Below are 72089 nucleotides of genomic sequence, written 5' to 3'. Positions count from 1 at the left end.
AGAAAGCTGTAAAACCTTCTGGGACTTTAAACAACCTATATTAACAATGGACCAATGAAATAAAATTTGTCTTCACACTCGAATATCCAAAAAAGGTAAGCAACAACACTATTGTAAAACAACGTTTTCTCGAAAGTAACCTCAGAGAAAATATACAAACAATCGCTAAAAATATATACAGATGGATCAAAAACCGAGAATGGTGCTGGTGCAGGCGTTCTACCATTCCAGAATTGGATATCAGAGGTAAATTCTCCCTGCAAGAAGGAATATTCAGCTACTCAGCTGAGCTTATAGCCATATTTGCAAGCAACCTTCACACTCGCCACCATCAGACAAAAAGACATCATAATATTCTCCGATTCACAAGCAGCCATAACAGCACTGAGAAACGTATACAACTACTCCAAAGGGAAGGTATTCCGGTGAGTATCATCCATAATGTAATAGACAGTGGCAAGAACGTCACTTTTCACTGGGTTCCAGCACACACGTAGGTATTTATCATAACGAAATATATAGATAACCTAGCAAAACAAGCCATAGCAGACGGCACAAAATTGTTCAATATTTACATCCCAACATCTGACTTCAAAGCCTATCAACAAAGGCAGTATGCAGTAGCATATAAGCAGGTATGCCAACGTACACCAAAAGCGGCATGGTACAAAGAAATAGAAAGTACGACAGGCCATAGCCCTTGGTTCATCATGACAAACTTCAAAAGGTGGGAGATAGTCAATGTAATTAGAATGAGGATTTGGACATGCTCGGGTCAATACAAAGTTGTTTGACATCAAACAATATTTCACACCACTTTTGTTTAAGTTGTACCCTCGCTGAACGAGAATCCCTTGACCACGTTATTCTACGATGCCCAGCCTACGAGTTTGCGAGAGACCTGCGCTTTAAGATATTAAATAATCTACTTAGATCACATAATATGAATTTGATTTATATATTAAAACTTCATAACATAGAAATATACAAGGAACTCAACCAATTTTTAAAACAATTAAAAAAAACACATATAGCTTCAAAGACAGTACACCAACATATATGTCTTCCTGGATATATGTCTCCCTGGAAAAATAAATATTCAATGAAAATCCATAGTAACACAAAATAACATATGTATGGCAGAAGTTTAAACCCCCAGAGAACCACGAGGCGTCATGGGAATTCACCCGAGCCTGTTTAATTAAACGAAGAGAAAAAAAAAAAAAAAAAAAAAAAAACTATTTTTAACAGACATTAAGGTTAAAATCGATCTGCATAACTAGCTATCAAAAGATTCAGGTGGTAAAAACAGCTGATTATAAACTTTACCAGAAATTACCAACACAATAAAAATAATTGTTTTGGTAATAAACCTGATATTATCTTTTTAGATTATCAATCGGTGTAGGATCTAATTAATTACAAAATATTACTGGTAGAAGACTATAAATATAGGGGCTCAAAATACGGTTATGGATTGAGATAAAACTTTAAATTCTAAACATATTTATATTGCACTTTAAACACATTTATTTAACACACACATAACATAACACACATTTTATATAACATTTTCGTTACTCTAAACAAAATTTTATTTAAGTCTCAATATATTCTTTATCAATTTTTAACAGAATTATAAATATTAGTAAAAGAATTTGAATTAATTTCAAAAATATTGTTATTTTTTACAGAATTTTCATTATTCTAAATAGAATTTAAATGCATTTGAGACAGAATTTGTATTTACTTTCAACAGAATTTTCATAATTCGAGGGAGAATTTTAGTTACTTTTCAACAGAATATTAAATATTGGAACAGTATTTCAATTTATTCTTACAGAGTTGTTATTAATTTTCAATAAAATTCGTTCAAAAAAAAATTTTTTTTTTAATTCTCCATAAACGTTTTTACTATTCCATAACTGTATTGTTATTTATTATTTTTATAATGTCAATCTAAACGACTTGCCACAAACTAATACAAGTTTACCAAGTGTTTTCCAAATTCTGCAATATTTTTCTCTCCATTCTAGAATCTAGAAAAACTTGTTAAAGATTTCTTTAGTTCTTTAAGGCTTTCTAATTTAAAATTATCATACTTCATTTTCTCACTCCAAATCTTTTAAATGATTGAATTCAATTTAATGATTTATATATATATATATATATATATATATATATATATATATATGTATATATATATATGTATATATATATATATATATATATATATATGTATATATACATATATATGACAATATATATATATATATATATATATATATATATATACTTTATTCATCCTTTAGATGCTTCTTAAAGTTGCAATGACAATCGCAGTGTTTCTTTATAATTTCTTTATTACAAAAAGAACAATACAATCTTTCATGACGCATCAATTACTTACAAAGGATTTGACAACATTCTCAATAGATTTCACATTAAAACCAAACAGATTTAACAAGATTCTTAATTGATTTTTCATAGATTCCAAACAGATTTGACAACATCCATAACAGATGTTTCATTGATTCATAACAGATTAGACTATGGTGCATAGTTTTGTATTTATTCCAAACAGATTTGATAACAAATACTGATATTTTTTTAATTTGTTAATAAAGGAGTTTAAAATTTTCTTTTCGTCTTATACAATGACGTGGTATTTCAGACAGTAGTTTTCATTTATTTTTGGACTATCCCAAAACTGCGCCTTAAACCTCACATTAATATCTACTTATCTAAATGTATTACTAAGTTCTAAACTTGAAAATGGCAGACTCAGAGTGGTTATTTTTTTGTAGTATTTTTGTCTGCGGATAGTTTATATGGAGAAACAGATGGAAAATGTCCCGAAATGCTTTAGAAGTTGGAAGGAATAATGTTAAAGCCTATTTACTCGTATAGTTTTGAGTCTGGGAGTCATGATCGAGAAAACTTAACAAAATTCGGAAATTCCATCATTGCTAAAAATATTTTTTATTAAATCTGTCTAAAATACAAACGGAAACTTCGTATAGTCATGTTTGAAAACAATATTTTTGTGATTTGATTTACATTGTTTTTAAATAATGCTGATATTGTATTTCAAATACAACTTTACCTATTAAATATTGTGTCCTGTTTTTGGTTAGGTTTATATTTTTTAAATTTTAAAGGCATAGCCATTTATGATGAACATCCTAAAGACAGGAAAATAGCAAAAACGTTTGCACATTGCTCACGTTATTATAGACATTATGTAGTGGTACCTTGAGGGCACAGTAACAATACTAAAGTTGATATGTTACGTACATTTGCTAAAAATATCTATAGTTTCAGGAAAAATTAAACGCTACTAAATTTTAGACATTCACTTAGAATGTTTGCTTAATTATGCTTTCCGAGATCATTTCTGCAGTCCTTTCTTCTGCTATATTTAATAGTAACACGTGTCTGTTTAAAGAGTATGACATGTTAGTAGAATTCTTAGTTAAATCCGATCACGATGCCTCCTGGACAAAGATAGTGAAAACTATACTTTCAAAACGGATTGGTCCTACATATAGACACTGTAGAGAAAACATGTGCTAGTGTTCTGTTCTATTGGCAGATTGATCACCAGTTTCATTACCTAAAAGCAATCTTCTTTAATGCTTCTTTTTTCTACTGTAACTGATTATGCGGCTGAAATAACATGACATGACAAAGAAATAGTTTTCTGTTAGTTAGACAAATATTTAACCCTAAGTTTCATTACAATAAATCTAATATCTTTCTCATGTTAATGAACAGCATAATAAACAATAAATTAAATTAAATAAACACAACATTATTTGGTGCTGAGGCACGTCAAAGTTAGGAACGACCACGTACAATTGTCAACATCACAAGATAAAACTCAACTATTTAAAATGTCTATTACTATCCTTAAACTAAACTCGATTTAAAGGTAAATTTTAAGGATTAAATGGAGTTTAAATAACAGAAAGTTATTAATTTGACACGGTATATATGCCATAATAGCAGATTGACAGATGTTCTGTAGAGGTTATGTCAGCAAAAGTTCATCATCGGTGAAATGGCACGAGAGGCAGTATATGGCAGGGCAATGACCCATCCCGCTAAGGATAAAGCAATAAAGTAAGCATAAACCGCTATCTTCTGTATAACCTCGTAATCAGCACACGTCATTCAAGAAAATAAAACATTATTTACGTCTTGCTGGATTTCAAATAACAGCTAATACTACTTAGTAGCGTAGTGTCTGATACTATAAGATGAGTTGAATTTCGCCTGTTGTTTTGATAAGTTTAAAACTGCTGATTACTAAAACACACGTGTTAGTTATTTACTTGTTTTCGATTCATTGGTCAATTTAATATCAGCTGATATCTTGTTGCAACCCAAATTACAGGTGAAAAATTTGTGCCTATATGTATAATGCGTTTTCTTGCTTCTGCTATTTACTTGACCTTTCGTGAATAAAAACTTTTTGTGAATACAACTTTCAGGGAATAGCTGGTTAAGCATATATCCTTCGTAGTCAATGTTTTGATATTGTTTTTTAGTCTAATTAATTCTAATTTTGAATGATTTATTTTCAGGTTTGCCAACACGGTGCGATACGGCCAATAAAGGTTCAAAGCGATGAACAGGAAAGCTGGTCGCCACAAACAGGAAGACAAAGAGAAACAGAAGACTGCTGTTGTTCGAGTCAGAGCACAGGAGGCGAATACAGCTCCCAATCGTTAGAGACTTTTAAACCAGTCTAAAGACGAAGTCTCTGCTATTCGAGAACAGAATGCCGAAAGTCGCCGTCACCAAAGCGTCAGTGCCAGCCAGCGCAGAACAATTTGCCACAAGAAGGTTGCAGGATTCTGAAGTGCATCGCATCAACGTGCGACTGCCGACGAAGAGCAAGCTGCTGTCTTACGTGGACAAAATGCCAAAGCACACCGCCTACGCAACGCGACGTCGCAAGGACAAGACTCTGAAGATAAGAAAATCGTCTACAAATCCAACAGAGTCGTCGTGTTGACATCGCTCGCCGTGCAGCCTATGACCTGCAGGAGGGATGTTTGTCATTATTACAATACAAACTTGCAGTGCCTGAGAGATATGAACTTTACATGCAAGTGTTGTGGTTAACCAAACTTTTTCCAGGAAAAGCCGGCTGACAAGAAATTTAATTAGAGCTGCAGCAAAGGAAAGTAAAAAAAGAAACTTTTGCCACTTATAACTATCTCGTCCTGGAGCGGACTCCGGGTTCTTGTATGTAAGAAAACCAAGTTATGCCATAATCATTGTAAATACCTAAAAATATGTTTAAATGACGTATTTATTTGCATTATAAAGTGCAGAAGGATCTAATAACGCTGGTAATATCAATACAAACTAATACTTATCCTGAATCAGCATACGTGATATAAACTGGAATTGGCTATGCATAAAATCTCTCAATATGTAAACTATTTCAAATTTGTATGTAATTTCAATCTTCAAAAATGTTTAAATTCATCTGTAAGTCTTTATTTCATTTATTTTAATTCAATTTGGGACCCATATTTATATAACTCCATATTTTGATAACAGGATTAGAAGCTTTACGGCCTTAACAAGTTCACATATAGTATTTGTAGAAATTTGAATATTGATTTGAGTTGATATTTAAAGTCTAAAGTTGTTCGGATATAGCTGCAAAATGATTTGTAAAGTTATTTGCTTACATTTCCACTACACAGACATGGAGTTTGTACAGGACCAAAGAGCCACAATCTACATAAGAAAAAAAAAACAATTTTAAGTGAGTTAAATTGCTAAGGAAATCATTATACGCTATGTAAAATGATGTACCAGCTTATTGTATATGTATATATATATATATATATATATATATATATATATATATATATATATATATTGCTTGCTTGGCGTAAACTTTGTGTTTTAAACCGTTAAATTTAATCGTAAACTAGAAAAGCAGTTTGTCACACTGAAACATACAATTCTTTTCCGAAACATATATTGTACGATAAAACATATAACTACGAGTAAATAAGGAGCTCAGAATTTACACTTTCAAATTGAAATTGTTTATTTCCGTATAACCTTGTGGTACTAAAAAATAACCCGTCTTTTATCCTCAATTGCATATTAATAATGTATATTAAATTACGTACTTTATGTAATCAAATGCGAAAGTGAGATCTATTACATACTTTGCATCTGTTGTTACAAACAATAGTATCAAGGATATGAATGTTCGAAGAGAAAACGTTTTTAAATTCCACTTTGCCTTTATCTAGAAAATTAGTTCTATTTATTCCTTGTTAAAAATGTAAATTCAATTATCTGAACAAGAAACTGAAATATTCATCATTGTAATTAAGAAAAAACCTTATTACTCACTTAAAAACATGGCACACGATAACTCTGTGACCTGTAGTCCAAACCTCCAAATTCAGCTCCTACAATACAGGTAGCCATGTCACGTACTTTAGGGACACAATTGGCTCATCATACAAAGCCAAATAATGTTATCGATAAAGTCTCAATCACTTCATTCACTCTGGAATTCTGTCACGGGTCAGTTGCCAACTCAAGTCATTGTTAAGACCAACTCCAAGTTGAGGCAAAAAAAGTCGAGGTCGACCCCCATTGACACAACTTTACTGCAGTAAAAGAGTGGCCACGTCGCGCAGTCAGCTGATCAGGTGGTCCAACGAGTACAAACTGGTTTCCGCCGGTCGGACCTACATCAATTTATTACCTTCCTACAACCCATTTGTCCCAACTAACAGTGCCAAAACATCCAATTTATAAAATATACGTTGGCGCTTCCATTCAAAACAAGATTTTCGCTGGTTTTACTTCTTCATTCAGCTAGTTATATATTTTACTAACAAACAGCCCATACAACTATAGAATATTGCACTGCAAAAGCTCTCTGTACCTAAAATACTCACACAAACACTATTTGCAATCTTAGTTCTTAGGTCGGTGCCTCTTAGTTAACATTTATGTTTCCTGATTCGCACCGTATCGAAATATTACTCACATAATTTAATTACAATAGAAAAACCAATAATTCTCGTATACATATAACTGTATATGTGATTTAGAGGGGGTTGGGCGTGATAGGCTGAAGCGTAACCAATAATGACTAACAGTGATCTACAAAGGTTCTTTGATAAATTTATTTTATATAATCATTTAAGGTTTTTAATGTTTCTCTACCATCCTTTGATGATAGTAGGAAAATTTAAATATAAGTAAAATTAGTAATACAGTACTTTTGTTTCGTCGAATTCTATTTCATGTTTGATTTTGAAACTGAGTTTCGATGTGGTCGACGTTTCCTTACAACAATATTTTTTTTCCTAATGTGTTCCCTTGTGTAGATATTAAACGTTTTGTGCCCCCCCCCCTCTATAATGAGCCACAACTTCGTGATACTAGTTGTACGTAGAGGAATCGTGTCGTTCCTGGTATCAAAAAGTTTTTAAAAGTTTATATTGGCTTAAATAAAATTTTGATTGGAATCTCCTAATATTATCCCTAATTTATTGTTGTTTCTTGGATGTAAGGAAAGGTGGCCAGATTAATTTTGAATTTAATTAAATAATAAAATTTTCATCTCACCATCACCCAGGCCATTAGTTCAGTGTATTGAACACATTTTGTAGTGCAATCTACAGATCACATAAATATAGCTGGAACGCATAATGATAGACATTGGAGGAGAATATGTACAGCACAGATTAATAATTCTTTTAAAATCCAGTTTACGAATTTAGGTGTCAGAAAAGGCAACAATACGATGGCCACAGCGTTTGCAGGCCATTTCTTTGCTCTTAATAATACCATCCTTAACCTTTCATTCCCATGTGTAGATGATCGAATCCGATGCAGTTAGATAACTTTGTGCCTTTTAACGTGGAATCTGCAGTTGGTACTCGTATTTTAATATGGCACGATGAGAAGACTTTTTAATGTCTCTAAGAAAAGTTACTTTTTTACCACATATTTCGATAGGTCACAGAAGCTGGTATTGGACTAAACTTGCAGAATTCAGACGTTTCGTGATTGACACTTTAACCTCAATGTTAATAGAGAACTACAAAGGTCTCAGTTCCTTGTGCCATCAGTTTTAAGCTCCCTAAGGCTCTGTTTGAATGGATCATCATACAGATTTCAGTATTGGTCCAAAACGGAACTTAATGATGTCTGCACTTGCCGATATTACTGGCTTCGTGAACAAGAGAAAAACGATCAAGGACGGTTATGCACTCGGACACTTGGCCCTGAGATCCCCGAAGATCTAACTCAGGTTTCCTTAATCCGGATTGTACAATTAGACAGGAGCTTAGAAAATCAAAGATCGACCACCGTGTTAGTATCACTTCTTGATTAAGGATTTAAAAGGTGTGATCATGACGTTACTTCTCATCAGAGCAAACTCACATCGCATATTGCCAAACCGGTAAACAATGAGGACTGCAATGTTTGACCTATCGCACGTGATCATGTGCGATTTAAAGACATTTAGCATAATACCGCTAATATTGTAAAATATGGCATTAAGACAATGCAACAGGCTCATAATAACATTAATGGGATTCAGCTGAGTGAGATTTGTTAAAAGCTAATCAGCATCTTCTTCGGGAACAGTGAAGTGCATTAGTTTTTACAGCTGGCTCGCCAGCTCGAGGTAGGTGGCCTAAGTAGATAATGAGGGTGTGGTCGAGACTTTAAAATTGTCAGGTTCGTTTACAGTAATTAGCACACTCCCGCGCTCCCACATCACCGATATGTGCTCTCATTAGTAGACTTGTGCTACTTAAATTGCTATGAGGCTGAGATCACGACCTTGGCTCGATCAGATCGGCTTTTTCCTGCCTTTAGGGCGACCTACCAGAATAATAAAGATGTGGATGTGTTTGACTTATTTTATGATTTGTGGAAGTAACTGTTGCCTTCGGGCTGTTAAAGCGGCTGGTCTTTGATGATTTTAAAACCAAATGTACTTTTTAGCTTTGTTTTTTCTCTTCCGAAAAAGATAGCACGATCTCGTCAGATTGTTACAATCATTCATCCATCCTTGTTCATAATCCAACTAATTCCCACTCCAGTCATTTTCCTGTTTCCAATCCAGCGGTCTCTCTGTTAAATACTAATAGCTCCAAAGCACTTAAAAATATTTGGAATGCTAAAATGGGTTTCAGGTGAGTATTAACCTTTTTAAGCGAAATTTTTGATAGAATTTGGAAAACTGTTGACGAAATGAACAGCCGCCGGAGATGACACGTGATCATAAACCACTGCCCTGTGTCTCTCAGTATGGTAGCTGACCCTACTTCTACTAGTTTTATTTGTACTCGTCACGACATCTTGTGAGGGGAAATTTAGCGAGACAGAAAACTGTAGCCTGTAATACATAGAGGCATAGGAAAATCAACAATTGCAGTGTTTGGGTTGTTTGACTCTCGGTGACCTAAATTACCTATTTCTCGAATTGCTATGTTTTGAAGCCGAAATGGTCTAGAAATTTGTTTCCTATTCCGAAACCTTACAATGACACCCCGTAGCACAAGTATGGATAGATCAGCCTATAATATGCCGTCATCATCAGTACCTGATTAGGGCAGTATTTAGCCAACTTTCTGAAGACATAAATGCCTAAGAATAATTTTCATCTAGAGAAAATAGTAAAAGCATCCAGGATAACCCCCAGACAATCAAATAAGTGTACAAATTTCAATGTAGTTCCAAGATAGAATTAGCAATTATATTTTCTTGCGTATTTTTCTCGATTAATACTAATTTACGGATGTTGTACAACCAAGTAACAAAAAAGGTACGTATATTATGAAACCATTTCATTTCTCAAAATAATATGTTGGAGTTATTTCAATAGGATATAATTCGAAGCTACAGAAAACAAAAAATTTAGAACTCGGTGACTCATTAGACAAGTTATTTTTCGGTAACGGTAACAGCCCGAAAATCAGTAACTTTCTGTCGCATGTAAGATCAACGTCATACTTTATTTTAACTTCTCATCACAAAGTGCAGACCCGCTGATCATAACTCATTCAGCAAGGTCGAATACTCTATAAGGAAGAGTTCACACTTGAATATGTGGCTCTAGTCAAATTCCTGAGTTCCACAAAACTCCACATGGGCAATGTAACCTGGTTATTGCATTAAGCGGCGTAGCTGTTATAAATCTGTTTAAGTGGAGGCGAGTATATTTTGTATTACCCTAAATAGAAGACATTAAAAAAGATGAATAATATTAAACTGAGATGATGCTACATGATTACAAAATGAACGAAATTACCACATGTAAATATTCTTAATTAGGGTATTTCCATCAAAATTGGCTCTTATTATGTGTGTTTGTTCAAGATAACTTTACTTAAAATCAGATCTTGGAAAATTATTAACCCTTCTTCACTTACTCACTCGTGGGGCTGGAGAAATTTCGTTTATGTCGGTTTGTCTGTTCTCATGATATATCGAAAACTAACAGAACTGTAGACTTGAAATTTTGCTTGAATCATTTCTATGTACGGAACATCGAGTACGATGATGGACCATGTCACTTCTTGTAGGTAACGTCGTATTTGATAATAGGAATGTGGTTGGGCCTTTTCATACTCTAACTACTGCAATACATCTCCAGAACGATATCATGTGTAGACTTTGAAATTTTTATTCTGAAACCTATTTTTTACATTAACAAAACTGAGTTCGATGAAGGTGCTTGTCTAAAACCATGGGATCTGATGAAGTGTCATTGAAGTCTATAACTCGCTGGAAGGCTGGAAGATTTTCTCTTCTGTCTGCCTGACAGCTGTAAAAGTTTATTTCCTCCCTGATTGCCTGTCTGTCTGTCTGTCCGCAGAACATCACGAGAATGAAATGAGCTGTAGACTTGAGCGAAGTCTGTTGCGCGACATGTGGTGTGGGGCATTATTTAATGCCTCCAGATAATGGCAAGGACATTATTCACAAATGCCTTGGTCTCCAGCCACGGTAGCACCGCCCACGCACTCTTCTATGTGTTCCGTACAATAAATACTTGAAACTCCCTTTCTGTAAATATTGCAGCAAGCCATTTTGCCAAAGTATTAGATTTAGCATTTGATGCCTGAATAAAGATTGTTTTTGTAATATCGCACTCATTTTGCTTCTGAATTAAAATGTTTGACTATTATACTCTTTTTTCCTAAAATGAAGTCTGGGTAAAGAACGTGTGGGTACAAAACATTGGTGTGAATCTTATTGTTATGAACTTGATTTCATTTGCCTAACCATAATTGTGTAGTAATCATCAGAAATTTAGCTTAAAAATAAAAATATGCATGGATGCATAAAGACAATTTATAAATTGTACTTGATGGTTTAGTGACTAATTCATGTCTTACAATTTAAAATTAATGTTCATTAAACACTGTGGAATTTTTAAGAGAATTTTGTAATTATTTATGATCACGTGATCCCAAAGAAAATTAAATTTGTAGGGAGTGTGCTATCATTTAAAATCAATTAATTTTACATCACACAAACGTCATCAGCTACAATGCATACTCTCTATTCCCATTAGAATGGGCGGTGTTAATAAAATTTAACACACTTGTACCAAGTTTTTAGATTTTAAAATTTTGTTTTATGTATAAAATAGCCCAGTATATACATATATATATATATATATATATATATATATATATATATATATTACATTTATTTATTCTTGAAAATATGTTACGCAGTTTCGGAAGCTCTTTTCATAAAAAGTAAAAAAGTATATTCCATAGTCCATCAATTTAAATTTCAATTTCAATCTTTTTATTGTCGTAGACATGTATTACATGTACGACAAAATTCAGTAGTGCATTGTTAATAATTAACATATAAAAATACAATATTTGTATGAAAGTCAAGCTGAGTAGGAACTAATTTTACATTAAATAATAAAAGAATACAAATGATTAATAAAATAGGGTTTAGGCTAGGAACTCCCCAGCCGAATAAAAACAACCCTCTAATAGGTATTCTTTTAGTCGTTTTTTAAAAATTGTTTTTTAAGTTATATTTTTGAAATGACTAGGGAGCTTCCAAAAAAACCTAGCCCCTGAATTTTGAGGCAGTCCACCCGCCAGAGCCGAGCGATGTTGGGTTTGTCGCAGGTCTACTCGGGCTCGCGTGTTGTGGTCATGTATAGCAGCTCCATCTACTACATTTGCACAATGAAACCTGGCATAGATAATGGTCTCGTAGATATAAAAAGATGGGAAAGTCAAAATGCTGAGCTCTTTAAATGTATTTCTGTATGAACTTCTGCGAGATATGCCAGCCACAACACGCAAAATTCGTTTCTGTAAAACGAAAACCCTTTTTAGTAAGTACTGAATGTTTCTAATGTTCTAAATGTTTTGTATAATATAACAAAAATAACTATACAGGGGTAACTGCTCCTGAACACTAACTGCGTACATTTTCAACATTAGTGAATTTACTACTACATGACATCTCATACACTTGAGTTTCTTTCGTGATTGTTCAATTGGTCTAATTAAAATAGTAAAAATATAACATTAAATATTGGATTTTCTCTTTATTATGCATACGGTTAATGATACCGTAAACATGTAAACAATGAAAAGTTTGCCGTGTACTTTAACAGTTTAAAGCTTACATAAACATTATTTCTTGACCAATTTTTAATTTGTAAAATATTTTTAATTATATTGTTCAAATATTTATTGGCATTCCCATATTTTTACAATCTTATTAGTTTTTACGGTATTAACCTTTAAAAATCGAACCGTTCACCATCTTGGACTGTGAAAGCAAAAAAGACATATTTCATCAGGTGAAAGTAAGTCATGGCAACCGTGAAATACATTAATGTTTCTCTTAATTTGAGATTGCAAGAACATTAGTTGCACACAATTTGAATATTATATCTTTAAGGGTTTCTGAAATATAAAAAACCTAAAATATCAAATATACAGGGGATAAACTTAGCATTTCTGATCCATTTTTATATTGCAATTATTGTTTGCTCCGACCCGAAGAACAAGTCACAGGATTCTTATAGGATAGTTTTTAAACATCCTTTATTTTACGATTGTATATACTCGTACTCTAAATACCTAACCGTTGACACAAATAGTAATCAGCCTCTATGACTATAGTCTCCAATTGCAAGTATTAAACATTTTTACTTTAAGTTTATTTCTACTGTAATATCGATTTATTCATTAACCATTGAAATCTACCTAACTCCTATGGATATTTTCCTTTACTACTAATTATGTTAGCTTTAATTGGGTCTTACACTTTGGTAAAGGAATTAACTTTTTACTAAGTCGAGTTCTTGAGATTAACGATCAGTTATTATGTAACATTTATTACAAATGAAACCACAGTGTCTGCTAGTATACATGTATTAATAATTTGTTTTCTGTAGTGTTTTACATAATGTTATAGTTTTGTAATTAAATGTACGCTTTAACACGTTGATAGCGGTTGATGACCTATATAGGTAAACAATGTACGTGTTAAACAAAAATATTTTATTCCTACTATTAAAGCGGAGTGGTCGTTTATCGCGCGTGCTTCCGGTCTGCCAACCTTCCATTTATCACTATTTTTATTGCTACTAGCAACTATTTCCATAAAATTTTATTCGTCATAATACAGTGCCATAGCATACCTTTGAATGTCTTGTCAGCGACTCGGCCGATAGCGTGAGGTGTTTAAAATCGATTTGGAGACTATAAGGTGGTATGCCTTTTTTGTAAAAAAAATATACATTTATACAAAAATATCAATCAAAACTGGAAAAACGGAACTCTGAGAATTCAAAATGTGCCAAAACTCAAAGTACCTACTAAATAATTTTAATTTAGGAACCCACATGCTCAACATAACCTTTCACATTTAGTATCCTGAATATAGTTGAGCTAAATTTTGGTACATTATTTGTTTTTCTTTTAATATAAAAAGTTAAACATCTTTGAAGGTTGCAATTTATCTGTTTTAGGTCCATAAATAACTATTAGAATAATACACAATTTTTCTAAATTTTCTACACTTTCCAAAGATGTTTGATAGCATAGCAATGAAATAAAATTGTGTTTATGAAATAGGTTCACTTCAAACTTGAACCAATAAATTATTATAAACTTTTTCGGAAAAACCCCCGCAGTGATCATTTCTGGCTGGATACCTTCCTGTTGAACCTACCACTGGGCACAGCAAAAACTGATGTGTCACTTAAATCTGGGCAACCCAATGGATGTCCAAGAGCGGCACATCACTAACTGCAAATTTCGAGATTCTGGAGTGCAAGGTTAATTCGATAGGTCTAGTCTACTGCGGGAGATGACTGTTGAAGTTGGTGGGGTTCGTTCCCTAAGTATCAGAGGTTCTTGATAGCCTCAACATGTGCCACCCTCTGCCTGCTTTGACTGGAGAGGCTGTTTAAGAATTGACCTCCCCTTCTTCCGGGGGGATATGACATTGAGATTAGTGCCCTAGTTATTCTTCATTCTTCACGGATCTCGATAAGAGGCGGCCTCTACCCCCAACCTTACCCAACCTGAATATCCTGTCACTCCGGAAGCAGCGCTAAAGTTCTTGTAGGACTAAGTGCAATTTATAAGCTTCTTGTCCTAAGAGAGAGAGAAAATACGTTTTCGGAGTTTTAGAATAAATCTTCATGTAGCAATATCTTTATATAGCAAGTTTGAATAGAATAGGGTTAATCATATTGAGAACTGTAATAACTGATTCTTTTTAGTTTTTTTGTATAGATTTGTTTTATAAAAACTTGACATCTTTACTATTGATATGTATATATTGATTGTGTGAGGTATAACATACTGAATTATTTGCTCCTTGACCTCGGCAACCCGTTGAAGCGAGCCTCAGTAGGAAAATATTTCTCAGAACTGAAGAGTAACACGACCCGACTTACAGTGACAACTTACATGCAATGCGGCGATGGACAAACATGTCCACGGAGTATGTTGTTAATCACAGGACTGTAGACAATGGGCATGCAACTCTTTCTCTCCTATACCATCATCAGTCATGTCTGTCAGGGAACAGCTGATGTCTCTTTCGATTCCACTCTGTTTGTTTGTGATCTGATCACATCACAAAGTCTGCTTAAGAAGTAAGGATTATGACCTTTGTATAGTAAAAAAAAAAACCTTACAATACAGTTTAAATTTTGGAACTATAAATTTTGATCACATACATGATTATTTCATAATAATTCTTTTGACGTAAATAACACATTATGGCCAGCCAAATCTCTCTAAATTATCTTCTAATTTAATTGACAAGTACATTCATTAAATTTTGACATACTATAACACAATTTAATCTGTAGGTACACAATTTGGAGAATTACTTACCTTGACGGAGGGAAGGACGTTTTTGAAGTTGAAGCCGTGCAATTCCTATGTTATTACACTAATTATTAATGTTACCTGATCTTAAACGTTCACACAATTGTGTTTCGAGGTGATTTTTTTGTAGCTTACCTCTTAAACAAGTTTTCAATTTTGCGTTACTCTAAAATTTAAAATTTCATTACAAGAAAAGTAAACCACCTTTGTAACCACTACTTGGAAAATTATGGTATATGATGAAGGAAAAAAAATACAGGTATGCCAATGAACTTTTTTCATGACGATATAATTTATTTCTTTTGTTGTAATTCGTTACCTATGCTAGCTTTTAAATAATGTTTAATTAATAAACAACACTTAATTTTTGATGGCATCCCTTTCTTTAAATGATCCACCAACACTATTTTAAACCGAAATGACTATTAATTTATACTTGTTACTGTTTATTGGAGTTCATAGTTTCTTGTCAGTTTGTGAACCTTAAAAATTATTTCACAACATCTGAGCTTTATCGGACACTCATAAGATCGTCTACAAGTTTATAGGTTACAGGCCAATAATGGGACTGTTTCTTTTATTTTTTCAGTGATGTTATTTGTATTCTAAGGATTTGTTAAAAAAATGTGTAAAATCCTATTGTATTATAAGTGCTATAAACCCAAGACCTAGAGAACTTTACAAGTCACCGTTCACTTTCAGGGGTTCCTTCTGCTGTTCTAATTTTGTAACTATGGGTACATATAATTTAAATTGATTCCTGATATACATTTGGGTTAAAATGAAATGAAATGAAAAATATCTTTATTGAATACAACGAAAATACTCAATTGGCGAGGTTAGGACTATTAAGTCCTCTCTTACACCTTAACCATAAATAAATAAACTATAATATTAGTGTAAAACAAGAGTCGCAATATAGTCTACATTATTATTTTACAATAAAAAATTATAATGGTTTTATATAAAATAATAAAATGAAAAGAAGGTTCTTTATGAAACTAAAAATAATGCAATAAAATAAAACTTACAAGGAAATTAACAGACATTCACCCATCACCATCCATACAAAGCCATCGTCCCATACCCTAAGATATCGTCAACCCGACGAGGCCCAAAAACAGATGGTCCGTAAGCACCCTCCGAAACCGCTCCCGACTACGAATACCTCTGATATGATCCGGGAGATTATTCCAGAGTCAACAAGCAGAGACTGTGAATGATTTACTGTAAATAGAAGTTCTATGAACAGGAATAGACAACAGAGAGGCTCCACGTCGAGCATTCCAATTGCTTGTTTCAGAAATGAAAGAAAAGCGTTCAGACATATAAGAAGGGGAATAATCGTTATACAAAATAGAATGTAACATGCTAAGAATGTGGAACTGACGGAGTAGATTCAAGTTTAACAGATGTAACTGATTGAAGAAGGGTGTTATATGATCAAATCGACTAAGGTTGAAGAAAAAGTAAACACAATGATTTTGAGGACAAACACTACAGTCTGTCCGAAAGCTCAACCGTCATGCCATTTATAATTTCGCTACAGCAATTGAAATGGCAGAAAATCAGGGTATTTAGTAGCATTACTTTCAAATTCAAGGTAAAATAAATAGCAAACTGCTTAAGACTATGAATACCAGCAAATGTCCTGCCACAAGTCCCAGTAACATTGTCGGTCCAACTAAGAGTTTTTGTAATAGTTAGTCCAAGATTTTTGACCTTGTCACTGTATGAAATGGGATGACCGTTCAATATGAGTGTAGCAGAGTAAGTTATTCAAGTCGATACTGCAAGAAATCTGGAAGTTCCAATGAGAATAGTTTGAGTCTTGCTTTCGTTAAGTTTTAGTCCTTGTTTGAAGGCCCACGTTGCAATAGCGTCAATGTCAGTGTTCGTGTCAGCAACAACGTTTGTATAGTTTTAAACGGGAAAGTGACTGTAAATTTACAAATCGTCGGCATACAGGTGAAAAAATGAGTGTTTGATCATAGCAGTTAAATCGAAAAGAAAAAAAGAAGTTAAAAAAGAAAAGGGCCAAGGACAGAGCCTTGAGGAAACCCACTATTTACAGGTTTCCAGTAGGAGTCTTTGTCATTTTACCTAATAATACACTGCTGACGATCTGACAGATACGACCCTAAACACTCCTCACAGCCATCAGAGAATCCGATTTTAGACAGTTTCAAAAGAAGAAATGGGTGGTAAAAGCAGTCGAAAGCCTTAGAAAATAAAAAAAAAACGTTAAAATGGTAACAAGCCTTTTGTCCATTGCCGAACGTATATCTTTAGCGATTTTTAAAAGAGCACTTAAAAAGAATTTTTTAAATATAAAATTTAATAAACAAAGAGATAGAGTACATAATCGGTATTACCTGTAATGAAGAGGAGATAAGATTAGCTGGATAAACTTTAGCATGATATAAATTGATATTATATGTTAATTAAAGCGACCAGTAACCTGGTTTTGATCAATACCCAAATACTAAATTATGTTCTCTCAATATATATTGATTCAAGGAGCTGCAGCTCATGCAGGGAACCTTGGGATAGTTTGTAGCCTACACTGGCCGGTAATGCTATCACAGGCAAGCCCAACGGAAGGGACAAGTCACGAGTGATATAGTACAGTGACAAGGGTTAGCGTGGGCCGAACCCTACTAGCGAGCGCTCTTTACCGACTGTTGTATCACAATCCAAGGCTCTTCTTGTTGGTGAGCACTCATCTGCGGGATCCTATCCTGGGAAAGTTATTGCTGGATAAGTCACGAGTGATATAGTACAGTGACAAGGGTTAGCGTGGGCCGAACCCTACTAGCGAGCGCTCTTTACCGACTGTTGTATCACAATCCAAGATTCTTCTGGTAGGTGAGCACTCTCCTGCGGGGTCCTATCCTTAGAAAGTTATTGCTGGATAAGTCACGAGTGATATAGTACAGTGACAAGGGTTAGCGTGGGCCGAACCCTACTAGCGAGCGCTCTTTACCGACTGTTGTATCACAATCCAAGGCTCTTCTTGTTGGTGAGCACTCACCTGCGGGATCCTATCCTGGGAAAGTTATTGCTGGATAAGTCACGAGTGATATAGTACAGTGACAAGGGTTAGCGTGGGTCGAACCCTACTAGCGAGCGCTCTTTACCGACTGTTGTATCACAATCCAAGATTCTTCTGCTAGGCAAGCACTCACCTGCGGGGTCCTGTTCATGGAAAGTTATTGCTGGACAAATGACGAGTGATATAGTACAACGACAAGATATAGCGTGGTCCAAACCTTAGTAGAGATCGCTCTTTACCGACTGTTGTATAACAATCCAAGGTCTTCCTATAGGTGAGCACTCAGCTACGGGGTATTATCTAGGGAAAGTAATTGCTAGACATGTCACGAGTGATATAGTACAATGGCAAGAGTTAGTGTTGTCGGACCCTTAGTAGCGGGCGCTCTTTACCGACTGGTGTGTCGCAATCCAAGGCTTTTCTTGAAGATGAGCAGTCACCTGCGGGGTCCTGTCCCGGAAAAGTTGATTGCTGCTCTTACATTATCTGTTTTCATCAGAGTGCCATCGTATAAGCATTTTAGACAATGTTGAAATTAGAAGGGAGAAGGCTATAAACAATAAGTGGTTAGTTAGGAATGTTTTAAGATGCAATATAGACATGTTCCATTATGCAAACAGGTCCATGTAACAAGTGGGTCCTTTTTTATCAATGAGAAGACAATCTGAACACCGTACTGGACAACGACCACATCCTATCCGAATGTCATTAGATCATCACCATCATCCTTTGAGAAGGCTTTAAGACTAATAGGTCTCTTGAGGTTTAGAAGCAATGTCCAGATTATACAATCACTAATTTTGTTATGTGCCACTCCTCGGGAAACTACCGACATGGTCCTAATGGTAGGGATATTCAAAATAATGACTTTATATATGATCCTCAGAACACTGCATGTGAAAGAACCCAGCATCTGCAGAGACTCCTGATGCGTGGAGACGTTCTAAAGACAACTAGCTTATATGTCTCAAATGTCGCTGAAAATAGGCCTCTGGAGTTCTTCCTGCTCTTTTTTTTAGAATAAAGTAGTACAAATGGCTCCCAAAGTTAGTAAAAAATAAACCCAGACTCAAGTACTTTTTTAATTTCCTAGGGTTTAAAACTAGATAAGTCTACCGGTTAAAATAGCACAACTATCTTTGACGCGAGTTGCCCAGTATTGTAACTGAGGGAAGCTTTCAAGATAATGTAATCTTATTCATACAATCTTTATATTCGTTTTTCTTAAAGAAAGTGCCTGTACAGTAAATAAAAAACTATTGAGATTTTCTTGAAGAATTTAGCTCACAAACATAACACATTTTCAAAGCTTTAATGGATAACAATTTAAAGTGAGAATGACGTAGAAAATACCACCAGAACATCTCTCAGCGAATATTAATTGGATATGAAGTAATTGGAAAAGAATGATTCAAAAGGATTGGATCCTTACTAGATTCATAGTCCATATATCAGATGTGGAGGAATTATGAGTATATAAAATGGTGATTAATATGGAAATCACAAACAATTTAATGATTGCATGGTTAGAAATTAAAAAGATTCATAACTAAAAACAAACATTTTCCTGGAAAAGTAACCTCTATTTCATAGCTATATTTACTTTGTCTCGCTAGAACACACCATGGTTGGTGGATTTATTGAAACAAATTACAGTTATAACAGTTTTTAGCTTAAAGTAAGAAGTTCAACTTAGTTGCTCTCAAAAATAAATACATTGCGAGATCCGATTGCCACGCGGTCTAATACATCGTACTTTGGATCTGGGTTAGAGACAGCGTAGGTTCAAATCCTGTCTGTGAATGTAGAACTGTTACCGGTAACTTTTACGTCGATCTTTTACTATAACGACTCTCCTCCTTATTCTGCTTGATATTATCTTCTCACAGTACATATCAGTGTCACGTGAGCTTGTTCAGAATATAAGGCTAGAAAGAGAATCAGCATATCTTTGTTGTTACCTCTAAATTGTACTTTATTTCACAAACGTTTTTGGAATGCTGAGATGGTTATTTATATTTTGGTATTTATTTGACGTTACTTTATGATTCCCCCATAAGCAATCCAAACTGCAGCTTCCGTTTGTCGGCACGGTACAGTACTCAGTTTGAAAGGTATACACTTCAACCAAACAGAATTACTAAATTCAATAAAGTGGTAATTATTAGCACATAATCTGGATTTCCAGTTTTTTAATCGAACAAGAAATAATACAATGTTTAATGGTGGCAGCATGTTTTACAGAAAATTTTGAAAGTGTTAGGTATATTGGTGTAGAAGGATTAATCATAGATTAAATATAATTACCACGTTTGAAACATATCTATTTTGATCAATTTACACGATACACTTCAATCACTAAGGTACCTCATTTTGATATAAAAATTATTGAAAGAGATTATTCAAGTGTATCCAACTGCGCCTCAGCATCACAAACAAGTTCTCTCCCACTCCACAAACCGCCCGGCCAGAGCAAGTTACGACAGTAATCTTCCAGTATGTAACGGCCACATCAACGTAGCGGAGATGATTTGTAATGATATCGGTCACTAATGGTGCAGCTTCTCTTGAAGCAGATGAATCCACTTTATGTTTCTAATGACCAGTTAAATTAGTAGGTAGTAATTCATCAAGTTTAATGAATTATGTTGTGGAAAAATATGTCCAATCTAGGAGTCAATGAAAATTCTAATGGAATAGATAAGAATACGTCATTCATTATCCTGCCTACATACTATAAACGCTTATAAAAATCCCAGCCAGACTATTAAAAATAATTTTGGAAAGAGATGCAAAAAATGAATCTGGGACAGAAAAAGTCATCCACTGAATCAATGACTGATGGTATGAAAGAGACAGAGCTACCATTGTGTTAAACCCACCTTGTGTCGGGAGTGACAAACAACTCGGACACCTTTGTTGGTCGCCGCATTCCATGCAAATTGTCACCGAAAATCGCCATAAATCATCGACGGTCCATTCAACAGTTCTTGGTACTCGTGTGTCAACTGCGGCTTACTTCCAACAAGCAGAATCGTGTTTGAGCCACTGCCAAACCCTGAGATACGTGACTGCTCAAGTGTTTTATTTTATTCCTTCAGCGTATGACAGGATTCACGTAGGATCACATCGATGCTGCCAACATTCGAACAGCATTAGAAAGTAAAGGCGATCAAATTGGAGAAATCTTGATAGATTTGAAAAAGAGATGACAGGAACTTTGCTTTCTATTAAGATAGTTCCGCGATAGCTCAGCGATTTCCCAATCGATTTTTAAAAAACTTTCAAGTTCATGATTCTCATATACCTTTGTATTTTTAAGTGAAAGGAAGTTGTAACATTCCGATAAAATTTCTCAAAATCTTATATATGCTACTCATCAAGAGTACCTCATACTTGTTTATCTGTTTGACCTTAATATGTAGGGACGTCTTAATACATGAAAAATTTCAAATAAATGGATGTGTCTTGATGTGAAAATGAAAGTCATAGATTCAGTGCTTGCCCTATCACGACTTTGACTCTTCACCTGTAAGGGCAGGTCGTGCATGTAGGTTTATGTGAATGTGACACGGTCAACCGCAGAGACAAGTACTGCAGCGTGAGAGTCCTGCGAGCAGCCTACCTCTGCCTTGTTACAACCAGCAACACAGTAAATCACTTGAAAATTGCATCTGCACCGTTATCTCGGTGAAGAGTATTCAAAGTTCTGAAACTGTATTATACCTCAGATAATGGCTTCTCAGAAGATTTATGGCCGATTCGTCCGAGTTACTTACGACTTGTTCAAGGTCACCTGTTGATTGCCACCATTTTTGCATACAATTACAACTGGTTTAGTTACCCAATAAAACTAAACGGTGAGGTATAGCTATCCCTTCACCCAATCATTACTTGATGGAATACGCTCAGTTGGCTAAATATATAATAAAAGCCAGAATCAATTTTTATCTTTCGGTTTGCTCTTCGAACCGAGAGATTGAATGTAGTTGATATTTGTATTATTTGATCCGTTTTGTATAATACACAACTTCCAACAGAGCTCAGTACTGAATATATTTTTCAATTGCGAAAACCTTCGTCACCATCAATACATTATATCAATACACACAATTTCGAATAAACCACAAGTTCGTATTTCTATTATACAGTTTGTGACTGTTGATGTTTGTTAGACATGTAGGAAGCCTAATTTGTGCACATTGTGTATCTAACGTTATGTAGAAAGTGCAACCGTAGATATCCTGAAGAAGAATTGGATTTTGGGCAAAAGGACGTTACTAGTTTTTATATTGGTTTAAGTTATACGATGGGCGAAGCATTTCTTATATCATTATCATAACAAGAATTTGGGATATAACTGAACTTGCATAAAAGGTACACTAACTAAACAGTAAAGTTATTGTCAATAATGCTTTGGAAGTGATGTTTACTTACTAAGCATTACACCATGAATATACCTGTAGTTTGATAAGTCTTTGTTTTAATACACTGTCAAGTAATTTATTACGCTGCATTAAAATTGCACTCAGGCTACATTACACTGTCGACTCAGATGAATTTAAAAATGGTTAGTAAAATTAAGTAAGAATACATATATTGGTGCAAAAATCATACTAATATTAAAAAAATGAATGAAAATTGTCAGAAGTAATTTGTGATTAGTAGGTCAACAAAGAAGGAATATTAGCGGTAGAAAAGAAGAGCTGCATTTGATTTTAAAACCCTCTCTGCACATTGCCATTATAAATTGTCCTTTATTTGTAACTTATAAAAGATACAGGTAATAATTAGAGTGTCATTCATGGCAATGAGGGTGGTTAGCATTTCTAGTTATGAGGGGATCCAGATTTATCATATGGTTTGTATATTGCGTTTATATACTAACGGATCATGTGGGTTGTAGGTTCATTAGTGAGTCAATAGTAATCGCGATAGATAAATCTCAATTGATAATCTCAATAGAGATATAAAATAAACGAACACACACACAAGCCCGCGTGCGCGTGCGCACTCAAGCGCACGTGCGCAATAAATGCCAGTCACCTTATTGGCTTTTGTAAGTCCTGCAGTGAGATTCACCTAATTATGGTTTGAGCCAGAGGTGATTTAAGTCTACACTCAAATACGCGATGATACCAGTTAGAGTCTGACAGTAAATAATAAGAGAGGGGTCATAAATATCTCAGTGCTATATCTGTGTATCGCCTTGGGTAAGGCGATCTCGCTGTTTCCCTGACCACCTGTGGAGACGGCTGATCTTGGCTGTCTGACACTTTCCTGTAATAACATACTGTAGACCTCCTACCCTCGCCGCGTGGTCTTCACCGTGTACCTCATCGTGTTGTCTTCGCGAGCTGGTCTTTCAACACATTACTAGAATATTGCAGCAAGTTCCAATACGCAATGCAGATACTCTAATAAGGTTGATTTAAGTTCCGTAATTTCTAGCGAGATTCTCACGGTACAGTTTCGAGGTTGTAAGTAAAATTACGCACAGTGCCGTAACACATAACTAATGGTAGTTTTGCATACATTTAGGTTACAATGAGATAAACTTTGTGTTCTAAATCGCATGCATACTGAACGGATCCTGGAAACTGAAAGAGATACATTTAATATGTGTATGCAAATTTCGTGGCTTTTTAAATAGGGCACAAAATATATTTGTGATTATTTTTCCTGTTATATGTTTCACGCGTTATTCTATTTGATATAACTTTAACTTAATAATACGCGTTACTCTCCTCCTAGCATTCGTCTTAAATCTTTGGTAATTAGCAAATAAAATATTGATACAGCACAAAATAACTTGGTAAAAACTAAACAATACGAATTTATTTATTTGTACATGGACTTGGCTCATAAATAATATTTAATTTAACACTGCAACTAAGTACAAAAAAGATATAACTCATTTTAATAAATAATAAACAAACAAGTAAGAAAGACATAGAATAAAATAAACTTAATACCTAGAATAGGAACTTTTCACATGGATTTCTTATTAAATTTATTTAGTTTTGCCTATACTATGAACGCATAAACTATAATATCCCTTTAGTTATTTAAGTACATCATTAAGATTCAGATCATGAGTTATTTTATGACCTCTGATTCTCGTTAATACAAATTAGTCTAAATTGGACAGTTAAACAGTATTTTAATTTTATTGTCTTTTTTGAAAAAAGTCAACCTAAGAGTACGAAAATGTATAAACTTACAGTAACTATATTAATTATTATCTAGTTTGTAAGTAAAGGAAGTAAATAGGCCAAAAGACAATTTTGCAAATTATAGTCTAAAAAATCGTAATCAAGCTACCGATAGCAATCTTGGCAAACGATATTTCATATATATATATATATATATATATATATATATATATATATATATAGATTAGTATATAAAGATTATAAAATTACTTTATAGGGATACATATAAATATATCTATATAACTGGTGTATACTTATAAGAAGATTACTTGTTAAATTACACAGATGTAAAATATATTTCTGCTATAAAAATTAAAATTAATATTTATTGAGCCCGAACAATAAAAATTGCGGTGAATATAAGAACATATAGCGGATTTAATACCGAGAATTTCTACTGCTGACATTAATCACGTAAAGTATATTTGCTAATGTGTAAAGCCGTATATTTCATTATTAAATATATTCAAAAAATTATATATTGAAATAACAACTAAATAAGTACTTCTTAATTTGTAAATATTCATGTTTTGATATATATGACGTAAGAAATATGTTATATGAGATAATAATACTTAACTGTAAATAGCTGTAACTAACTTTAGTAATATATACAATCAGAAAAATAAATACAACGGAATCTTTTAAAACACACCCTACCTATCTCAAGTAATAACAATATGTCATGAAGAAAGATAAAACATCCTGGTGAGTTAAAACAAGCAAATTTTGTGTTGTTACTTTTAATATTTTAGAAAATATTATATGCCAAAATGTATAACACAATTAATTAATTGAATGAGCTAAAAGATTTTTGAGCACTTAAAGATGTGGTTACACCCATGAATACAGTCCTTTAGCTTATGGACAATGAAGATGTGTCGTAACAATGCATAATTTTTCTCACTAATACTGTAAAACATTTAGAGATTTACAATAATAATTTACATTTATAAGGTGTGATCAGTCGAGATTCCACCGCTTCGATCTTACAATAGGGCAAGATGTACAAGATAATAAATAAGATATATTACAATACTGTACAGACGCCATCACCGGGGTGACTAATACTTGGGGTATTGTAGGGTTCGTGTTTATGTCCACTACTGTTTCTTAACCCGCTTTGTTCTTTCGGCGTTGTGACTTCCTCCGCTTCTTGTGTTTGGGTTTGCAAGGGAGGTTGCTCTTGTTGCCGACCAACCTCCGGATGATCTTGAGCCAATCGTCTAGGAATGTCTGGTAGGCTGCCAGGACCCCCCAGTCCTGGATCAGCCCCCCGGTGTGATCTGGCTGGACGTCCCATATCATTGCGGACGCCGCCTCTTCCGACAGGAATCCCGGCAGCTGTAGTCCTACGTTGAGGATGGCAGTCTCCACTTCACACAACAACTAAGTGCAAAGGTGGTAATCAGCTACAAGCCTTGGTAGAGGATACGTTAGAAATTCTACAGGAACTTATACAGTGGTGTCCTAATGTATTACTTTTACATATTAGCAAATTAAGTGCATGGTTTGATGTAATCGGCGAAGAAGTTAAAATCTAGTTGTATCACGAAAATCCTAACAGTGATCACTTCGTTTAGCTGTATTATGTAGAAGACGAAACTCAGTTTCAAGTGAAGATAGAAGCTCAAAAAGATAATTGCGCTTGCAGTTTTACAATTTAGGATTTTTGTGGTTCTGAAATTAGTTGGCATAGTACGTTCACCAGGGAAATTCAAGTTGTTTACTCAAAAGAAAAGTTACAAACTGTTACAAAACTATATTTGGCTTATGATAAAGTCGTTCACGACGGAAACTTGGAATAAACAAATTAGCACAATATAGTGTACTACCTATAATAATAATAATATTTTCAACACGTTTTTAATAACTAGGTTATATTTGTGGTGAAATTGTTTAGTGGCATTTTATAAATATAATAAGTGTTTTAAAATGTTACTTTTATCTGCGATACGACTTACTACGGAACTAAATAAAGAAATACGAATCATATCTTTGAGTGGGGATTGTAGACTGTATGTATTTTGTAAAAAGAGGGAATAGGGGCGTGATCGATTTGAGAATCAAATAAAATAAATAATCTAGTGTGAAATAAATAAAAATAATCAATATGAGAAATTAGACAAAGCATTCCCAATCATGGGTCGGCCTCCCGGTACTTTGAATCTACCAAATAATGACGTGTATTGTCAAAATGATTACCTTCTTGATCTGATTGGATATGTCGGCCAACAGGTGGCGCCTCGTGTAGTATATGGCCTGATGCTCACTGAGATGCGATTTCCCACTATACCTCCTCAGTTCCTCGAATGTCGCCGAGAAGTTCTGCAGGGCAGCGTGCAGACTCGGTAGAAGTACTTCGACCTGATCGATATATATTGTCAGCCATACACATACACTCATTACTACTACAAGATTTACACTGCATGTACTAATAAATTATTATCAGATCCAAACTTTTGGACTTTACCAGTATTTCCTTCTTTAAAATTAATGTAAGATTTCTCCCTACATGGGGAACATGATCAGAATAATGAATATTACGTATTCTCAATTTTTCGTTTCCAAATGGATCCGGATGATAATAAGAATATTCATGGTTTTGCATATGCAATGTAAAATCCCGCAGTACATTTAAACCCCAAAAATGAACTAGATGTGATAACAGATTTTTCACGGTGGAATCATATACAGTGAATGAATTTATCAAAAAGTACAGCTGAATTTCACCCAACAATATATTTAAAAAAATATATATATATACGAAATAGACCTTAAGTGATTACCTGAACTGATTAGCAAGGAACTAAACGTGTTAAGATCTGACTAACGTTTTAGCCATTTTAAATATTTTGCTTTATTTTGTTAACTTTTCAATGTACATATGCTAATTTTTGTAACTTTCTTAGACAAACATTGTTTACCTTAGATTTCTTGTCGAGACACTTGACTGTCTCCCTGTACCAGGCGAGCTGGTGACCCGGCAGCCAGTCGTACTGGAATTCTTCCATCAACAGATTCTTCACCTGGTTGGACAAATATGAAATTTACTTGTCAGCCATCAGTATTAAGAAATTACCACATTGAAAGAGTTTATAGATTGTGTTAGGAACAAGTCTATTTGTAAGACTGTAGTAGTATGGAAATACTAGTTCTGCACTACATGTAGGCTAGGCTTGTAAACGCGCCGAGGGCACCCAGCTCGAGCGGGTCGCGGCACACCGGAGGCAGCGTGGGTCTGCCCATTGACACCACCAGTGGGCGCTCTGACAGCCACAATCGCCTTTCAATTACAAGGCCTTCTGGTTCCGACAGGCCTCATTCTTTCCTATATGAATCCATTCAGAGCCCCGTGCACTGGGTTCAGCCATGGGGAAAGTGTACTACATCTTTCTGCACTATTTAAGCCCTTATAAGGCACAATTTAACACAGGTTGGCTGTACTAACCACTCAGTACACGATGGTTTTATTCCTCCAGAGCATCCCACTCCTATCACTGTAATAGGTTGAGAGTACTAACTTCTACATTATCCCACGTCTAACAATGCACTACTTTATCTCTCTTCATTATCCCATGTTTAACACAGAACTAGGTCGATAGTACTCACCCCAGAGTACACTAAGGGAGTACACATCCCGCTGCAGTTTTTCACGTCTAACACTGAACTAGGCTGAGAATACTCACCCCAGAGTACACTATGTCTACATCTCTCTACAGTTTTTCACGTCTAACACTGAACTAGGCTGAGAATACTCACCCCAGAGTACACTATGTCTACATCTCTCTACAGTTTCTCACGTCTTACACTGAACTAGGCTGAGAATACTCACCCCAGAGTACACTATGGCTACATCTCTCTACAGTTTTTCACGTGTAACACTGAACTAGGCTGATAATACTCACCCCAGAGTACACTATGGCTACATCTCTCTGCAGTTTTTCACTCCTAACACTGAACTAGTTTGAGATTACTCACCCCGGAGTACACGACGGCTATATCTCTCTGTAGTTTCCCACTTCGGAAATGATTGTATGTAATGCGAAGCTGAGTACGGACCCTCCTGAGAGGTCTCGTGCTAGGATGCCTCAAGCCGTCAGGGGAGATCTCATTGTCCATATTGAGGTAGCGCTTCCTCGCCAGTATCCGGCTACGGAGACCACAGGCATTCTGCCATACTGGAGGCGAACAGGACCTACCCTTACAGGAGAGAAGATTGTCGGCCAGAACTGAGCCTGTCAGCATGGCGACTAGAGAGATCACGGTTCTGGTCCTTTCACCGGTGCCTGCAACAAATAATATTTGAACATTACACATGTACCAGCATACTCGAGGGATTCTCTCAGAGGGATGTTTCAGTACGCATATATGCCTAGGATAATGGAATGTGGAAGAGCAATGAATACTGCGAGGGGTATGACCTATTTCGTGGAAGCAGCACCGTGGGTAAGTAAGAACGTGGGCCGTCCGGTACCGGATCCGGTACCGTCTTGTTCACACTCATCAGCTACATCGTTCTTTATTTGGTTAATTTGTATTTAGCTTTTTTTAAATATTTTCGACAGACTCATGGAATAATGAGAAGGAAGAAATTGGGTTGGAATTAAAATAATAATCAGCAGAACTCTGAATTCCTTTACGAATAACGGACACATTTCGAGTAAAATAGCTTAACTAATAGATTTTCACAATACTACGGGCATTTCGGCTACTTTATGGATCGAACTCGTTTCAGAGATCTTTTCTTTCGCTCTTTTTGTCACTGAGAGCCACGTAAAACTTATTATATGAAATGTAAAGGAAACAGGATTTTTCCGGATATCTGCCATCGTTCAGTGAAATAAAAAATCAGTAACACTACGTTTCGAGATCTGCAATCCCATCTATTCTTCAGGTAAATATCTAACCTAATACGTAATTACAAACTAGGTTAATAAACAAAGCATACCAAAGAGTTGTGGCACGCCTAAGTCAGGAATCACAACCACCTATGTATTAGGTTAGTTATTTACCTGAAGAAGAGATCAGATTGCAGATCTCGAAACGTAGTGTATCTGATTTTTTGTTTCACTGGACGATGGAAAATGTCCGGAAAATCCTGTTTCCTTTACAATCCTTCCATCGTATAAATAAACTTTAAAAAAAGAATTATGAAATTTATTCTACCCAAATAAAAACACCCAAGTTATATAAGTTGATGTGACCAAACTACAAGATTAAAAAGTTAGAGTAAACACGTTATTTGAATGACTATAACTCTAAAATCGTAACTTTTGTAAATACTTCATTCCGTGAAAGCTCTACAAAGAAACAATTAAAAATTGTTGTGGCTCTCGAGTTTAAAATTTAGTTACATTAAGCAAACATACCGTCAATGTGTTTTAAATAGACCAAGGTAAAACATGAGCAACACAATATCGGCACTTATACATGTTGTGATGTTGAGTGAGGTAATTTATTGATAGAGAATATAATGGCAACTCTGACACGTTAGGTTGGCTCAATTACTTCACATTCCACTTAGGTCGGTGAAAAGTTTTGGTAATACAAATTTGTTTTATTTCTCTCGAAAGAACTTTCAATTATTTGGCCACATTCCATAAATGACCTATGATCCATTTAAATTCTGTTTGGGACTTTGGCACACGTTTGTCCACGGTTCGATTACAAGGGTACCTTTTGGTACAAATATGTACACTATATACAATGTACACTAATACAATATACAGGGTGTCAATTAAGTCTGGAACCTCTTTTTTAATTTTTGAACCACAATAGAAAGAAATACCAAAGTTCACACGTGCTTACTGGTGATAGTAATGCACACATCTACCTAATTACCGACCGGATAATCCCTTTGGGGGACGGTCCACAAGGAGTCAGACAAAATTCTTAAATAGCAGCATAGGTCAAGTTTTGGTATCAAATTAAAGGTCTTACTTAGCAGAGTACAATGCCGCAAATCGGACTTAAAAAGGTGGATTCATTCAGTAGTTATAGCTATTTGAATTTTAAAACAATTGAACAATGTAAATTATTAAATATTACAAGTAAACACCAATTTTTAAATACCTGTGATCAAAGTAAGTGTTCAAAATGTTCCCCTCCCATCATCTGACAATGTAGTAATCGAAACCAGGAATCAATAATTATTACTAATAACACAACTACTGTTAGATTGTGAAAGTGGCAGATTGAGTCATACACAGCATCCACAGAAACTTAACGTTTGGGCAGGTATTATAGGAAATCAAATTATGGGCCCATTATTTATCAATGGTAATTTAAATGGTGACTCGTATCTAGCAATGCTCCAAAATGAGATAATTCCTGCACTACAAGCTGCTCTTGGTCGACAATTTCAAAGAATTTATTTCCAATAAGATGGCGCCCCACCACACTTTGCTCCTTGTTAGAGAATACTTGGATACAATATTCCTTCACAGATGGATGGATTGAAAGACGTGGTGCAGTAGAGTGGCCTGCTCGTTCCCCTGATTTATCTCCGCTGTATTTTTTTCTTTGGGGATACCTTAAAGATAAAGTTTATCGTACTAAGCCTCGAGATTTGGCGCACCTAAGAAATCTCATAGTCCAAGAAGCTCAACATATTCCTCGTGACTACCTTCAAAATGCAGTGGATAGCTTATAGAACCGCCTAGGACATTGCCAAACGATGGGAGCGGAACATTTTGAACACTTACTTTGATCACAGGTACTTAAAAATTGGTGTTTACTTGTAATACTTAATAATTTACATTGTTCAATTGTTTTAAAACTCAAATAGCTATAACTACTGAATGAATCCACCTTTTTAAGTCCGATTTGCGGCATTGTACTCTGCTAAGTAAGACCTTTAATTTGATACCAAACTTGACCTATGCTGCTATTTAAGAATTTTGTCTGACTCCTTGTGGACCGTCCCCCAAAGGGATTATCCGGTCGGTAATTAGGTAGATGTGTGCATTACTATCACCAGTAAGCACGTGTGAACTTTGGTATTTCTTTCTATTGTGGTTCAAAAATTAAAAAAGAGGTTCCAGACTTAATTGACACCCTGTATAATAATTGTGGATACTAATTGTACTTTTCAGAAACTGTCCAACTTTGAGTAAAGGGAAAGAATATATCTTTTTACTGCTTTAAAAACAAACACAATGTATCGAAAACTGTTTAGAGCCCATGAGTATTTTGTTTAAATTAAAAGCTTATTGAATTTTTGTTTGATTCGAATACGTTTTTTAGAATTTGAACAATTTGTAGAAATTCAAAACTCTTGTTGCATAATTTAGAATGTAGCAACGACGGAATGGTGGTACAAGTGGCAGAAAATCTGATGGTACAACTTGATGACTGTTATTTGCGGGAATGGCGGCATGGAAACTGATATGTGTGTAAAGGCGCGGCCGCCGCGTCGCCACGCACCAAGGCGCAGACTGGCTTGTGTGTATACGAGGACCACACAAAGACTACGACAACGAGCCAACCCGGCTTTCTAATAAGGGGAATGGGGAGTGGTTCGTTAAGTTTTCAATAAAACTGGATCACTACCATAAACTACCCTTGTTACCTTATTGTTATTGCCTTGGATTTCCAATGTTTCAAGGCGTGCCGATGGTTTAGTGTGGATTGATAAGCCAATTAAGTATCGGGGTCTTAACTTGATCCAAAAGGAAAAGTGTGAACTCCGAGTCTGCACATGTTTTATGAGTGATATTTTAATATGGAATAAACCATTATTAGTACTATTAACATATTATTCACCTTTTTAATGTAATTTTCCTTTTTCAAATGGAGGCTGTTCGAATTAAGTTAATGATATCCCTCCAATAACTACATGATTACATGTGGAGGGTAATGATACTTAACCATTTCAAGCTGGAAGCTCTTCAGCATATGCATATGGGTTCAGGTAATTTGTAAGTGTAAGCCAAAAGAGTGGTAACTAAGTGACCTCTAATAAGTCAGGTTGGAACATTACACCGATATCAGGGTATCAGATGTGAGTAGCGTGCAGCAACAAATGACGCTAGAGTGGGAGCTCAGAGTTACAGTCGACCAAGTACGTGACCCTTATATGTAGACGAGGAGGCGGTTAGAAACGAGATGTGGTTACTCTAATGTGAAGGCGAGCCATTAGATGTGATTGGTGTAATTTAATTAATGCACGGCGAAGATCCGCCATTACGATTAGTGGAGGATGAGGTTACTGATGGGCCGCTTAGAGATGATAGAGAGGCCGACAGCCCCAGGAACGATATTGCGATCCCAGATACGAGATGAAAGCGTTTATCGTGGATACTGTAGTAAAAGAGTTTACTACGCTTGTTATTTAATGATGCTATATTAACATACATTACATAATACTATGCAAGGTACGATCTTCATAAAGTTACTTAACTTTATGCTAGATGTTCGTATCCTCATGTGATAATCCAAATCTCTACAATAGCAACATTTTAAGAGTATGGATTCCACATGAAGACTTTGGGTGCCGAAAAATTACAAATCTAATCAAGCCGTGTGACGAATCTCATAATGATATATACATGTATTTATTTTCGAGGGAAAGAGAGGTTTCCTCCCGCACGTAGTCCTAAAAGGACATTTGCTCCTCCCTTGCTTTTGTTTGCGCCCACAGAGTCTGGAACTTTTGCAGTAGCCAATCAATTTTGAGGGCTCCTATTCTATCATGTCCTATGTTGAGAAGATACGCCCCTAGGAACTTTTTCCTACTTTCATATATGGCAGGACAGGTTAGCCATATGTGTTCTGCTGGTTCTTCTGCTTTTCCGCAGAGTCTGCATTCATCATTCTGAGTAAGATCCATGTTCATCAGATGTTTCCTAACAGGGCCATATCCTCTATACATCCCTAATATCAATCTTATATCCTCCCTGCTTTGTTCTAGGATAGCTGCCCATCATTTACCATAAGGAGAGATAAAAATTTTAGATTATCTTAGTCCTGAGCCCCTACTCCAGGATCTAATCCTCTTTTCATAATCTTTTACGAGGGGTTGGCTGTAGAAAAAAGGTACTCTACATCCTGGCTCAGACCCTAACCCCACCCATGAGGGATTCTGTACCTATTTTGGCAAGGGCATTTACTTTTTTGTTTCTATGAATCCCCTCGTGGTCCGGAATCCAACCGAGTGTAAACTCTGTTCTTCGTTTCCATTTCCACTAGACCATTCTGACGTTATTTTGCTCAGATACCAAAAGAACATCGACATACTCAGCACTAAATAACATCGTCTGCATTATCGATATACAACAAATTCTCTCTCGAAGCTAACATGCCCCTCTACTCTACTGCACCATCAACACTACACATTACACTGCTTGGGGGCAAAGTGTTAGCATTGCATATTATACCTAATGTAGCATCAGCATCAGTATTAGTGGTATCTAAAAGTAGTGTAATCCATAAATTCATTAGGCAGTACAATTTACTGAATATACCACATTCCATGAAATCAGATCAGTTTACAATTTAAAGTCCAAACCGATGTCTACAAGAAATCACCTAGCCATGAGTATCCAACTACGCGTAGTTTAGTATCCACAGTAGTTCCTCTACACGCATGGGTGGCCTGAGTAGGTATCGTAACTCCAAGCATGTTGTGTCTTCGATTGCAGCATGTCTATGGCCAGATTACCCGCTCTAGTGAACACTCAACAGCACGCCCTCCTTTATTCCGTCCTTGGACATTACAGAAACCAGAACAACCGTTGCAGTTACTGCAGTAGATAATGTGGTTTAAGTTACCACTGAGTTTTAAGGTCAAGGATATTAGTATATCACTTAAGTGTATAAGCATTTTCACAACTGTATTGTTTAGTTAGAGTAAATGGCTTCCAGGTCCTCAAAATTGTACTTGAAGTAATATTTTTAGGATATAAAAAGTTATCAAGGACCATACAAACCAAAACAGAGAAATCGTTAACTGTTCTCTAATTATGAGTATTTTACAGGGATACATATAGGATAACCAAAGCATTTTAATTCTCAGTAAAAGGTAACTAAGACGTCAGTATATTGAACAAAGCTTAATCGTAATAATTATTGTAAAAGCAGTATTTGGATAAGTTGACTCTATTCCATTATTCGATGAGACGCTGTGCCGCTTGGAAGCCTAGTCTTAACATCGGGTACTATAGCAGAACAGATCCAAGTGGAATCAATAAGAACTGTTAAAACCTGCAGACCACTTCCCCCGAGAATAGATATAGATAAACCAACTCAATAAAGAGCCAAAAACAGGCTGGGGTTAAGTAAATGGTCAATCAGCTGAGGCCAAGACGGCCAGATGCGCGCGCTGGCGGCAAGCCACCGATCGTTGATTGATATCCGGTCACCTGTTTGGCCGCCCAGCTCCCGCCTTGCCGCACACACAAGTCGGTATTTATCGCTGTTTAATTTTAAATAATGAGGCATGTGATTTGCGCTAATGAATCTGTTGTACCAACCTCATATGTTGCCAGCATTGTGATAGGATTGCTTTGTACGGTGAGCTCAGAGGTGTATTACTTACTGCATGCCGTGCCTGGCTTACATACCCGTACCTGGAGATGCAGCATTCGTTGTATTTGTGTCTCTGAATTTCTTAAGAAGTAAGGGAGAGAGGCTTACATTACTTGGAACCATAAGTAGAGATTATGTTTAGCAGTAACTGAAAGACAGTTCTATAAGTACTATTCTAGGAACACGTTGGAGAGAAGAGAAGTATTTGGTTTGAAAGGAGGATGTCTAGTGGTTTTTATATAATAGACGTTTTTTCTTACTTGCAAGAAAAGTAGTAATATGTAGTTTAGCGATAATTGAGATTATTTTAAGAAAAATCATCTCAATACACAAGCTGAATCCTCAAGTGTGGATACTGAGAATAAACAAGTTTATTGAAGGTTGTCACAAATTCGATCTTCCTCTCAGAATGAATACCGGAATGGAATGAATTGAATATGTGAGGACCTATATAGTGAGTTAAGTAACACTGGAGATTCTTGCACACACATACAGTTTACCGTAAATCAAATCTGAAGTTAATCGACGTCAAGTCACTACACGTCTGACAATGATGTTAACGTGTACAGGGTAAAGAAATAGAGAAACGTGAACAGGTGTTTTCAAACTTATCTAAATCCTTTATATGAGAGGGGTTTGGTATGAAAAGAAGCCTCCTTGGACGTTCGAGATCTTTCCTCGAGGTTCGAAGTGTCTCCTCTCTTCGCGTTTTCAGTGACATATTTCAGTAGTGAACTACCTGCAGAGTTCAGATGTCTGAAGCCTTACCCTTTATTGAGCTTTTATTGAACAATATTATATATTTGTATAACCAGCATCTTTGTAGTTTAAGCTGACTGCAGACCTAATCAATGTTACTATCACCAGATTTTCACTTAATGAGGAAGTAATTGATATAAAACTGAAATTCTTCCCGGCGGTCATGGGTTTCTCCGATGTCTACAACATATTATAAAGGAGATGCGCATGCAAATAATAAATAAAGAAAGGCCTACGTGCAAATTTTTTCTCCTTTTTATCCTTCCTATATACTTTTGTTTATACAGCTTATACTGTGATTTGCTGATCAAAGTCTACTTGAGAGCAAGGAAGGCTCCTTCGGACACAAATGACGATAATGCCTAGAAGCCTAGAAGCCTGTTCTGCTTTTCACACATAGCGTAAAGAAAAAAATTTTGTGATTTAGAAATTAAATTCTATATTTCAGTTTGTAATGTTATTATATATAATAAACATTTTCCTCATGACGATCTATATATATAATTTCCAAATCACTAAATCATGTTCCCCTCATGACGACACACACACACACACACACACACACACACACACACACACACACACACACACACACACACACACACAATAGACAAGAATACTAGATACTAAAATACTTATGATAAAGAAATAAATTTAAAATCTGGTTTTCTTTTCTTTACAATAATTTTTCAATATTTTCCTTCTATTTTTGTTTAATAAAATTGCAGTAAATAGGGAAACAATATAAAAAAGGTTAACAATCAATGTTGGGAATTCTGGTACAGTTCTGAAATATTGAAATTAGTTTGGATTCTTCCCACGAATAAATGATCAAGCATTACTTAAACTTTGTCCACATACACATTATACCAAATTAATTTTGAAATAGTAAAAATGTTAATGTTTTCAAAGGTGTTTCAACATAATTATTTTAGAGCTACCTAGAACTGTGAAAACGGCCACACACACACACACACACACACCTAGTAATTACAGGTCAGTACAATGAAGAATGTTTCGAAGTTAAATATTCAATTAATTGACAATTAATTGTCTTGCTCTCGATAGGGGTGTGGCCGTCTGTTCAGCCAGTATGATGCATGTCGTCAGCTGTTTGTGTGGCAGTTTGCCATTGCCTGATATATATCACGTCGTCAGCTGTTTTTTGGAACCAGTCGCTGGTATGCCAATAGCCGTAAGGATGGCACTTGGCTACCTCTGGCATACTTGGCACAATCTCTAGCCACTAATAGGTCATCAATCTATGCTCCACACTTCTCCTAGTTGCTTAATTAGTTTCTTTGTTACTATACCAACTTTAGATTTAACTTACTCATACGTCTTAACTTAATACGTAAGCACTTTTAGTGGTCAATTAATAATCAAATTAAATAATCTTTAGTTTATTGATATTTATTTAGCTAATTGTTACGATTAAAAGTTATAGACAGCAACGACGTACGTACTTTTGATGTACTAATGGTGAATGCGTTCTTTGATAAAATATGCAAGGTATTATCAGAATTTGCTGTTATTATATAAAGACACCTCAATTATAGTAAGTAAAACACTAAATCAGTAAATGCATTTTCGTACAAAGTTCCATTCAAAAGATGCATAATAGTTATAAGCAGAGGGTTTTAGTTTATTAAGATTAGTGTAGTTGATATACAGTAGGAGATATATTTAAAAAAATTGAATAGATTTTTAGTCAAATGTTTTAAAATACCTTTCATGAATTCAGGAAAGAATAAATAACATTTTTGAATCATTTCACGAGACAATGTATGATTTAAAAATAGTATTTAGAAACATCCACCATATTTAGAAAAATGGCTAATGAAAAAGAAGATATGTATTGATTTTACAAGTATGTATACGAAAGGTAACTTGGAGGGAATGGTATATTTTTGCTCATAAATTATTTCCTTAAATAATATTAAAAAATAATCTATTTTTCTTTAATTGGGCCTTATTTAAAAATTGTATTTCCTTAAAGGATAAGTTATTAAATCTATATATATATACATATCCATTTTATATATATATACTTGCAAATTCGAACATGAATCATTAGCAACAGTTTTTGTTTACGCCTGTTTAATAAATGCCTCAACATTTCTTCTTTAAGTGCCAATTATAATTCATTGTGGACTGATCACCAAATTGGCTTCCACTTGCTTGTCATCAGAGTTATCTTAAGTGGACACTGACGTAGAAAAGATAAACTAACTGAAAACCGGTTGGATTGCCTAAACAGGACAGAAAAAGGTAATCGATTAGGTAACTAAAGACCATTTAAGTGCTACATTTGGAACCGTTAGTTTGATTGAATGATTAGGAATGACATTGCTCATAAAAACTTGGTGGAAGTCTTGATGTTAGCAACTCTTATGATATGTTCGAAAACATAATTGTGAAAATGGAATCCATTTTAAAATTTTAACTTCTAATCTCTATATCTAAATAGATAACAATGTATTAAATAATTGATTGTGGATACGATTTTTGCTTCGTGATTTGGCCACGATTACGTTTACTATTATCTGGTAAAGTTTTCAGTAGGACATAGTCACCAGCAGCTGATTTGTATATTCACCGAGCGTAAACACATTAGGAGGGTGTTGCTGTTTAGTCTGGGATTTGTTTATTGCTAAATTATTTATTTGGACTTATCAGCACTAAATACTCAAGGCCTTATAGGGGAATGGAGGGTTTACACAGGGTTATAGGAATCCGGTAGGACAGGGAATGCATATCCAGTGCAACCATTAAGATAACGTTCAAGAAGATTTGCGAGCATTGTAGATGGCTGGAATTTCAGGCGGTTGTGCGAATAAACAACAAAGGGGGCTGAGAACTGTGTTGGAATTTGGTGCCACTAAAAACCCAGTAAATGGCGTCATAAATCACACTATGAAGGTGTTTTGGAAAAAAACATTATGAACCATTATTTATCTTATTTTTTTCGTAGACACTAACATATATTTTTTCTGGGTTAAAACCCCAGCTCTCGAGCATTGCTTCTATTGTTTTGATTTACTAATGCATAACAGGGGGCATACATTTTCATTCACTGCTGTATTTCTTCTCGCCGATCAGTATTATACTTATAGCAGTGATCACTGGTATACTTATGTCAAAATATTTTCTATAGCACCAGCTATTTTCTATGCACAGAGGCCGGGAGGGGCCGAGAGGCGCCCCCCTCCCTGATTAAACAACATATCCTCCCTCAAAAGTATACTTCGAATAATAAGTTTTATAATAAATTACAATTTACATTTCATGGTTTTTTAATAAAAAAATATAAGCATTCATATAGGAGTTGACAAATTTAATTGGTTAGCGACTTCAAGGAAAAAGTTCTGAAATGGATGTATTGTGTTCAGTGGTGGACTTGTAATTCTTCTAATTTTATCAGAGAGGTTGGAATTAAGACTCGTTATTATCATGTAGCAATCGAACCCCCATTATTATTATCAACATCGTGAAGATTTGCTGGGCTTTGAAAATAGGTTGGTTTTACAGGTCATCATTATAGATCTACTGAAATCTTACGTATTATATTTGAGCGAGACACCTACGATTCAGCCATCTTAATTATCAGTTATGAAATGAAACGAAAAATAGGGCCACAAATCTCATAGGGCAGTTTGTAATAGATCATTTGTAAATAACACGTATAACACGTTACCCATGTTATTGTTGGAAACTTTAAATGACAAATGCAATATTTAAATATTCACAAGAAATGGACAGGAATTTGTTTTCTAAACTGCCACATGGTAGACTCTAAGGAAGGTGAGTATTCACTGGTGATATTGTAACTATTGTAGTTTAGTATGTATGAGCAAACGTTTGTGAACTTTAGAACACTTAGAGCTTGTTGAGGAAACTACACTAACATGTTTGACACGCCACGCGTCTGTAACTGTGCGACAATGGTGCCAAACGAGAGTGGTTTTTTATTACATCGTTGTTGTCAATTGAAAGAATAGCAACATAGAACAAATAAGTATAGATGAGAACCACCTGATTGGTGAAAGTCTGAATAACATAGCTATTGAAAACTTTTATTTGACGTGTCACACGCTTTGGGCAGGGCAAAAGATTCAGAATTTTTGTCAGTTCTATGTGTATTATTCATGTTATAATTATTTTCAAACCTACGAAACGGCATAAATATGCAGATTTTTGCACTCCAACGTCGAACCATCATTATTTGTTGTGATTAATTGTCAGCCTAATTAACTGACCTAATGATTATCAATGTAAACATACAGTCTGACCAGTGAATACATGTTGTGTGTTCTCTAATTCTGACATTGACAATACGCAAGCTTACTAATATGTAGATAGATTAGTCTCGACACATAAGCCAATAGCCGGATGTGATTTATTTCTTTCTGTACTTTAAACATAATTAAAATTACCCCTGGTGTCCCTCAGGGTTCTATCTTTGGATCTCTTCTTTGATTTATAAATGCAGACTGAATTCAGTTATCCACCACGGAAAACTAATTCAGAACGCGGTTGTTCCCTTTTAAAAAGAAAGTCAAAACCAGGTTTTTAAATTCCATCATTCTTGGAATTGAATTCATGCATTCAGTACTTTGCTGAAATATGTTTGAAAACGAACCAGTAAATATAAATATCACTATAGTTAATTCAAATATTATTAACAGTTTAGTTTAAAACAATATGTTTTTTTTAAATAAAGGTGAATATCAGTGAGTCCAGTTAATATACGAGAGGTGGTTATACATTCTATCCAGTCTATATATTGTCCATGTAACTTCAATGTAAGCATATATTGACCCAGGACAAAATGTTCTTTGTAGCAAGTTAAAAAAGAAAACTTAATTGAAGGTAATTTTACTCTTTATTGAAAATTACTTTCTTACTTAGTTGTCAATCTCGTGTAAGTAAGAAAATGAGATATTATTAAAATTGTATGCTTTATGATGAATAACGTTTATAGTTGGAACAAATGTTATTTGAAAACTTGAAGCTGTTACAAAAGATATACAATGGATAGCTTTATTTGTTTACACCGATAGTATAGCAATATTTTTATAACCTGGAACACGAGCTACTGTTACAGCACTAAATCCCGTGTTTCAGTATCCTCTCACGGCGATTGAAGGAGGTATGCGACACAACCAGTTGACCCTGAAGCTGCAGACATCGACCGTCATAGTTGCACTTGCTCTTCACCGAACAATTGACCCAGACTTCAAGTATTTGATCACTTCGCCTACGTCATAATCTACATAAACATTCCAGAGATCGTTCCCCTTCCTTGGATATATCTTAAAATGTTGTGATCTATTTTTCCCCTATACACAATTTTTGTCTTTTGTTTAATAATATGTTATACAATGTATATTGATCCTTGGGTCCTGGACTACTACATTACTACAAGTTGTACTTCAATTTTTAAAATTTTCTGAACAAGTAAATCAAGTTTAGGTTTAACTAGTATTTATATTATTATAAACTAATACAGTATTCCAAAGTGAATTAGTCCTAGCTATAATTTTTGCAGGGAATAGTTTTGTAGTTCGTGCCATGTATAGGCTCAAGCGCGAAACGGATTACACAAACTTTCTCGAAATACTACTGTTTTATAAGCTGTGTAATATTATTGATACTAATTATCACCAGTTTTAAAAGATATTATAGAATGTGTTTTATAATGTTTTATATGTTTTATAATTATATAATTATTTATAATATTTTGCAGGATATTTCTTGGTAAGTCCCTTTCGCATATTAAACTAAGACAACAACAAAAGATTCCTTACAGTCATCAAGAAAATTACAAACTTTTAAACATGCAGCAGTCCATTGAGTGTACCAAGGTCCGCAAATCTTTTGCAAATTATATGGCTATGCCCTGTATTGTATAAGTAACGATAGTAATAAGAACGTGTACGAGTATATTGATAACTGTTAGTAATAAAGAGAGAAATAACGTTTTTTATGTTTATAATATAATTCAATCTTGAATCGTTTAAAAATTCACTTCTCACTATCTCTAGAAATCATTACTTCTCGATTTCAGCAAGAATACTTTTTTACCTCATACACATAAATACGAGACATGTGTTAATTACCTGCAGACTCAGTACTGGTGCAATTAAAACATCAGGTCACTGGTCGATGCCGGTACTAGTTCAAAGAAATGATTAATGATCCCATGACGCGGCATCCACATTTACATTCAATTTGCCCGACGTCTTGTTTGAATGATCGCCTTCAATATCCAACAATATACTTAAATAATCGCAACGATTCTTATCTATAAGTTAAGTTTGTAATTGAAAACATTTTACGGGAATGACAAAAGCCATTTCTTACAGTTCCAAACTGGTTACTAATAAATATTCAGAATGTTTGTGAAATTAAATAAGCATTACTTTTAATACTTATTCTGCTTTGCCCCGTCATATATATTATAAAAAATAACCTTGATTTGAATGGTCAGAATAGTATACAATACTCACTTTAACGTCATTTTGACGAGTCCTCATTTATACCTGATAATGAAAGCGGTAATGTTCGAATCATCTTGGGGAAGTACAGAGTTCTCTATTCTACCTCCTGCATTGTTCCTTACCTAAAGAATTGTCGTTAGTCAGATGAAGCCGATATTGCCAATGAAATCTTAAGCTGAACAAGAACAAGGAGGGCTTGGGAATGAAAGGTCAGTCTTCACACAAATCTATTCCCGCTCTTCCGTCTATGTCACCAAGTGGGATGTCTGCCAGGCGGCTGTCACCAGATCCTGCCTAGCCCATCCACACCTTCACTCTACTGGTACCGTAGTGTTGTAGGTCAGAACGTTACAACTCTGCGGTGCCTGCGAGCGTTCCGTTCTCCTCGTACTCTTCTCAGTGCTGTCACTTTGGCATTAACCAATTAGAATCTTAGATCATTGAGATACTATTGGACCCTTAGGAACGTACGGGAAGAACTACAGAAGACTACAGGGATTCTCGAGAGCTTGTAAGTGATCCGAATATACTGAAATCCGAACGAATATCAGGATGAAGACTGTACTTTTTCATTTAAGAAATTTTAAATATTGTTTCTACAGGACACGGATATAACAATCGATACTTGATTTCATATTCAACTGATAAACAGTATAAGTTCAAACGACAACAGGATTTCTACGTTTACTGCATGTTAATCAACAAAACTCCATGTTTCGAGAACTAAAATTTGTTCTTTTTAGATACAAAACTTAACATACAAGCATATGAAAATAAGTAATAAGCAAATCCAATGCACCAATGTTAAGCTCGACAGCAAAATCGTTTTGCTTAAAAACGCAATAGATAGGTACTCTAGTACAGGACAGGAAAGCATAAAAATACCACTACTCAGTACAGACTCACACAACACATAAAACATGTTACACTCATAAAAAAGGTGACTGTGAATGATGTATAAGAGAGGCTGAAAAATGATCCAAAGAAAGACCAGTCTTGCTTTCAGGTAGAGTTTGTATAGAAAATACGCCTATTGCGATCGCCCTCGTGACAGCACTTACTGAAAATGCCTGCATATCTTTACTAAACATGAGCCCAAGAACTCAAAACCAGCCCTTGTTCAAAAGTGTGTGTGTGTGTATATATATATATATATATATATATATATATATATGTTTGGTTATTTACACATATGTAAGGCCCAATGCAAAATAATTGAATCGTAAAAAGTGAGGGCTCTGTGGTGCAATGGTAGCACATTCACCCGGAAAGTGAGAGATCCGGGTTCGAGTCCCGGCGGAGCAAGTACTTTTTGGGTTTCATTGTTTATTTAAATATATATATATATATATATATATATATATATATATATATATATAATATTAAATGGATTGTGGAAACTAAACTTGTCCCAAACAAGTCCAAACAAGTTGAAACTTGGTGCAAAAGTTAATCTTACAAATGTGTGGATTAAGTCGTTGGACATCTCGGTAGGAGATTTCGTTGAAATATAGCGGTAGTTTAAACTTGTAAAAGGTTCACAACTCTATCATTTATTAATCTTTTGAACAAACCCATAACATGCTCAGGAATGCTTATAAGATTTACTCTAAATATTGTAATAAACGAATGTTTTTGTATCTCGAATGGTTTTAGAGATTTGATACATTTAAATTCCATACGAACGTTTTATGGGCGGGAATTGGTGGTAGCAATACTGAAGTAATCTCAAACTTCGTGTTTAATTTAGTTTCAATGTGGCGGCCGTTTAAAACTTACAAACTTCACAACTCCGTTATTTATTAACATAGAGAAAGTACTAAAACTGTTCTAGAATGTTTATAACATTTGCTGATCTTATTGTCATAAAAAGTTTGTTCTTCGAACAGTTTTTAGATAACCTATTGATTACGTGTAAATCCCATGAGAATAATTAATAATATTTTAGTTGTCACAACATCTACCTACTTCTTCCAGTTGAGCTATTTCGGAACTATTCAATATAAGACGATTACCAAAACCCAATTGTTATTTCAATTTATGTTTGTTGTATTTTTTTTAATTTTAGTATTGGCCTTACATAAATATCTAGAATGCGTGTCTCTTTATGAAATTGTATCATAATAAGTAAGCCTTAACTTTATTCTTGTTTAATTATTTGATAAGAGCGGTCTCTGGATTTGCACAAACACAGAGCCAGACGGAAAAGGAAGGGTTGAGTCACTTTGACACGTGACTGTACGTCAGCGGTACTATTTATCAAAGCGTGCTAATGTTACACACTGTTAAGTGCCGGCTGTTAAGTTTGAGTGTTAGCGGTTGTGACGTAGGGAGAGTGTGCAGCCTTGCAGGTCATGTGACCCAGATCTCTAGTCTTTAGGGCCACCAATCTCACTACTCCATGGTGTTTTTGTCTATCCAGATATTTTAAGTAAATTATCTATTTAAGAGTTGTGACGTAGGGAGAGTGTGCAGCCTTGCAGGTCATGTGACCCAGATCTCTAGTCTTTAGGGCTACCAATCTCACTACTCCATGGTGTTTTTGTCTATCCAGATATTTTAAGTAAATTATCTATTTAAGAGTTGTGACGTAGGGAGAGTGTGCAGCCTTGCAGGTCATGTGACCCAGATCTCTAGTCTTTAGGGCTACCAATCTCACTACTCCATGGTGTTTTTGTCTATCCAGATATTTTAAGTAAATTATCTATTTAAGAGTTGTGACGTAGGGAGAGTGTGCAGCCTTGCAGGTCATGTGACCCAGATCTCTAGTCTTTAGGGCTACCAATCTCACTACTCCATGGTGTTTTTGTCTATCCAGATATTTTAAGTAAATTATCTATTTAAGAGTTGTGACGTAGGGAGAGTGTGCAGCCTTGCAGGTCATGTGACCCAGATCTCTAGTCTTTAGGGCTACCAATCTCACTACTCCATGGTGTTTTTGTCTATCCAGATATTTTAAGTAAATTATCTATTTAAGAGTTGTGACGTAGGGAGAGCGTGCAGCCTTGCAGGTCATGTGACCCAGATCTCTAGTCTTTAGGGCCACCAATCTCACTACTCCATGGTGTTTTTGTCTATCCAGATGTTTTAAGTAAATTATCTATTTAAGAGTTGTGACGTAGGGAGAGCGTACAGCCTTGCAGGTCGTGTATCTCCGATGTTTAGTATCTAGATTCATGAATCACACTGCTCTATAGTGGTTTTATGTAGTATCCGTTTATTTTAAGTAACTGATGTGTGTGAATTAATTGTCAGTTGTGCATTTTTAAAACGTATTTTCTTAATCATAAAATAACTCTTTAATGGAGAATACAATCACCATTGAATTATTGTTGAGATGCACAAAACATACACTTACACAGTTCATTATTCATACAGCAACGACTTAAATTCATAAAATTCTGAAATAATGGCACTTAAAATTAAAAGCAAGGGAGAAGGTTCACTTTCACTTATATATTTCTTCTGCAGATTTAAGATCCAGATCTGAAAAAGTCAAAGCACACAGTGATCACAAAGTAATAAAAAATAACTTTTTTAGTAGAATTAAGAATGTACGTGAACTGCTAATAAAGAGTACTAGATGTGTTGAAAGCACTTCAGAAATGTTATTGGACTATGGAAACAATTTTCTGTAAATTTTCTTAAATCAGATATCTTCTCAGAAAAGTTCTCAACACTACGTACTAAGCCGAATACGTAGGGTTAAAGACTATCAAACTAAATTGAACACAAACAACTTAATAATGTTAGGCAAATTCACTTGTTTCAATGAAACAAAACAAAGCAGATGAAAACAAACAAATTCACAACTGCAGATTGTACTGGTTAATATTTTAGAGTAAAAAGAAGATAATATACAAGTTTGCGCAATTTTTAAGCTTTTTTAAGATTAGAACAAAAGGTAAATTCTGAACATTAAATCCCATTGTGAAAACTAATTAATTCCACTTCCTCACTGAAATCCTATATTTCTTTCCAACGTTTAATAAGAGTGCAGAAAAGGGAGGCCAAAACACGACAAGCGTACAAATCAATTCTGAGCCAGGAGATTAAATCAGACTCTTCGGAGACACGATGTCCGAGTTCAGTCATCAATCCTGAACTTGTGCCACCATATATTTATAAGTTGAATCCTGACAGATGATGAAGTCATGCAGTTGGGAAACAAAGCTGTCGAAAGGTCAAGTGAGCTATGGTCGTTCTAAATACAACTATAACAGCAAATCGTGTCGTTCAGTACTTTGTTGCAGTCTGAGAGTCACATCGGGTCAAACCAGTCGCTTGGCTTGCAATGTGACTCACTTGAGGAATGTGATAGATAACATCTCTTCGTGTATAATTTATACCATGCCATATACAGCTCGCCAACCCTCCGTTGTTATTTACTGTTGAGAAACAGATGGAGAAACAGTTCTGATCGTATGATGACATTTGCAGTTGTTGTGTGGGTCTCCGTGACAGTAAATTTTAACATTTGTGTCATTTTTAATTGTCGCTTTTAACATTTGCAACTCTAAATTTATACAATAAACCATACGATATAGTAATAGAGTAAAGAAATGTGCATATTTGTTTATGGCAACTTTTAGGATGTGGACGCCGTCTTTAAACCTTACAGGAGTAGCCCTAACATATTTAAATGGATATTTACAAACATAATAAGGGGGAGATTGCCAGAAGCTTTTTACGCAAATTACATTTTAGCCAAGGATAAATTTTAAGAGAAAACTGTCTGAAGACATTGTAAATTTGTATTGCCTTTTCCGAGATCGAACCCGGAACCTCTCGGTTAGAGAGAGAGCTACAGCCTTACTCGACGTTACATAGATTTAAGCCTGAAAACAATATATATATGTTACTTATTCTTTATCCGGAGAACTGGGCACCTTGAATGATTACAGACATACTACCATTAGCTTTACTAATTCATAAGCACATAATGTTTATATTAGTTTTCTTTATTTTTTTATGCCAAACACATACGAGTAGAGTTTAGTAAAAACTAATAACTGATCAATGCACTTTGGAAAAACAGTTGGTGAGAGACCAACCCAAATAATTACTCGTAATATGTGTGATCTTAGGTCGGCGAGGAAAATTCTTCAGACGCCACTCCTCGCGGGTTAGAGTATAGATGGCACTGTCAGAGTTGGGCGGCAGTTCAAACTATGTTCTATATGTGGACTATTTGGAAACGTATTCTTAAATTACTAAAGAAATTAATATTTTTAATTGTTTTTTTTTATTTCATAAATATTATTGCGGAATACACGTAATTGGATATTGCTGAGTTGCATTTAAAGTTAAATAAAGCTATAAGTGAAGTAAGTAGTGCCTATTAAGCTTGACGAAGTAAGTAAATGTTCAGTAACCAATTTCGATTTTATAACGAAGGTTAATGTACAGAAAACCTTATTACCAATACAAAATTCCCACCACCTTAATTGAAATTTAAAGAAAGACTTACATTTTTGTCAGCTACGTTTTCTCTTATAGTTAGCTAATCTAATATGCTAACAAGATTACGGGGAACATACTAAACGGCTTAATCTTATGCGTCTTTTAATTTACATCTGACATGGTTATCCACGGAGGGAAACGAAAAAATATGAAAGAAACAAACACAAAATGTCACTAATTGTATTAGACCGATGACAAACATGTTTGTCTGGAGACGGCCGGTACAAGTGTGCCGTGCTATATTTACATATCTATCTCGCGGCAATAACAAATTATCACACTTGCCGTGAGGTGCTAACTGTGCACGTCATAGTATCAGGCACTGACCGACAGCAAGTACTGTGAATAGCAACACAGAGCCTCGCCTCAGACCTCCCACCACAACCCTATCTTTACAATGATGTGAAAATCAAACACAGGATGGTGTAATTGACAACAACCAATAAACAATTACTTTGCTGTCGGGTTCTTGTGCATTTTCAGCACGAAGCACGGAAACAAAGTACGTGTTTAACCAGCACTTTTCTGAAAATTGTTTAGAAGTTTGATAAATTCTGATGAAGATAATAGAAGGAAAAGATGAGGGTTGAAAACTAAAACATAAAAAATAGCACCTTTCTGAGTAACCTTCGGGGACAATTACATGTTTGCCCAATCACAATCTTCCTGAAGGTATTCCTCGCTTCAGCAGTTTCGTCTGTGTAGAACGCAGAATAGCTACACACTTGATACGTACCATACAGAGTTGGACGCCTCTTCAGCTGAGTCATTTACGGTGCTAACTTCTTCCACTTCCTGGGCCTCCTCCTTACATCAATCTTTGCCATTTTCCTTCCCCCATTCAGTCTTCGGAAACCAAGAGCCGACAGATATCATTAACTTCTTAACTGTCTACTTAAGAATTGAGAATGGGAGGTTAAGTTTCACATTCCTTAGACTCCATGTATCCATGGACTCACCCTCTCTACAATAACAACACCGAGTGTCATTTCCATCTAGTTTTGAGAAAACTAAGACCCAAGTATTAATTTCGGAATAATCCGGGATTGTTATATTTCCAGTTCCAGTTAGGCATACACTGTTATTATGTGGAACTCCCTATTCTATAACTTATCTTGGCGCCATTGCTTTTAAATATATGTTTCGAGAACATTGTAGTCTAGATGTAAATTGACTTTCAATTAAAGGTGGTAATTTATGTTAGTTACCATTCTTGTGCAATGGATATAATAAAACATTTTTGGAAACGTTCCTATGATATCTATTAGAATAGAACTACTCTATTTCACACAAAAACAAATTAAGTCAAGAAGATTTGGTTCTGAATATTACGAGGGCATTATCATTTTATTTTCAGCCTACTGTCGTATTTTCCAAACCATGTTTTCTTTGCATCTGAGATGAAACATCTAGTCGAACACAATGCACCTACTGCAGCCATAATCATATGTGGAATGGCAACGAATAAACATTTTGGGACTATAACTCCGACGGGAGAATCACATAACGTTTGTAACCCTACGTATTGTCCAGGCTAAATGTGCATTGTATGGTAATGAGATGGTTATTTCAGCGCATTCCGTGTTTCGTCTGGCTACCGTCTCTGAGGGAGGCAGATGCTTCGGGAATTGTTTTTAATGTCGTTTTAAATTGTGGTTATGTGAAATGGTGGTTATAGGTTACACCATATACGGAAATGTTCTTGAAATGATATAGCGATGCGAGTTATTTATGTATTATGATTCAATTACCACTTCAAATTTTTATCGGCTCATATATATGAAGGGAAATATGATTGGCCACTTTAGCTCCAATTTGTTAGAATTAGTAAAATGTGGGATTTATGTGCAATTTTATTATTTATTATTCAATTTTAATAGTGCTTAAAATATACAATCCCTCAATAATTTGGACATTTGGGATTACGTAGTTGAATTAGTAGAAAAATAATGTATATCGTGGACTTGTCAATGACTTGTAGTCCACATTTAGAATTCGTATTTGCATTTTAAGCAACAAAAAAAAGAACATAGCTAAGAACTTAATTATATGGTGTACGCTGTAACACTCTACTGACCATGATTCAAACTTAATTCACCCCACTTTACACGTGGGAAATGTGAAAGATAGCTTAATCTAAAGCAGCCTCTACAGGTCTTGTGGATATATTACTCCACATATTATACATAAGGTCATGAATTACACTTTTAGCGCATAATTTACATTCCCGGATAATCTACAATACAGTATCGTTAAATACTGTAAGGTTGTGAAAGAATACGGAGGAGGAGTTTGGAAAGTGTTATGTAGATACTAACAAAGTTCATCAGTAATCAATGATGACAGCAAACTATAGTGTCGTATTGTATACAGTGTAAATATTATTGAAGTCATCCACCAATTAGCATTTAGCGATTAATCATAGAAAATGCGCCTATAGATTAATCACTAAGACAGGCGATCACGATATCACGATATAATTAATTCTTCTCTGGCGATATCCATTAACAGTGACGTTGAATGGCGTATTATTGTAATCGACAGCTGCAAGTGATGTTTTGAGGTGAGTATAATTCAGACATGAGAAAGGAACTGTTGAAAGGTTTCAAAATTCTTCCATATAGGGAATTTTAAGTAAAATTCCCTATATTTTATATAAAAATTATATATTTGTACTTCTCGTATCGTGACGTCTTCTTTATGGAGATCTTTTCCTAAGGGGCCTATACAATGCGTAGATGATATTTTGGTTGAAAATACTAAGTAATTTTTAAATACTTAAAGATATTCTTTAATTTATTAGAATGTGTTGTTCTACAAAGTTAACAGTTCCCTTTGCAAAAGTTAAATAAAGAAGAGTTGAACAAACACTGTCTCCATATTTTCCTAGAGAATTGCAGATGAAATCTGCCTTTTCAAAATAAAAAAAACTTCTAAAATACATTTAGGCTTATACTATCAGTTTTTGAATAAAACAGCCTTAAAATGTTATTAAATTAACCTACCATATAGTAATTAGTTACAATTACAGAACAGACAGTTCAATGTGTCCTTGTCTAGTTTTCCGTCAGTACAGCTAGACGACACGCGTTACTGTTATAATTACACTAATCATGACCACGACTCACTTGACCCCTAGACAGCTTTATTTCTCAACTACTCTGACTTCATCATCTGCCAGGATTCAACTTGCGAATATATAACGGTGCTTGCTGCAGAATTATGATTGAGTGTATCCATTACTCTTGTGATAAAGGTCGGATATTTTTAGAAAGCAGGTCTGAGGGGCAGCGACGAATGATAGGCATTAGACATGTTACTAGGATGAGTAGCTCATAGAATAACTGCATAGTAAGTATGATCATTTCCCCTTATCTACTGGGAGGATTTATAATATAACGGATGGAGCACAGACTTATGTGTCACTTATATCCTTATGGAGCTTGGATTGATGACTCTTCTTAACCTCTATATCCTAGAGGTGATATTGTACTCCAAATCAATATGTAATTTGGTTCAGGTTAAGGATAGTTACCATAATAGGACTGGGGGTAAGGAAAATTGCCGAATACGGAGGCATAGCTTATGAGGGTCTTGTATAAACAATTAAATTATTAAAGAATTAAGGTTTTGTACCCAACGACCAACGACGTACATTGTTAATCAAGGAGGTTTACTCTACTGCAGAGTATGGATAGTCTCAGAGATTTTGATAATTGGTTGTTGATTAAACCCGGATTTGATGCCAAAGTAAAGTACAAGAGGAGTGTAAAACAATATGCCAAAGAGAGCGAATATGAAGGATGGGTTAATCTACCCCGCTTATAACAGACTTTTACCATACACTGATGTTAGTTTTAATAACAATAAAGAGACATATGAACATATGTTATTCTTGTTAACATATGAGCACACCAGTGGATCTCCACGAACACCATATCGCTGAATACAAATGTCGAGATGTTGGGGTAAAAGTGTTGAACGAGAGGTCCAGTTTACTGCGGAGGAACTGTTGGAATGGGTGGAGGTACCTTAGTGTGAAATGTTTTTGCAAGATTAAAAATGAGGGAGGGCCGCTCCCTGTTCACTTTGACTGGAAAAAGGTTAAACAAGGTGATACTGGGATAAAACCTCCTCATGGCATCTCGACAAGAGGTAGCTCCTATCCCCCCGTATTAGCCATCCTGTAAATCCTGCAGCGTAAAGGAAAGTTCTTTTATTATTAAGTTGATTAAGTGTGATGAGACCTCTCCAGCGTCTTAAGTGAACCAATAAAAAGAAATCATACTTAAAAAACTATGTAAAAACGAACTGTAAGAAACATCTATCTTAGAATACCTTACTGAAATTATAATAGTTAAACTTTAGAAAGTGACGCAAATGTGAAATAAAATATATAATGACAAAAAATTGAGAAGGAAGAAGGTTTTATTCGTCCTACGAACTGAATTGTAGAACACATGTTCTACATAAATATATATATATATATATTGCATACATTATGTAAAATTCACATTATGTATAAAATTAAATAACAGAATAAAGATTGGTACCATGAGAGAACCAACAATTAACCAAAATGCGCAGGATTAGAAATTAAAGTAGGCGTAGTAAACGGAGATGTTGCTCTTTTGGCATAACACTTATGTAAAGTAGAAGAAAATTACTGGTTTGAATCTCTATTAGCATGACATTAAAACAAGCTATGAAGATTTTGCTGGGAACACTATTTAAACACAGGATTTAGAGAAAATTAGTTTGGTATAACGTACATATAAGCTGTCAGAAATGTTTAAATTGAGAGAATTCAAGCTACATTATAGAAAAAAGTATGATTAATTTTAATATAGTAAAAGAATTATCCGGTAATTATAATACTATAAGAGCTAATGCTAATTCATGAAATAAATAAATATAGTGACAACGACTAATACTAATACAAATTTTCACATTACGAGGAACTCAAAATTAACATTAAGAACTGGAAATCAACAAAAATAGGCTGGTATGTTCAGTTGGACCACATTTAATCCATTTAAACTAATATGACCTTTCAACCTTAATGGCCTTGTTTTTTTTTTTTTTACTTTTTATATAATAAATATTGCTGTTTTTTTTTCAGGATATGTATTTCATACACAATTCCAATGTATCTTGTCTTTTCTTGATTTCTACCTTTTTTCTTATTGTTTTGATTAAACTTTTCCTCTAGAAAAAGAGCGTATGCATCAATTCATTAAACGTTTAATTTGACCCTTTAAAACCGTAGTAAATGGTCTTAACCAGCTTGTAAATCTATCCACTTATCATTGAATGTAATTAACTCATTGTGGGTAGGAGTGCCGATGACCGAGTGGCTAAGGCGTTGGAATTTGGGTCTCAGTCAGAAATAACGTAGGTTCAAATCCTGGCTGTGACCGTTGTTTTTTTATCAGTACAATTGACCTTGTACTGTATCGACTCTCCCCTTATTCTGTTTGATAAGATTCTCACACAAGCCAGTGGTTCATGAGGGCGGTCAGAGTAAACCTTATAATCCCCTTTTTCTAAAAAAAAATAAATAGAAATAAATCAACAAAATCATTTTCAAAGGAAATTGTTACTCTTCTTTAATCTCCACTTTGCCCATTACCCAATACTCGTATACATCCGCGCGAAGAAAAATATAAGCAGGGTGAAGGTGAGAGTAAAGGGTAAAGTTTGACTGATGCAAGCTGCACCGGTATAAAAAATGTAACCTGCGCTATCTCTAACGCAGTCTAAACGTTCAACGAGACGCTTGTTATACAGTGCGACAACCGGCATTTTAACAGTGATTACAATTATAATAATATTATATGGTTACTAAACACGTTAGACATTACTCGATCATTTATAAAGAAATTCACTAAGATTGTAATGCTTATAAAGGAAATCACTCGGGTCTGCGTTTTCAATAAGAAAAGGAAAGCAAAGCGTGTAGTGGGGAGGAGAGAGTGACGCGGTGAGACAAGGCGCCAAGCCGTCTGGTGACAATTTGGCAGTCGTCAGTTACAGCTGACTCCGTGGCGTATCAACGATTATAGCAGCCCAGGCCACCTTGAACTTGGCGATAAACTGAATATTCTAGATCCGACACATCCGTCATATTACACAACACATGTTGTATAAGGCGGGCGTTACGCCCCCGCATATTCGTCAGTAGTGTCAACGACACTGACTAATCATCAACATTGAAGTTTAGCGTAGTAGAATTTAAATAGACCCCGATCCGGTAGCATATTTCATTCGACTATAGTACATTTTTTAACTAATACCAATATGCCTAATATTCTCAAAAATTAACAGTGCGCATAATAGATTCTGTCGTAATAATTAGTGTAACAATTCTTATATACTCACTCTAAAATTAATAAAGAAAATTCACTTTTCAAATAAAAATAAAAAAATAAACGTAAATATGATAATATAAGGATTTAACAAGATAACCCAGATTATTTAATAACATTACCGGGTGATAATTTAATTCTAAACCTGCGTGTCTTACGTTATTAGTTGATAATATATCATTTTATTAATTGTTGTGGACAACATAATTCATTGATGAACCATTAGGCTGGATAATAAGGATGTTAATTTTACATAGTATTTTAAAAATACCACATTTATTGTTACTTTTTAAAATTTAACTAAAAAACTCGTACAATGTATTGTTTAAAAAAAAATCGAAACATTGTTTATTACAATTCTGTAAATATCATTACACAATCAAATGAATTAAAAATAATTGACGATCTATTACAAACTATAAACTTTCTTATTAATGGAATTCTGTTCGATTAACTAAGATAATACTTTATAACCTAATACTGTTGAAGTAACATTTAAAATTAAAACTCATACAAATTATTTATTGGTCGTTAAATTAAATGTAGGCCTATTGTTGTTAATTAGATTACATCTTAAACACATAAAAAACCCGTTTAATTCTAACTTTCAAAATGTAAACTTCATTATTTAATTTTGTTGAAAACTGTTAAAACAAGCTTTATATAACAAATAATGTCACTGTTTCACAAATAATCTCAAATATAAAAAGAACATTATTCAAAACATCAATAATAGAATCATTGACAAAAAGTTACTTCTCAATGAACACACAGAACTCAGTTTAATTCAATAGTAGATTATCAACGGGCGGCGTGAAATGTTGGTGACCAAAACTTGTGAATGAATTGTCAGCCAACAACCAGGTCAATCGCCCAACAAGAGTCAATAGATCAAACCGCGATCGACCTCGATATTGACCTTACACGTGGCCATCCTTGAATTTCGGGGACCAGTGTTTGTATGTTGTTTGTGTACATGTTAAATTTATAGATTTCAAAGATATGAGCAACGGTATTGATTTCAAGTTTTATTTAAAAAAAAGCAATAATGCAAGTTTAAGTGTAAATTCATTCATCTTAGAGGAGTGTCTGGATTCAATTATGTGCATAATCTAAACCTGTTACTTTGATTCATACCGTTAAAGTTTATAGAGTATAATTATTTTCAAAGGTTACATTTATAATGTAAAACGATCCAACAGAATAAGTTATTAATTATGGATCTAATTATATAAGAATGTGGCTTCTTTCTTAAACAATCCCAAATTATTTGTAGCATTTTCTTATTTGTTTTATACACACCTTTAGTAAATGTATAACAACCCCTATATAAGTGTTTAAACCATTATTTTATACATACATTTTTAAACATCGGCTCTTTAATTTGCAGATCAACAATGTAAATAATTGTTACCATGACAAAAGTAAAATAACAGGAACAGTGTTTCATACAAAAATAGTACATTACGTAAGCGTGCAAAAAACAATACCAGTGGTATTTGACATAAAAACACATCATAATTTAATCTGAAGTATGCATTGCAGTTGCAATGGCAAAAACCAATTTACATAACATATACAGATAGAATAAACAGTGAAAAGTTAATAAATACAAAAATAGCAACAAGTCAATGATTAACAATATCACAAATTAGATAGTGAAACTCCAGTACAAACATACAAACATCAATAGTATTTACCAATTATCAATTAAACACAGTACTCGAAGGTATGATTTCATGTACGTGTTGTAATTAAATATATATTTAGTTTTTATTTGTTTAAAATGTCAAAAACAATTTTTGAGATGCGTACGAATATTATCCTAATCATAATTCCCAAAAAATGTGGCTTTTTAAAAATCACTTGTTCATAGATATATTCATTATTGATAGATAAGTAAGTGTTATAATTATGTTACCTCCAGTGAACATGCTTATCCCAACCCGATCATGGGCACACACGCACAAGCACAGAGCCCGGTGTCCGTGTGTCTGTCCGACTGTGCGCGCACTGGTGCTGGTGCTGGTCGTCTTGAGCGGTGTGGTTCAGGTTGGTGGGAGGGGGGGGGACTCAATGGGATCTTGCCAGTGCCACACTCCCATTCATTCATTGGTCACCGTAGGACGAATAGTATGAAGGGAATTAATCATACAGGTTACCAGGTGTGACATGGTGATTCAGTCAGGTAGAATAATAATTACTCAGGTGGCCTGTATTGCGTCACCTCCGTGTAGGTGGATATTTGTTAATTTCACTATAGTCCTTAGTTAATGGAAGTACCATTAACAATAATAATTATTATAATTTATTGCTTTCCCAAGATTAATATTGTAGAAATATGTGATAAGGGTGAGGTTGGTCTGAAATTAGGGGTATCTAATTTCATAACAAAAATAATATTTATCAGATATTTTTCTTTTAGTTGTCAAAAAACAATATGCTCTGTTTTATTCTAAGTTTTAGAATATATTTATAGTTGACAAAATTTGAGCATGCTTGTTGTTTAAGTAGTCTTGTAATTGTAAAATGGCATAGTAGTATTCCCTCATTTGAAGTTTTAGTTTGTATTTTAGTGTCAAATACGCACAATTGTGTATTTTATTTTATTTAAAAGTTGAGTAAAACAGCAGTAGATCAACGCATTGATTCTGTATCATCACGGCCTGGACACCCTTCATAATGCACCATACGAGTAGTCTACACAACCTTCTCTCCTACAGTCCTCACAGGTTACTTTCACCCTTGTATTTTTACTTTTGCACACGTTATATTCGTGTTGCTTTTAACACTTTTAACAGTATGAATCACTTTGTCTTCAGATTTCGATAGGTTTTCAGTTGAAAGTGGTTGGATTGTATGGTACTTGGCGTAAAAAGAGAGGAATATTTGCTATCGTCCATTTGAGCTTTTAACAGTATGAATCACTTTGTCTTCGGATTTCGATAGGTTTTCAGTTGAAAGTGGTTGGATTGTATGGTACTTGGCGTAGAAGAGAGGAATATTTGTTATCGTCCATTTGAGCATTAGCATGGCCATTAGATACGATATTTTCATATTAGCTAAATCAATTGGGGTATAGTCGAGTGAAAAGTGAAATCCTGGATTAAGGAGTATTTATTCCCAGATTATTGCTTTTGAGAATGCTATTACTTCGAGGTGGGCTTCAAAGTTGAGTCAGGACCGCAGAAGGTAGATGGGTATATTCCTTTATGTTTTTATGTAGACTCCTTTGACAAACTAACAGTTGACGGTGGTTTTGATTTTATTTCTCTTTCTCTCTGTCATCATCACGCTTTGGTTCTCGGTAAAATAATATGTGACAAAGTTGAGATGGCTTAATCCCTCTTTAAGTGTTTTAGAACTTGATTACTCCGTTGATTGCTCCATTGAGCACTCCATAGTTCAACGAACGGTTTTGAAATCTTACAGAATTAAAATATTTGCTTCAAATGCGTGTATCAAGGAGGGCAGCCCTTCCTTGTTATTCCTAGTGTTTATTTGACCACTGGTTACGTTATTTATTAGTTATCCACTAGGTAAGCTATACCTAAACAAGAGTACAGTTTGTTCGATTTACCGGAATCCAACTGTTTCCAATTATTACGTCTGGGTATTAAGTCATGAGTTATTAGATAAATTAGATAAATAAATGACAAAGCAGTGAATTATTAGGTTCAAATGAGAATAATTTCAATTAGGGTATTAAATAATTCATAAATTACTATATATATATATATATATATATATATATATATATATATATATATATATATATATATATAGTTGTAGAAATATATTATAATATCAACCATCTTTATTTATATTTACGACGAAAGTAAGTTTTTTCTGCATTCAACAGCTGGTGTAAAATAACAGTGGCGATTGTGGTCAGTATTTGTCAGCCACCACCACAACCTCCGCCACTGTCTCTGCCACCGACTGACAGCTGGTCGTTGATAACAAGTTGCCTGTGCTGCAGCCGAAGTCGAGCCGCAGTCCACGGTGGCAAAGACAGCGGCGATGTTGGCCAGTACGTGTCTACCACCACCACAACCTCCGCCACTGTCTCTGCCACGTCTGGGTATTAAGTCGTGAGTTATTAGATAAATTAGAAAATAAATGACAAAGCAGTGAATTATTAGGTTCAAATGAGAATAATTTCAATTAGGGTATTAAATAATTCATAAATTACTATATATATATATATATATATATATATATATATATATATATATATATATATATATATTATAATATATAGTTGTAGAAATATACTATAATATCAACCATCTTTATTTATATTTACGACGAAAGTAAGTTTTTTCTGCATTCAACAGCTGGTGTAAAATAACAGTGGCGATTGTGGTCAGTATTTGTCAGCCACCACCACAACCTCCGCCACTGTCTCTGCCACCGACTGACAGCTGCTCGTTGATAACAAGTGGCCTGTGCTGCAGCCGAAGTCGAGCCGCAGTCCACGGTGGCAAAGACAGCGGCGATGTTGGCCAGTACGTGTCTACCACCACCACAACCTCCGCCACTGTCTATGCCACCGACTGACGGCTGCTCGTTGATAACAAGTGGCCTGTGCTGCAGCCAAAGTCGAGCCGCAGTCCACGTTGGCAAAGACAGTGGCGATGATAGCCAATATGTTTCAGACACCACCACAACCTCCGCTACTCTCTCTGCCACCGACTGACAGCTGCTCGTTGATAACAAGTGGCCTGTGCTGCAGCCGAAGTCGAGCCGCTGTCCACGTTGGCAAAGACAGTGGCGATGTTGGCCAGTATGTGTGAGACACCACCACAACCTCCGCCACTGTCTCTGCCACCGACTGACGGCTGCTCGTTGATAACAAGTCGTCTGCGCTGCAGCCGAAGTCGAGCCGCAGTCCTCGTTGGCAAAGACAGTGGCGATGTTGGCCAGTATGTGTTAGACACCACCACAACCTCCGCCACTGTCTCTGCCACCGACTGACAGCTGCTCTTTGTTAACAAGTTGTCTGTGCTGCAGCCGAAGTCGAGCCGCAGTCCACGGTGGCAAAGACAGTGGCGATGTTGGCCAGTATGTTTCAGACACCACCACAACCTCCGTCACTGTCTCTGCCACCGACTGACGGCTACTCGTTGATAACAAGTCGTCTGCGCTGCAGCCGAAGTCGAGCCGCAGTCCTCGTTGGCAAAGACAGTGGCGATGTTGACCAGTATGTGTTAGACACCACCACAACCTCCGCCACTGTCTCTGTCACCGACTGACAGCTGCTCTTTGTTAACAAGTTGTCTGTGCTGCAGCCGAAGTCGAGCCGCAGTCCACGGTGGCAAAGACAGTGGCGATGTTGGGCTGTAAGTGTCAGCCACCACCACAACCCCCGCCATTGTCTCTGCCACCGACTGACAGTTGCTCGTTGATAACAAGTGGTCTGTGCTGCAGCCGAAGTCGAGCCGCAGTCTACGGTGGCAAAGACAGTGGCGATGTTGGCCAGTATGTTTCAGACACCACCACAACCTCCGCTACTGTCTCTGCCACCGACTGACATCTGCTCTTTGTTAAAAAGTTGTCTGTGCTGCAGCCGAAGTCGAGCCGCAGTCCACGGTGGCAAAGACAGTGGCGATGTTGGCCTGTAAGTGTCTACCACCACTACAACCTCCGCTACTGTCTCTGCCACCGACTGACAGCTGCTCTTTGATAACAAGTGGCCTGTGCTGCAGCCGAAGTCGAGCCGCAGTCGACGGTGGCAAAGACAGTGGCGATGTTGGCCTGTAAGTGTCTACCACCACTACAACCTCCGCTACTGTCTCTGCCACCGACTGACAGCTGCTCTTTGATAACAAGTGGCCTGTGCTGCAGCCGAAGTCGAGCCGCAGTCGACGGTGGCAAAGACAGTGGCGATGTTGGCCTGTAAGTGTCTACCACCACTACAACCTCCGCTACTGTCTCTGCCACCGACTGACAGCTGCTCTTTGATAACAAGTGGCCTGTGCTGCAGCCGAAGTCGAGCCGCAGTCGACGGTGGCAAAGACAGTGGCGATGTTGGCCAGTATGTGTCAGACACCACCACAAATTCCGCCACTGTCTCTGCCACCGACTGACAGCTGCTCGTTGCTAACAAGTGGCCTGTACTGCAGCCGAAGTCGAGCCGCAGTCCACGGTGGCAAAGACAGTGGCGATGTTGGCCTGTAAGTGTCTACCACCACCACAACCTCCGCCACTGTCTCTGCCACCATCTGACAGCTGCTCGTTGATAACAAGTGGTCTGTGCTGCAGCCGAGGTCGAGCAGCTCCGGACCAATCGACATTCCTTTCCCATTACACCGCGAGTTGGGGGCGTATCCGCGATAGTTAATTAATACAACGCCAGGTGCGACGCTCGCGGCTACCATTATACCGACGACCTCTGCAGATGCTGACTCATGCCACGATGTAGGATACTCAGCTGTGTCTCTCGGCTCTGTGCTCTCCAAACTGTGTGTGGCAGACAGACGTTCCTATCTGATGATGCAATACTATCACGTGAGATGTAAGACATTAAGTGCTTTAGAATAGTAAGATTTATTCATATACTTTTCAAACAGGGTAACTTTCAATACAATAATGGCATCTATATTCATGACACTGTGGAGTACTTTGAAGCAATGTGTTCATCAGAGGAAAAATAATTTGTAGTTCAATGTGTGTATGTTTACAGAGAAACCACTTTTTGGATAATGTTCTCCTGGATTTCCACAAGGTTTGTACGGAGATTTCTTTGTAGAGGATTGAACTGAAACGATCATATTGACAACATAGCCTATATGCTAGAGTTCCCCCAGAGGAACCTAGCACAATTCTGTTTCTAAAACATTTTAAAAATTGCCTGCTATGGTCTCATCCATTTTTATTTTGCGTATGGAAGGAGATTATGGGGAAGTTGTGTCAAAAGCAAAATAAATCGTGTCTTCTGACTACTTTAAAAAGTACATAGAATTATTGGCAAGATGACCCATACAGAGTAATGCAGGAAAACATTTGAGGAGTTGGAATTGCTGACTTTGCCTTGCCTGTATACGTATGAACAGTTCATACAACAAAATACAACAGTTCAGACTGAGGTTGTCTCAGCATTTACTGCAACAAGTAGGTGTCAGATTAATCAACCTGCTCCCTGAAGATATACAAAACTGAAACAAAATCAGTTTAAAATTCGTCTTAAACAACTGTTGGTGTCCAAAGCGTTTTAGTCTGTTGATGAGTTCATGATATACTTCTGAGATATATGATATACGGAAAGGCTGGATCTGAGGTCAGTGCAAATGTGTTCGAGTGAATGAGTGACATTGTAAGTTTGACTATGAGTGAAAGTTCATGTTAGGATTAACAAATTGATGATTGCAATACAATGTAATTTTATAGGGGAAAATGCAATACAGACATTATTATTATCACTTTTTCTTTGTATCCAAGAAACGTTATGTTCTGTTAATGCATACCTGTAGAGAAAGCAAGTTTGAAAATATGAATAAGTGTTCGAATATGTGCGTATTAATTACTCGAAATGAAAAAATAAAGAAAACCAACTGTTAAGTCCTATGGTGGAGTATTTGTAACTAACAGTTTCATGATATTATATGTTGAATAAAACTTCATATACTTTAAACTAGACACCTTTTGATAATCAGAATGCAACCTCTTTTATCGATTCGTTAGGGCATGTTCTGTTTCACCTGATTGCCACAAGAATCTTTTAGTCTGATACGTTTAATACAAAACTTAAAGATATAAAGTTGAAAGGGATGAAATAATAGTGTATAATTGCTGTGGTATAAATTCCTCGTAAGTACTCGCAATGAACAAGGGGGATGTTCCCAGTTGTTACACCTCGGTTACATGTAGCATATCTGAATCTATAAACAAATATCAATTTAATGATGCAGACAATTTATTATATTCCTTTTTGCGTGGCCAATATTTTACGAGTGACTGTTCGGAAAAGGAGGTTTGCGATATTAGGTCACATGTTAGTCTGTGCCATTCATTTCTGAGAAATATTTGCACTATGAATACTGTATGCAACATAGTGCATAAAGCCTTTCCATGATTAAACCTCTTTCGGAAAAGAGAATGCGTACGATATAATTGATCAATTTGTTATCATTTGAATTATTCATTGAAATTTTCTTGCAATAAATATGTACGTCAGTAGTAGTGTTTCGAGCAGGAAGGAGAGAAGATTTATTAGATCATGCCCGTTAATAGTGGCTCACTTCTGCTTAATGACGAAGCAAACTTGTCATTCTGTCGGCGAGAACATGTTGGATCAGCGCTTTCATGTCATGCCTGATAAGTCCTGGCACAACAAGACCTGACTGGGCTTCTCAAATGTGCTTCGATGCCGTCATCATTATCTTCTTGACGGTGGAAACTTTTCCAGAAGAACTGGCAAAGTAATTTAATCATTATATAAAATGTTTATACAGTTTTATTAATTAAGCTGTCACGTTTTTTATCTTTGTTTTTATGATTTGGATCAGGTGTGGATTATTAAATGTCAACAATCGCATTATTGTAAACTGATAATCAATGTACTACTACCTTAGATCAACCAAAATGCCACACTCTTTAGTCATTGTTACGTAGATGTGTACCCTTTCAATACGTACTGAGTTTTTGTAATACTAACTAATGGCAATTAAGTATTCGATATTTTGAGAATTGTATTCATGTATCGAGAAAATACGGTAGCAGAATTACAGAAAACCTCACGAGAAAGAATTAAAAAATAATTTCAAAACTTCAGTATTGAGTGAAGAACCAAAATGCTTCATAATCAACGTTATAAGAATCATCTAACGTAGCGTTTTGATATACTCTGGGATAAATTAGCAATGCTTGCGTCTGATAGAGTGGACTACGATAGGAGTATGTCACTCGTATATCGTTGGTAATCCGTTGTCGTTTGGCACGGCATTGGCCTGATTGAAATACGAGCACTGACAGTTGTGTCACTCTTGGCCGTGACTTCCCAGACCCGCTGTCGCCTCCTCAACTTTGAACATGAAGTCCAGTACAACTACTGATGTATTTAAAATGTCTTTTTCGCTTATCAAGAAAGTGGCGGAACGTCTCACAATTCCCGTGACAAATTTGTTCAATAAATGTATTGCCAACTATATTTCTATCCTTTATCAAGTTTTTGAAAGTTATTCAAATGTTCATGAAGATTGATAATCTTTATCCTCATAACTACAGACTGATTTCAACAATAAGTAAAATTTTTAATTGTTTAGTCCATTACTATGAAATGTAATGGACTAAACTGTTCACTATACTTAGTGGTAGATTTTCTATCCAAAACTTGTATCTTTAACACATTTCGGGTTCATGAAAAATAAGTCCACTTCTGACATAATTGCAAGATTTCTTAATGTTATTCATACAGCTCTCGACATCCACCAATATGGAGCTGGAGTTTTCTAAGATCAGTCATGAATTTCTTTTTTCATCAGATATTGCTGATATTATAGGGATCGCACAACAGTAGTTCAAGACATATCTCACAGATTGTTTTCAGTGTGTGCAGACTTATCAAAGTCAGAATTCATTCCAATTAGGCGATGCGTACCTCAAGGATCCATTCTTCTTCCCTCTATTCCACTTTGTGCGGCCAGCAATAGCTTTTTTACGAAAATATCATGAATTACAAAAAACGTAGCCTATTTCTATAGTTCAACTCAACAAGCCGAATTAAGTGTAACTGTCGGCTATAGTGTTGCTTTTGAGCCGAGCAATATAATACTTCCCCCCCCCCTACCACTGCAAATGCCACATGGACAAACAGAATACTACTGCGCATCACAGATCGTACACGCCAACTCGACGCAAGACAGTCTGACTTCTGACACTGGAAAGTGGTAGTCGCTTGTAAAATTTGTTCTTGTTGGATTGCTTATTTAAAACGAGCATTTCTCATGAATGCTATCCTAATTAATCCTTTAAAAGAAGTATTATAATATAGTTGTTTATACACCGACCGTACAAACCGCATTGAGATTATTTACAGATAAAACTGTTATTGAGTAGTGCAGATCTAGATGTGCTACTGTTAAAGAATTGTAAAAAAAAATAGATAATGTTTATAGATCATGTGTGTATGTGTGTGTGTATAAATAAATGCTAGCTTATCTGGGTACTTACCAACACATTTTCTTATTTTACTATTTTCTCGTTGCCATCATAGCTAGGTATAAGACTAATGGAAACATATTCGCTATCGCTTATTCAAATCCCATGGAGTAACATAAGTGACATCAAACTCATTTGTGTCTATATAGAAATAAAGCGCCATGTAAACTATCAAGTTTACAGATAAGTTCGTTTCGTGTAGTCAGGCATATAGAAATAATTTTTTCAGCCTCATAGAGTGAGGCTTCATTGACGCTCAGCCAATAATAACGTTCTACATAATAACAAAAATATTGACACTGATAAGAAACAGGTTGGCCGTTGTCAGTCTTATTGGTAATCTCTGTCCACTTTAACACGTCGGAAACCAGTTTTCACTATATGCGGTTTATAGTTGGTTTTATTGCGTTAAACTTGGTAGATTTATATTTCTTCTGAGTGGAATTCCTGAATTAACTCAATTTCCGATCTTTTAAAAATCAAACTAATGAGCCTCTACTAGCAAATGGGCCAGTAATCCTCTAATGACAGTAAATTAGCAGTTGGTTGAGCAGCCGATACAATTCTCGAGTGACGGTTTCACGTTTACTATAGTTTAAAGACATCGTAGTTCTCTAATAGTCAAATTAAATTTTATTGTTATGACGTTGCTTATCCACTCGAATTGGAATGTAGGCAATTACTACACAGGTATCTGAATATTTAAAAATCAAGTTCTCTAACTTTCTTCATAGGTGGCCAGAGAATTTATAAGGCCTCAGGCAACCTAACCATTGGTTGAGGCCAATAAAACTTTAACTAGTGAGAAGTTTTTAGGTTTATAATTTTAAGTCTACTAACCCATTTAAAATTAAACATATTGATGATTAAAAATAAAAGTGTTATTGAGTAGTGCAGATCTAGCCATACTATTGTTCAAGAATATTGTCAAAATATAGGTCAACGCATGCTACATGATTTGGGTATTTAGCAACTTAACATGTACCAATGAAATTTCAATTCGTCTGTTACTTCTTTTTTAGTAGTCTAAATTGCTAACACGAAAGTCTTTGTTACACATTGTCAACAAAAAGTTATTCGTCATCAACCAAAAACTCGGAATAAGGGTCGGTTAGATATAGGTATTGTCAAAGTACTAAATTCATGTAGGTATTGTGGTATACATTGACTAGAGTTTACACAAATATTCTTAGCTCATAGTGCAACTCTTCAGCAGCTACTTTCGAGTACAATGTATTACTACACACACCAAGTAATACATACTTATGTATGTGTATTACTGAGGTGGACTGAAGTATTTTATTTTTGCAGCTAGACTACAAAGTTCTTCATCAGCTGTGTGACCTATAAGGCTGTAAGTTCTATCCTTTAAGGAACTTTAGTGATAAACTCGTATATCAGGAAGAGATTGCTCAGTATATCGCTCGTCCTTGAGACTTACACTTTCCCAGGATGACACGGAAGATCGGAAGAATAGACTTTTCTTATTTTGGCTCAGTTTATTTTTAACAGCTTGCCTAAAATATTTAAACTGGGTGTATTCGCTCATGTTTAATGTTGGGATTTTACCTTATTATTTAATGTTATTTATTGGCTATTAAAACATCAATTTTGTCTGTTATATTTATGCTTTAATTTTTAATATTCTTGCAAGATACGTTAGCTATTTATTGTAAAACGATTTTAGGAAAAAGTGCAACTGAGAGCGTTGCTATTAGTAAATACACTTTGTATTATTTTTCATTTTAAAATTTGGTGACAAACAAAATTCTAAACTTTTATATTCGTTTGCTAACTGTAAATTAGACTTAGTACTTTCGCTTATCGTGTCAATAACTATATTAAAATAATCTTTTCTGTAAATGTTTTATGGACATGAGCTTTTATCACCCTTATAGTTGTCGCAATGATTTTTGTCTTTTACGCCATTCTTTTAGATGTGATCAGCGTGTTCATTGCTCGTTATATTGGCATACGTGTTATTGCTATCACTAGATAAGCTATTTATCTGAGTCAAAACCAGTACTTTCTGTAGTTAAATGTGAATATTATTCTTTCCAAATTTCAACGGAGCATGAAATGCTTTTGCATCAAATAACAAACTTCTTGCGAAACCGATAAAAAAATATAAATATGTAAAATGAGTATTTTTATTGTTATATTTTATAATTAACAGATTGTTTGTTGTTTATTTGTAAAAAGGCAATCTTGTCTTTGACGTGCACAATTAATTTTTATAAGACTAATTATGTTCGTTTTTAGAAGTAACATAGTATAAAATAATAGTTTTTACAGGTGGCATGCCCTTATTATAGTTTAAATAATTTACCCACTGACCTGCCTTGATCTCGTGAAGGACAAGAGAGGGACGACCATTTGTTTCTCGGGGGAACAATGGACGATCCACAAACACTTCAGGAAAAGGAGCACTAGCCTGTATACTGTCCCCAGCCTGTACACTGTTCATCGTGTCTTGTCATGAACACAGCGGACCTAGATGTGGCACTGCCAAGTTACTTCATAAGTTGTTTCCGGTGCGAATTCATGAAACATTTCTACAAACACCGGATCGTGATAATAATCATATCAATAAATTCATACTGTATTGCTCTATTAAATTACTTGGAAATTAGTAAGGTTTGGCATCTTGCCGAGTTATTTTATACTGAATTATCCATTAATTGATAACGAGGTCAAAGAAAATGTTAAAGACAATGGAGAGAGCTTTACATCATTACATATTACGTGAAAGATATTGTTTATAGCAGTGCATTTCAAAAAGTACTATCAGATTAACATATCGATAAGTTGCTTTCGAGTAAATTTATGAAATATAAAGTTTTCTATAGTAGTGTACTATCAGGATTGTGGGTTTTGAACATTATCTTGGACACCACGTCTACATCTAAACTACATTTGTTATAGTCTAGCGATTTCGAAGCAACAGGAAGTGTTCGCTTTGAGCTACTTCATCACGACGTTATTGGATCTCCTGAGACAGATGTTGTTCCAGATTCCAAGAATCGAGTTGTGACAACGTCAGATTTCAGACGCTACACTAAGCGGAAGGTGAAATGGAACTGAATTCAACATTCGTATTACACTTCTCACCATAGCTACGTTACGTGTACAATCTATTATCTTCATCAGATGTCAAAAAGCTTAAGGCTTAAGGTTAAGCATATAAGAAATATCTAGTAAATATGTGGCGATAACTCAATGAGGTAGGGGACTGAAAAAAGTTGTACTTCAAAAGATTATCTTCAAAGAAAACAATAACAAGAAGTCATCAGAGGGTTAAAAAAAGGAATTTTTACATTACCATTAACATAAAATTTATGTTATTCTATTTAATAGAATCGATGGAAGAAGATGCTATGAGTAAAAAGGAAGGTTAGGATGGCGATGCGATTACACTCCCGATACGAACCATGTTTTTTATCCACTAGATTCCTTGCGTTGTACATAGGGACTAAATATTCATAGTGATTGAAGCCAACACAATGCTCCTAAAGGAGTTGATACTGTTGCCTTTGAACACGGCCATGTATCAACGTATTTGAGATAATTTTTATATATTCATAAAACTCGTATTACCTTGAAATTTAGATACATGCTGTTTCGATGTTGAACAAATTCAACATGCTGCCTTGGTGAACGCTGTACCTCGACCGCCAGGAAACTGAATTTATCGACTCAAACATTCAACTGGGTCGTTACAGTTATAAACTAGGGCCATTGTTGTACCTATAACAGTGATCGTCTGATTTTATAAATTGATTAGTCTTAATATAGAATATTGCAAACCCAACAGTCTTAACTTTATAGTCTAGATATTGTGTGATTTTTTTCAGTCTTAGTATAGATAAAGTATAAATAAATATTTACAAAATATTTATTATCTTAATCTACGATGTTGTCCAGGGAAGTAATGAGTTTGCTGTTAATAAAGCTATTCCAATTAGAAAAGAGTAAATTTGTTTATATAATATCAGATGAAAACTTAGTGGAGCGATCTTATCTGGTTTACACTCTCGTCATAACTATGCAAGGAAATTGGCACAAAAACTACCATATGCAACGTCTTTCTTCCGCTTTGTGAACAAAAAACCGCAAATTCCCCAGTTATCCTGCATCCATTCATAGGATAACTTTAGTCACACGTAATAAGTGGCAAACCGATACAGGATAGTGGTTGAGGAAAAGTGAGTGTTTATTTTCCTGTTTGCGTAAATCACAGTTCCTTTTACTTATAGCGAGCATTTAATTTTGTTATAAGGAAGAACAATGATTTTATTTGGAAATATTTATGAAACACAAAACTAATTTAAATCATTACTCTTACAACTATTATTTCATTTGTTTTCACCCACTAACAGCTGGTAATTTTTATAACATACTGGGTATGGTTTAAATGACTTTTAACTCTAGTAGTATTCTCATGATTTGCTTTTGTAAATAAATGCGTTGCAAAACAGAAAATAACACAAATTGAGTGTAATTTTTTAATAGTAAAGACGAAAAATTCAAAACAGGTTTGCTGCACACCTAACAATATTTCAGAATATAGTTTACAATTGAGGAAAAGTCATGAGAATAAAAATTATAACTCTTACACTTTGTAAAATCTGCAGACCTCCCATTTGTCTTACTCCCATTTAATACGTTTTCAGAGAAATCCATTACCTGTCCGTTATTTCCATAAGAAATCTCAATTTTACTTTCGGTTAGTTGAAACTCGTTGTACAGATTTTGCCAATATCGACTTTAAACAAATGTGTTTGTCTTCGTTCGTGGATATATCGCTACCTCAGAGCAACAGTGGGACATGCACCAAACACTCTACTTTCGGGAATCAGCTATCAAAGTTTTTTCATGTTAGATGATATCAGTTTACTTCTTAAACATTTGCCTAATTGAAACTAAAAAAATACCAAAGTATCATCTGATACATCTTTCATCAGTTTTGCAACAGTTTACTTGTAATTAGTACCTCAATTATGGACATAAAAAATATATAAAATAAGACCTGGCACGGATGTCCCCACTGTAGCACTTAATAAATCATACTTTTCTATATCCATGTCTCAAGTATAATATTTTAAACTATTATTTAGAATAATTTTGTTTATTATAATAAATAATGATAAAATAAAACAATATATTTTAAATTTTTTATTTACATTTTTAGAACTGTACATACAATTTTAAATAAGTATTAAATTTATTTAAGAAAACATTGTTTTAATCATCTTCATCACTGCTGTCCTGGGCTATTGAAGTGACCTTCTTTGAGCTTTGTAAATTACAATAAAATTGGTAATGTGCTTTAGGAATTAAGTTTGCTGAACACAATGATAATAGATCCTTTTTCTTATTATCTGAAATAGGAGGTGCTTCGGTATAGGCTTTCTTAAAAACTAACTCCTTTGCACTCTTTCTAGATTTGTTTCTTGTGTCCAATTTCTTTGAAATGTTCGTCTTTATAAGACGTCTTGTAAAAACAATTAATACCCATTTTATTTTCTAACTTCTACTATCTTTACATCGTTCCATGTAAATTTTCTCATCATCCATGTTTTACAGAACATTTTTGGCTATGTCTTCAGAAAGCTTCTTCCAATCGTAGAAGTCTAGAGTTTCCATTTCTTTTACATTATTCGGTTCCCCTGACTTTTTGGAGGTCATAATAAGCATGGATATTTCCACTAGGAATAAAATTTGGGCCACTTTTTCAAAATTCTTTTGTTTTTCTCTTTCAATGCAGGAAATGAATACTGCTGCTTCATTTTCCGTATGACCGACTATTAGGTATTTATGTGTAATACTTTCAATATGCATGGTTTGAATGCAAAATAGGTACATGGCAAAGGACATACTTGTTCTTATTTAGTGATACAGTGTTATCACTGTAAAATATTAAATTCTTGTTGTCCTTACAGTATTCCTTAATGAATTCATAAACGCAGCTTGTAATTGCTAAACCACCTCGGTTTGCAATACCTTCGTGCCATAAATAAACAATAACCTGTTCTTTGTGAAGTATCACATTAGAATAATGTAAAATTATACTATTGTAAAATTATAAGCATTCAATGTAGACTTGTAATAAAATAGTGATGCTTTACCCTTGTGGCATCTGGAAGACTGCCTCTAAATCGTACACTGCTATCATCAGGTTTTTGTCACTAGCACATTTTTCCTTATCCTTTTCTTTCTCCATTCTCGAAAGTGAAACTTCTTCTCTGTGCTTTTTCAGATGATCGTCCTTTTCTATTTTTTCTTCATCGTTCAAGAGTTTGTACTCCTCGCATTTTTACACACAAAATCCTTCTTTGGCTTAAAAAAACTTATATTAAAACTTGGTATTGAAAATTGATTCATACAAATGTTTTTTACGTAGTTCAAACCTTTAGTCTTGTTTTCTTCTTCATACATCCTATACATCATTGATAAGTTTAACCCACCTTCCAAGTATTCCTTATTAGTTCTTGCCCTACAGTAATGGGATTCAATCCGTGGGAAAATTATTTATGTGTTCCATTACTGAATTTACTAATGCATCTTAAGTTTTCTTCAAACCTTTAGTCTTGTTTTCTTCTTCATACATCCTATACATCATTGATAAGTTTAAACCCACCTTCCAAGTATTCCTTATTAGTTCTTGCCCTACAGTAATGGGATTCAATCCATGGGAAATTATTTATGTGTTCCATTACTGAATTTACTAATGCATCTTCAGTTTTTCTTCTGTTTCCCATGTTTTCCTCTTGAGTCTGCCGCAGTAAAAACCACTCTTTTTCATGACAGTAGATATAAAATTGTTAGAAATAGCAAATGTAGATTTAAACATTAATTTACAAACTCGCTCTCTTCTACCATCTATCTCAAGATAAAAACGATGCGTTGCGTTTACGAGCAGTAAGTGGTCGCTCATTATTGTTACTGGAAAAAGGAATGAGTTTTGGTATGTAATCTCTTTTTCTTGTAATGACACACACATTGTAAAATTGATCAAAGATTGTCTTTCTACATGCATTTACCTTTTAAAAGTCTGACTTTCGTTTCTTCAATATCAGCCAACTTTTTGGAATTATAAATTATTAAATGTTCTGGAAGAAAACATTGCACAAATTGTGCCAAGAAAACAATTTTATCATAAGAATAAACTAAAACAGTATGATCTTAACCTTATCTCAACACAAAAACAGCTGGTGTAATATTGGTACAACTTTCAGTGCACTGAAGACAGAAAACAAAGGAATAAAAGAGCAACACTGGGACAACTCAGATATCCCACTGTTTTCACTATAATATAATGGAACAACAAACTAAGTGTTACGGATATCTTTAATATTGCTTTAATTGTTAAATATCTTGGGAAACCCACTGTAGCACTGAAATGTACATCTCCAATAGAATCAAAAACCTATCATAACCTCAAAACACTAAAAAATCTCAGATGTCCCACTGTTGCACTGAGGTAGCGATATGTATTTGTCTTTTACTCTCAGGTTCTAACTTCACTCTGTCACACCTTTACAATTATATTAAAAAACTAAAGGTGACACCAAATCGAGGTACCGGAACCCTGAATCAGTCCTCGAATTGACCTCTTT

At 35.1% G+C, this 72089-nt stretch overlaps 2 protein-coding genes and 1 non-coding gene across 3 annotated transcripts; 2 read left to right on the top strand and 1 right to left on the bottom strand.

The window, feature by feature from the left end:
• Positions 1-24885: 24885 nt before the first annotated feature.
• Positions 24886-56337, bottom strand: LOC124352734. The gene is made up of 5 exons (XM_046802373.1): positions 56231-56337; positions 28668-28975; positions 27614-27715; positions 26892-27053; positions 24886-26075 (listed from the first exon to the last, which is right to left on the bottom strand). Exons 1-5 carry the CDS (start codon positions 56241-56243, stop codon positions 25800-25802), a joined length of 861 nt encoding a protein of 286 aa, XP_046658329.1. The 5' UTR covers positions 56244-56337; the 3' UTR covers positions 24886-25799.
• Trnas-gga lies at positions 43713-43783 on the top strand. Its single transcript has one exon. It is a non-coding gene; the product is annotated as a tRNA-Ser (tRNA).
• On the top strand, positions 56262-60214 carry LOC124354017 (proline-rich protein 36-like). The gene is made up of 8 exons (XM_046804144.1): positions 56262-56361; positions 58292-58393; positions 58770-58934; positions 59048-59233; positions 59326-59490; positions 59604-59789; positions 59882-59932; positions 60021-60214. Exons 1-8 carry the CDS (start codon positions 56262-56264, stop codon positions 60212-60214), a joined length of 1149 nt encoding a protein of 382 aa, XP_046660100.1.
• The last annotated feature ends 11875 nt before the right edge of the window (positions 60215-72089 follow it).

The sequence above is a fragment of the Homalodisca vitripennis genome, chromosome 1 (assembly GCF_021130785.1).
Source record: "Homalodisca vitripennis isolate AUS2020 chromosome 1, UT_GWSS_2.1, whole genome shotgun sequence".
NCBI lineage: Eukaryota > Metazoa > Arthropoda > Insecta > Hemiptera > Cicadellidae > Homalodisca > Homalodisca vitripennis.
Note: the sequence above shows the minus strand (reverse complement) of the source record. Positions and strands in the feature narration are given on the sequence as shown.

Coding starts and splice junctions, on each gene's coding strand:
- LOC124352734 (XM_046802373.1), bottom strand. Junction 27,054..27,613: donor GTCTCGACAAGAAATCTAAG/GTAAACAATGTT, acceptor TATATCGATCAG/GTCGAAGTACTTCTACCGAG. Junction 26,076..26,891: donor TATCCAATCAGATCAAGAAG/GTAATCATTTTG, acceptor CTTTGCACTTAG/TTGTTGTGTGAAGTGGAGAC.
- LOC124354017 (XM_046804144.1), top strand. CDS start 56,262: ATGGGCACACACGCACAAGCACAGAGCCCGGTGTCCGTGTGTCTGTCC. Junction 58,935..59,047: donor TCGAGCCGCAGTCCACGTTG/GCAAAGACAGTG, acceptor CCTGTGCTGCAG/CCGAAGTCGAGCCGCTGTCC. Junction 59,933..60,020: donor GACAGTGGCGATGTTGGCCT/GTAAGTGTCTAC, acceptor CCTGTGCTGCAG/CCGAAGTCGAGCCGCAGTCG.